The sequence below is a fragment of the Pipistrellus hanaki genome, assembly GCF_964339955.1.
Source record: "Pipistrellus hanaki genome assembly, chromosome: 2".
In the NCBI taxonomy this organism is placed as follows: Eukaryota; Metazoa; Chordata; class Mammalia; order Chiroptera; family Vespertilionidae; genus Pipistrellus; species Pipistrellus hanaki.
The window spans coordinates 79949522-80010469 of record NC_140504.1 but is presented as its reverse complement, the minus strand read 5'-3'; the positions used below and the strand labels follow the sequence as shown (position 1 = coordinate 80010469).

The 60948-nt window shown below is 38.6% G+C and overlaps 1 protein-coding gene across 1 annotated transcript; it reads left to right on the top strand.

Moving 5' to 3' along the window:
• Positions 1–4576: 4576 nt before the first annotated feature.
• LOC311615274 (uncharacterized protein) lies at positions 4577–52018 on the top strand (the record flags this gene model as incomplete). Its single annotated transcript, XM_084870633.1, has 3 exons — positions 4577–4635; positions 5023–5642; positions 51704–52018. The coding sequence occupies exons 2-3, from the start codon at positions 5025–5027 to the stop codon at positions 52016–52018; spliced, it is 933 nt and encodes a 310-aa protein (XP_084726759.1). The 5' UTR covers positions 4577–4635; positions 5023–5024.
• Positions 52019–60948: the final 8930 nt, after the last annotated feature.

Here is a 60948-nt window from a genome sequence, read left to right as displayed (position 1 = left end):
CATTGACCTCTCCCCACCCACTCCCACCTTCCAGCACAGGCCCTCACTCCCCCTAGTGTCTGTGTCCATTAGTTATGCCTATATGAATGCATACAAGCCCTTTGGTTGATCTCTCCCGTCCCATCCCCCCAACCCGCCCCTGCCTTCCCTTTTAGGTTGGACAGTCTGTTCAATGCTTCAATGACTCTGGCTCGTTTTTTTGCTCATCAGTTTATGTTGCTCATTATAATGTACAAATGAGTAAGATCATGTGATATTTATTTTTTTCCAACTGATTTATTTCGCTTAGAGTAATGCTCTTCAGGTCTACCCATGCTGTTGCAAATGGTTCTTTCCTTTTTACAGTAGTGTAGTATTCCATAGTGTAGATGTACACAGTTTTCTAATACACTCATCTGCTAATGGGCACTTAGGCTGTTTCCAAATCTTAGCTATTGTAAATATGCTGCTATGAACATAGGAGTGCATATATCCTTTCTGATGGGTATTTCTGATTTCTTGGGATATATTCTTGGAAGTGGGATTACTTGGTTAAATGGGAGTTCCATTTTCAGTTTTTTTGAGGAAACTCCATATTGTTCTCCACAGTGGCTGCACCAGTCTGCATTCCCACCAGCAGTGCACGAGGGTTCCTTTTTCTCCGAATCCTTGCCAGCCCTTGTCTGTTTGTTGATTTGTTGATGTTAGCCATTCTGACAGGTGTGAGATGGTACCTCACTGTCATTTTGATTTGTATCTCTTAGATGATTAGTGACTTTGAGCATGTTTTCATGTGTCTCTGTTTTTTTACTATTTATATTTGAAATATTACAAAATATTAATCTGTAGGTTGTAAAGAAAATGACCAGAATACATTTGCTGTCCTGGAGAATATCAAACCATGTGCTAAGTAATATTGCTAAAATCATGTTTTTAATTATTTATTTGTTAGTTGTATTTCTCTCTATGCCTTCTTTTGTATTTGAAATATTGCAAAATATGTGGCTTTTTCTGAAGGGCTATAAGAGTTATGGGATGGCGTGGAGATCAACTTTGGAGGGAATCAGGAACATAACAATTAATTTGTCCAAAGGAGCCAAGGGATGAAAGGCAGAGATGGGACTGACAGGGCACCAGGGAGGAAGACAACTGCTCGGGCTTCTGCCCTGACACTAGGAGGACTGGTCCCACCTGAATATGGAGATAGGTCGGAACAGGAGGAATGCCATTTAGGATGCTTTAGGAAGTGCTTTGATTATTAGGGTTTTTGTTTTGTTTTATTCATATAAAATGGGGGAATATTTAGGGATTATAAGCATGGAATTACAAGATTTTATGTGTGTTTTAGAAATAATAAAATGGTACAGAATTAATTAAGACTTGGAATGAAAAAAAAAAAAGATGAATCTGATATGTGAAGATACTAAAGATACTTAATGCAATATTCCGGGCAACAGATGATGGAGAGTTTACCTGCAGCTTGGAGGCTGGCACTGGAAGTGGGAAAGAGAAGATGGGGATGATAAACAGTAATGAGAATAGAATGACAGCCGAAACCGGTTTGGCTCAGTGGATAGAGCACATGTGTCAAACACAAGGCCCGCGGGCCAAATCCAGCCCGCCAGGCCTTGCAATGTGGCCCGCACCGCGCTGTCATCACTGCACTCCGCTGTCAGTTTATGACATTGTCAGTTTATGACTGTTCAGTAAACCATTCGGCCCGCGATTTAGGCTGGATTTTAGATTTTGGCCCCTTCTCTGATTGAGTTCGACACCTCTAGGATAGAGTGTCAGCCTGTGGACTGAAAGGTCCCAGGTTCGATTCTGGTCAAAGGCATGTATATTGGTTGCGAGCACATCCCCATTAGAAGGCAGCTGGTCGATGTTTCTATCTCATCGATGTTTCTAGCTCTCTATTCCTCTCCCTTCCTCTCTGTAAAAAAATCAATAAAATATATATATTTTTTTAAAAGAGAGAGAGAATAGAATGATAAGTCAGAGTCTGATTGAGGGTAAGGTGGGGAGATGGCATGTAAGATTAATAGATAACTTCAAGGTTTTGAGGCTAGAGGGCAGAGTAGTTGTGGCATTAATAGAAACAGAAATATCAGGAAAACATACTAGATTTGAAAAGAAAGTACAATTTTATACACCTTGAATTTTATATATTCCCTAAAAAGATATTGAGAAAGTAGTTGAGAACCATGTGTTTGCTCAATGGTGATACTAGCAGACATGTATAGATTAAACTAACCACAGATGTAAAATATTTGGGAAAAAAAGTTATGTTGTTATTGGCTATTATGTACTTAGACCTACGATGGTTGTATCTGTATCGAACATGATTTTTCCTTCTTTGTCATTATTTCCTAAACAATACAACTATTCACATAGCATTAACATTGTGTTAGGTATTATAAGTAATCTAGAGATGATTTAAAGCAAAGGGGAAAACATGTATTGATTATATGCAAATACTACTAAGGAACTTGGGCATCTGAGGATATTTGTATCTGCAGGGATCCTGGAACCAGTCCCCACTGGATACCAAGAGATGACTGTAGTTATAATTCCATCCAAAGGCAAGAATTAAAAAATATTAGTGGAAATAGATCTCTGTAATGAATGTTTTTTAGGATGCTAGCGAAGAACCAGAAAGAGTTGTGTAAGAAAGGGACTAAGTGTTCACAGCATCATGCTGAAGGTAAGGAACTAGAACTAAATGTAATGTTTCACAGGTCATTGTTGCCTATGGAGAGAGAACACCTAAAAACGTGATGCATTGTTTTAAAAACTATGTTCTGATTAACTAAGTTTTTAAACATAAAATTTATGCTATTTTACTTACTTGGGACATTTGTTTCCAATTCTTTGACTGAATGTTTCTGACTTCCTATTTTATGATTCTTTTAGTGACTTTCTCATCTTCAGGGCATTTACCAAACGGAAGTTTCCAGAAACAGTTACAGGACAAATGAAGTATAGTGAAACAGTATAGCTTCATTTTTTCCCATTGACAGAGTCATCTTTCAAAGCCCTAAGCTTTTAAAAATAACTTTGCTCCAGTGATTTTAGTGATAATACCTATTTCCCTATTTTAGCTATATCCATTGAATTAATGGAATTAGTTCATGTGTTCTGTTTTGTTTTTAACTAGAATAATCAACTGTTAAGCACAATACATACCCAGTCCTTCGGACATAATATCGTAATTTTGATATTTTGTGTGTTTAAGTCCTTTACCTACAACATTTATATTGTCTAATTTTCGTTGTTACAGATTCACAGTTGCTTCTTTCCTTAAAGTATTTATGTGAAGAAGTCTTAGTAAATTCTAAATATGTGGCATTTGATTAAAAAATTTATATATATATATATTTAAATATATATATAAATTTATCTTTATTGTTGAAAGTATCACAGGTGTCCTCCCTTTCATGAGAAAATAATGCAGAATCATCATAGAATCTTAAATCTGGAAAAGACCTTAGAGAAAATGAACATGTATCATTTGATGCACAAGGAATGAAAGTCCCAGAAAAATTAGGGGAATAATTAAAAGTCACATGACTTGTTGACACATCATATATGACTCAGAGTTATACAGTTACAAGGATCAACACATAATAAAATGGTTAAAAAATTACTTGCCTATGACAGTCATTCTGAATATTATTAGATTCCCACAATGGACAGCAAACTATGTTAAGAGCTGATGAGGAAACTGAAGATGGTGATAACATTCTCCCTTCCCCCTGGGAGGTAGATACTTGAGGGAAATCTTTGCTGTGCCACTTACAGAATCTAAAGGAAAGTGGTCATTGCTGGATGAAACAAGAAATAATGAATGCTTTTAGCTAACAAAATGTTTCCCTTGTTATATGGTAAAATTACTAACAAACAAGCCAATCAAAATATATTATAGATTAATGTTGTTGTTTTTTTAAACAAAGTGGTCAAACTCATGCTCAAGTGCAAGATGCTTTGAGCCTTTACTTGAATAACAACAACAAAAATGTCGTTGTCCAAAAGGTTTGACCAAGGAGGATTGGGAAATTTAGATTTTTCTCCCTTTGCCCTTCATTTAGGAAATCTCTCACTCAATACTAGAAAAAGGGGATTGTGCACAAAGGCACTTTGAAGTGAGTATATATGACAACAGTAGACCTTAGATATTTAATCTAATAGCAAAGAATTTTGAAAAAAAAATCCATAAAATTTAAGCTTAACTAAGATTAGTATCTCAGATTATTTTATACTAGATACATTTTGTGGGGAAAGAATATTGACTAATAAAGGAACACATTGTTAAAATAAAGAGGGATATACCGTGTTTCCCCGAAAATAAAACATCCTCCGAAAATAAGACCTACTTACAGGTTTCCTTCTGAGTGAAATATAAGGCATCCCCCGAAAATAAGGCCCCCCCCCCTCCCCCCCCCTAGGATCTGTCTCAGAATGAAAATTAATTTACAGTAAACTGGTGGCTAGGTCCACCTCAACTGGCATCTAGCAACCAGTGATGTTACGCCGAGTCCTGACGTCACTGCGGAGGTCAGAGTGAGCAGTGAGCACGGGGCGGGAGAGAGGAGGAGACTTTCGCAGATGCGTGTAGAAGAACAGGAGGATTAGAGCGGACTGGACACGGCCAAGGTGGTGAGTGCTGGTCTGTCTCTGGTGACACTACCTGATGCTCGTGGCCGTCCTCATGATGACTAAAGGTTCTCAGTCAGTGGCAGACCCTGCTCCAGCCCAGATCCAGGCCCCAGCAAGCCCAGTGACAGTCCCTAGGCAGGCCCCAGGAGGTAAATATCTGATAAAGGGGTAGGGGGGATGTCTGGTGAAAGTGTTCAGTGGCACAGGGATGGAGGGAGGGGGATCACTTAAAATGACACAGGAGGATCAGAGGGGGTTATTAAAATGGTAATCCCCCCTCTGATTCTCCTGTGCCATTTTGATTCCCCCCTCTGATCCCCACTGTGTCATTTTAAGTGATCCTCCTCCCCCCACCTTGATACCCCAATTCCTTTTTTTTACCCCTAGAAATGAGCGCAAAAAGAAAAAGCTACTCTGTGGAGTACAAGAAAGGAATCGTGGAAGACTCTTGGGGCCAAAATCTTACTGCTTTCTGCAAAGAGAAGATGTTGAGTATGCGATTGGTCCGAAAATGGCGAGCAGAGTATGGTAACCTCATTGAACAAGTGGACAAGGGAAATGCTAAAAAGCGCAAGTGTGGATCAGGTCGGCAACCATTATTTCCCGAGCTGGAAGACCTGATCTGTGAATGGGTTGTTGACAGGAGAGCAGAGGCTTTGGTTGTGAATAGGGCTCAGATTCAAGAATTTGCCCTTGCAATGGCACCACAGTTTGACATAGCCCCCAAAGACTTCGAAGCATCACAACACTGGCTGGATAATTTCCTTCAGCGAAGTGAACTGTCTTTAAGAAGATCTACAACATTGTTTAGGTTGGAAGATACTCAAGTTATTAAGCGAGCACTTGCATTCACGTCCTTTATTGATGATGCTGACTTCTCTAAATACAATCTTTCCAACATGATTGCTATGGATGAAACTGCAGTGTTTATGGGCCAATCATCTCAAACAACAATTGAACAGCGGGGTGCTTCCTTAGTGTACATTCTCTCCACTGCTTACAAAAGTGTACATGTTTCCTGTATTTTGTCAATTCATCTGGATGGCACTGAAATCCCACCTTTAATCATTTCTAGGGGCAAGAAGGAAAAGATTGAACGTGTTTTGGCCATTTTTATTCTTGAAACTGAAACAGCCTGGGCCACACAAGCAGTTATAAGGAAGTGGGTCGACTTAATGCTGCTGCTTGTTATGTGAGGGAGCCAAAGAGGTCTGCTAGTCTGGGATACAGCCAGCACTCACTGCGCTAAAGACATGAAGACATTTCCTCACGAAAGAAAAATAGATCAGATAATGATTCCCGCAGAAATGATAGCCTATCTCCAGACTCTTGATATTGTAATAAACAAGCCATTCAAAGACAATTTGCGCATGGAAATTAATGACTACACTGAAAATAGAATGGAGAGAAATCAACATGGAAACTTTGTGAAACCTAAACTGCAAGAAGTTGTGACTTGGGTGAAGAATTCAGGGGAGAAAATCACTGACAGTTGCATTGCAAATACACTGTGTGAGCAGGCTACCTTGACAAGAAGTACTCATTTAAAGACAGTGATATTGCTAAACATGAGAGATTTTGTCCACTGATTCTGAAAGAAATGGAGTCACAAGAAATTCACCAGGAAATTCAGGAATTGGATTGTTATGATGATGCTCCAGAAGATGATGACATGATTGTCATTGAATAAATGAGTAAATTCTTAGGAATTTACTCATTTAGGATTCACAGTTTGTCTGGTTTGTGTTGACAACTACTGTACTACCGTACCGTATACAGGTAATAAATTTCCTTTATTTTTATTTAACAATAAATGTGTACCGTATTCTTCTTCATGGAAAAATAAGACATCCCCTGAAAATAAGACCTAGCGCATCTTTGGGAGCAAAAATTTATATAAGATACTGTCTTATTTTTGGGGAAACAGGGTAGTATAGTTTCATGTTTTCCCCCCACTAAATAATGTATTTGAGTAGGATGAAAGGGAGAGAGGTGGACCATTAGTAAAACAACCTCAGTAAACCATGCCTGCATGATAAGAAGCCATGCTTATTAAGAGATACTAACAACATTATGGACTAGGATTCACTTTCAGGAAACTATTTAAATATCTTCAATTTATGATTGGATAAATGCTTGGGTGCATCACCCTGAAACCATGAGTTCCCACGGAGTGGTAAACAATTCTGAATGTGGCCACAGTGAGGAGCTGTTGCGACATAGATTTACATGGCCATGCAGAGGAATGCATATTCCAATCACATTGGAACATGGATTTCACTGGCAGAACTGCTTTTCCTTTCCATTTTATAGCATCTTATCATAATTTAGTGCCTCCATTTCCTACTGTAAGTTCATAAAGGTGTGTGGCACACTATTTTTTCTAGAGAAAACATTAGAGTTTTTATGCATCTAGTGCCCCTAAATAATCACAAGTAATATGATGCTTTTAACTGATTCTCCATACCACGACTAGGAATCTATGTAATGCTCAGTGAACCAATTTCAATATACTGTACAGTGTACTTAAAAGCCCCACTAGGGCATTTAAAATAATACCAAATACCACCACCGTGTGTGGGTTTCATTTAAGAATGAAATGGCATTCCTTGTAAAAACAACAACAACAACAACAACAACAAAATTCATGATTTCATGTGCAAATGTAGCTGTTATTTCATTTCACAAAGGCGAGTGCCTACTCTGTGCCAGGCACCCTTCCCAGAGATGCGGAGAGAAACAAAAGAGACTGGATATCCATGTGCTGGAACTGAATGACATGAGAAAGGTTTACAAATACGTGATTACTGTGTGGGGCCAATGTGAGGAGGGCAACATAAAGAATAAAACGTTATGGGAAGAGAGGAAGAAGTGAGGCGAGAGATTCGCCAGGAAGAAAGGGGGGAGGAGTTTGGTAACATCAACAAAGTGAAGAATGTTAGCTGGTGAAGAGGCTTGATGGAACGTCAGGGAGGGTGGGGTCAGAGATGCAGGAGATGACCTGCCACGTCAGCAGGGGCCAAAACACCTTTGCGTTCGCTACATAATTTGAATGAATGTAGATCCTTTGAAAAGAGCTGAGTATCTTTTGGCAGGCTGTGAGGAGACCCAGTTTCTTTCTATTAAATGATTTGTTATGCCTATATATTAAGGATGTATTATTATTATTAATTATTATTTTATTATTTTGGCACTCTGAGAATTCTAGCACTTACAATTCCCACTGTACATCTGTTTTTTTTAAAAAAGAATATTTCTCACCTGAGGGTATGTTTTTATTGATTTGAGAGAAAGAGGAAGGGAGAAAGAGAGAAACATTGATGTGAGAGAGAAACATCCCTGGATTGCCTGCTTCCTGTACATACTCCCACCTGGACTTAAACCCACAACACGTTGGTGTATGAGACACTTCAAGCAACTGAGCCACACAGTATGTCTTAGAAAGTGATTGTTATGTGCTGAAATGACTAAAGATGCATCAGAATTGGCCACACATTTTGTTTGTTTTTCGTCCTCACCTGAAGATACGTTGATTGGTTTGAGATGAAGGCGTGATTCATTTACTCTCATGCCATTTTTTGATGCTCTTCTTGCATTCTTTCTGCATTTCAAAAATTTACTTAATTTTCTTTTTTTCTGACAATCAGAAGTCTGACGTCATTCTTATCTTTGTTCCATATACTTAGTGTGTTTTTTTCTTCCTTTCTGTAACACTTGTTCTCAGCAATTTAGTTATGATGTTCTCAGTGTAGGTTATTTTTTAATCATGCTTAGGATTTGTTAAGCTTTCTGAGTCTACGGGTTTTTATTTTTTTTTATCAAATTTGGGAATGTTTTGGCCATTTCATATATATGTATGTGTGTGTATATATTCTATTTTTCACTCCTATACCACCCCCAACCCCCAGATTCCAATAATACATAGTTTAAGCTGCTTGATAGTGTCCCCCAGGACAGTGAGATTCTGTTCATTGTTCTAAATTTTATTTTCTCTCTGCTTTATTTTGAACAGTTTCTATTTCTGTTTTTCAGTTTACTTCTCTTCTCTGCTTCCTGCCTGCCGAAGTGTTTAATTTGCTGACAACTGTGTCCAGTGAAATTTTCATGACAAGATAATGTCCTTTTCGTTTCTGGAGAACTCATCTTATTGTTTTTATATCTTTCAGTTATGTCTTCATTATATTTATGTTTTAAATTTTGACCATATTTACAATATTTATTGTAGCTGATTTAATTCCATTATCTCTGTTATTCCGTGGACAGTTTATATTGATCAATTTTTTTTCCAGGGTAAGGTTTATATTTTCCTTCTTTTTGGAACACCTAGCACATTTTTTTTTATTGTACACCATCATAAATTTCTCATTGTTGCATCTAGATTTTGTTGTACTCCTTGAATAAGTTCTATATTTTGCTCTGACAGGCAGGAGCATTACTTCAAATAAGTACAGTTTTTTCAAGGCTTGCTTTTGCTTTTGCTTTTTTTCCTTTAAGGCTTGCATTTAAGCCATTTTTGGATGGGTACGTGTAGATTTCTCTAGGAATTGTTCATTCTTGATATAGAGGATACAGGCTAGAGGATAGAGAGTGGTCAGCAAACTCATTAGTCAACAAAGCCAAATATCAATAGTACAACGATTGAAAATTCTTTTGAGAGCCGAAAACTGATTTCTGCACATGGGCCATGAAGTTTCAATCGCACTGTACATGAGCGCCTGCACATGGTATTTTGTGGAAGAGCCACACTCAAGGGGCCAAAGAGCCCATGTGGCTCGCAAGCCCTGGTTTGCCAACTGCTGGGAAAGAGGATAGTGTTTTCTGGATACTCCAAAGGCTTCTGGTGTAGTAATCTGCTTGGGCTGCCATAACAGAACACTACAGACTGGATGACTTAAATAACATTGATTTTGTCACAGTTCTAGAGCCTGGAAGTCCAAGATCAAGATGCTGATAGCACTCTAGCAGATTTGGCTCAGTGGACTGAATATTGCCTGTGGACTGAAGGGTTCCGGATTCGATTCTGGTCAAGGGCATGTACTTCGGTTGCAGGCTCCTCCCCAGTCAGGGCTTGTGTAGGAGGCAATCAATGTTTCTCTCACATCAATTTTTTCTGTCTTCCCCTCTCTCTTCCACTCTCTCTAAAAATCAATGAAAAAATATCCTTGGGTGAGGATTACCCAAACTAACAGAACACACACATAAAAACAAAACAAACAAACAAACAAACAAACCAGGTGCTGATAAAGTTGCTTTCTGGTGAGACCTCTCTTTCTGGCTTGCAGATGGACAGCCTCTTATTGTGTCCTCACATGCTCTTTTCTCTGTGCATGAGCCTTGTCTTTCTGTGTGCTTCCTGGTTTTTTCCTCTTATATATGAGGACAACAGTCCTATAAGATTAGGGTTCCACCCTTATAAGCTTATTTAACTTTCACCTCCTCCTGAAAAGCCCTATCCCCATACACAGTCACAATGGGGACTGAGGCTTCAGCATATGAATACTGTGGCACGCCATTCAGCCATTCAGTGCATAACACCCTGCATATTTAATAAGGTTGTTGCACTCTGGCTGCTGGGAACTGAGTAGATAATATTCAGCCTTATAGGAGCTGTCAAAAATCTTTTGTCTGATGTGGTATCCAGTAATTGTTCTTTCCCTTAAGGGTTGCCCCTCGCTAGTTCTGTACCATTTCACCTTATATTTCCTCATCTTATTCTTTATTGAAAGACTTTAGGAAACCCCTATGAAGATTTCTGGAGCCCTTTCTCTTGTTTTATCCTCTGCTTCCTAAATTCTAGCTTTCGTGGTATTCCTAAACATCAACCTAGGTTTTCTCACTCTGTTTGTGTTCCCCTCACTGGGCTGCACCTGGGAACTGCCTGGAGGCAGAAAGCTAATATAGATATAGGACTCACATTGGTTCTTCTGTCTATTGTCTCAAAAGAGTTGTATCATATTTATTCTAGTTTTCTATTTGTTTTTGGCAGGAGGTAAAATCTGAAAGATAGAAGTTATTCATGGGCTGAAGCAGAAGTCCTTTTCAAAATTTACATTTGTAAAATTAAATGTTTGTAACTACTTGATTTTTTTATCATCTTTCTTTTTTTATTTCAAGAAAAACAATTTTAAATATAATAATGTTACATGCAATAAATCTTAATATTTCAAGAAAAAGAATCTTAAATATAATGTTACATGCAATAAACATTAATATCTTAAGAAAAATGATTTTTAATATGATAATGTTACATTCAATAAACACCAATTATTCAAGAAAAATGGTCTTACATATAATAATATTACATGCAATAAACATTAATATTTCAAGAATAAAAGGATTTTAAGTATAATAATATTATCAAAACTGTACTAACATAGTATGATATCCCAAAAGTTATAGGAAATATTAAAATCTGCTAATAATAGGATTACTTCTATTACATTCTAGAATATTTTCCCTCCTCTGGCTCTATTTTTGTTTATCAGTTTATATTGTTCATTATATTCCACAAATGAGTGAGATCATATGATATTTATCTTTCTCTGACTTGCTTATTTTGCTTAGCATGATTTATTTAAAGTCTATTTTGTCAGATATGAGTATTGTTACTCCAGCTTTTTTTTCTTTTCCATTTGCATAGAAAATTGTTTTCCATCCCTTCACTTTCATCCTGTGTGTGTCTTTTGTTTTGACGTGGGTCTCTTATAGACATCATATAGTTGGGTCATGTTTTTGTATCCATTCAGCTACCCTACACCTTTTGATTTGAGCATTTTATCCACTTATGCTGGAGAATCCTTCTTTCTTCTCTCAGGCAAAATTTTCTTCTAGAGATGCCTTTTTCTCAGGCGCCATTAATGCCAGGGTCTTTCTCAGCATCTACTAGGGCTCAGGAATCTGGGGAAGGCCTGTGCATAAATGCATGAAGAGACTAGAGAAGAAATATGAATTTGGAAGGCATTTTGGGGGAGCCAGGGGAGGCTTAGCTCTGGTGATTAAGCTCTCTGAAAGTCTGGACCTCTAGCTTTTTATTAACACATTTTTTCCTAAAGCAAAGCAGATATACATATCAAAGATAAGGTTTGGTAAACAGTAGAAGATTATCAGGTTGAGGGAATTGCCCTCAGCTGTCCAGCAGCAGCCTTGCTGAAGCCCCAAGGTTCATCAACCTTTTGATGAGTTTCTTGCATTTATGATCTGCTGGAATTAGCCTCCAGCACATTTACATTTAGGGTTATTATTGAGAGGTATTTATTTATAGCCATTTATGGCTAGGTTTCTCTGTTTCTTCTTCTCAGCAATCCCTTACAGCAATCCCTTTAGCATTTCTTGCAATTCTGGCTTAATGGTGATGAACTCCTTTAGACTTTTTTTTTTTTTTTTTTTTTTTTGTCTGGGAAGCTCTTTATTTGACCATCTATTTTGAATGTTAGCCTTGCTGGATATAGTAATCTTGGTCTCAGATCCTTGCTTTCCATTATCTTGAGTACTTCATGCCATTCCCTTTTGGCTTGTAGAGATTGATGAGAAATCAAGTGTTAGCCTTATAGGAACTGTTTTGTAGGTAATAGTTTTCTCTTCCTGCCTTTAAGATTCTCTCTTTGTCTTTAATTTTTGGCACTTTGATTATGATGTGTCTGGGTCTGTTTGGGTTATTCTTGTTTGGGGTTCTCTGTGCCTCCTGCACTTGTATGACTTTTTCCTTTACCAGGTTAGAGACGTTTTCTACCATTATTTCTTCAAACACCTTCTCTATTCCTTTGTCCCTTTCTCTGCTTCTGGCACACCTGCTATTCTAATATTATTACATTTCACATCATCCCACAGCTCCCTTAAGCTATCCTCCTGTTTTTTTATTTTTTATTTTTTTATTTTCTTTTTTCTTTTTGGTTCTCTAATTGAGTGATATTTTCAACTCTGTCTTCCAATTCACTGATTTGATCCTCAGCTTCCCCTAATCTGCATTGTATTCCTTCCAATGTGTTCTTTATTCCTTATTTGTGTTATGTTATTCTTTATCTCAGACGGTTCTTTTTTCATAGTTATTATATCTTTTTTCATAGTATTGAACATTTTTAACATCATTTTACTGAACTCTGTTACAGATAAATTTCTTATCTCTGCTTCATTTATCTCTTCTTCTGGACAATTCTCTAGTTCTTTCGTTTGAAGGTTGTTTCTTTGTTCCCTCATTTTGGTTCTCTTTTTGGGTTTGTGACTGTATATTAGGTAGATCCTCACATCTCTCAATCTCTAGGGTAGGACAGTGTTAAAGGCTGTTTCTGATTAATTGGATCAGGCAAAGATTCAAAGCTTCCAGAGACTGCCTTTATCTATAGACTAATAGGATTCTGACTTGAATTGTCCACAGGCAATCATTCTTAGGTGTGGCAAGAGGTTTTTTTTTTTGTTTGTTTGTCCCCCCCCCCCCCCTCCAGGGTGGGGCAGTTACTTCTGCCTGGGGGCTAATTGTTACTTTTAATCTATTAAGTGGTCTCAGGGCAAGGTGTTTTCCAATAGGGTGTGTCCACTGTCTTCCCTCCAGGCAAAACAGATGTCTATGTGGGAAAGATGTCCTCTGCTGTCTGAGAGAATGACTCAGCCCAGGAAACTTGGGGTGCCTGCCTTCTGAGCCCTATCCCCTGAGTCCCCAGTCCTGGGTTCTCACAGCTCCAGTCCACTTCACCCTCCCTCTGTCAGAGCACAAGGTGGGTGGCTCCACAGGGAATTTTTGTGCATTGGCCCTTTAAGAGGGTGCCCAAAATTTCAGTTATCACTCTCTGCAGAAAACATTCCACTGCTTTTCACAGCTAGATGTTATGTTATCCTCAGTTTGGTACTCTCTGCTGGGGAGCCCAGCTTGGGGATTAGATCCCAGAGTTCCAAGTGGCACCTCCAACCCTTGACAGCTGATAAATCTCTCTGGGACTTCATCTGTGGGTGCCTGGCCAGCCCTTTCACTCCTCTACTCCTCCTACCAGTCTCTATGCCATCTCCACCTTTGGTCCTTGGGTATCAGAGTTTTCTCCTATGAGTTTTCCATTGATTAGTCAGAAAACCTTTCCATATTTTAGTTGTAATTTCAGCTTGTTCCTGGGAGCATGTCCATGCAGCATCCTCCAACTCTGCCACCATTTTTAATCCCCCCAACTACTTAATTTTTTAATAAATGGATGATATTAATCCTATATAATAAAACCCTAATATGCAAATCAACCAAATGGCAGAATGACCACTCTCTATGATGTGCACTGACCGCCAGGGGCAGACACTCAATGCAGGAGCTTCCCCTGGTGGTCAGTGTGCTCCTACAGATGGAGCACCACTCAGCCAGAAGTGGTGGCAAGAGCAGCGGTAGTGGCAGGAGCCTCTCCTGCCTCCAAGTCAGCCCTAAGGAGCCTCTCCCACCTCTGAGCAGTGCCAAGGACCCCTCGGGAAACGTTCACCCCCTTGGACTATGAGAGAGAGCAGGCTGGATGAGGAACTCCCCCTAGTGCATGAATGTTGTGCCCCGCTCCAGACCTCTAGTATTAACATATCTGCCGTCTAGATGTATCTATCTGGAACACATATTCCAGATAGCTAGAGGGTAAGTCCAGAAAGATCTACAAGGCAAGATATATGGGTCTTTTCAATATAAATATATTGAGTTATACTGTGGTTCTAATCACAGCCCCCAAAGCCCCCAAAATATATTTAATTAGAACCTAAGATGAAATACTTATCAAAATTTAATCTCACAGTAGTAAAAATATTGTGAAATATATAGTGAAAAATTGCTCTCAGTTGAGTACCATTGCTATAATGTATCCTTAGACTGACCAAACATGAAAATAATATAGCTATTTGTTCAATAATTGGATTTCACTGATCTCAAACATTTTGTTGAATGTCACCCAACCCTTTGTGCAAATGAGAATTACACAGATGTAAGTGTAGGGGAGGTATTTAAGTTTAAAAGGTTGTACAGGTGATAATTATGCACATCAAATGTTGAGAATTTCTATTGTGAAGCTCAAACTTGAGTGTGTATCAGAATTAACTGGAGGCCTCGTTAAAACACAGATTGCCAATGTCCAATCCCTGGGACTTTGATTCATTAGGTTGTATCAAGCCTAAGATTGTACATTGTTAACAATTTCCCAGGTGATGCAGCTGCTGCTAGTTCTGAAACTCTACCTTGAGAATTATTGTTTTACAGCATAGTTATTTGTGCTGTTTAACTCTAGCAATAGTAATTTTTTAAACAAATAGTGTATTAATAATTTGATCAATTGAGATGATCATGTCATGTGGTATGGCCAAAGAAGTATGAAAACTGGAATGAAAATGAAAGCAGAATGAAACACCTTGGTTTAAATCTTACTCAGTCCTTACTAGAAAGTCTATTTGTCTCTGAATCTGAATAGAAAGTCTATTTGTCTCTGAATTTGTCTTTATATTATAAAGGGAATTATAATATACTAGAGGCCTGCTGCATGAAGAGATTCGTGCAATAGGCCTTCCTTCCCTTGGCATCCAGCACTGGTTTTCCTCCTGCACCCGGGACCCAGGCTTTCGCTCTAGCCAGAATCTGCCTTCTTTGTCTTTGCTGCATATTCTGGAATCTGCAGTCTTGTCTTAGTTGTGGTACTTGGCTCCTGTAGATTTCTTCACCCCCTGCCCTCTCTCTCATAGCAAGTGTCCTGTCCCGCCTGGCCACTCCAAGCCTGGAGTAGTTGGGCAGCCACCATCTTTGGCTTTCTAATTTGCATACTCACTCTGATTGGCTGTGGGCATAGCAGAGGTATTGTCAATTTACATGTTTGTCTATTATTAGGTGAGATGATTTGCTGCCTTGCATAAGCAAAACACATAAATTGATCATTCCACCTCTTTTCTCATAGACATCACCAAAAAAAATTGTACAGACAACAGTGCATGGACTCCTTTGAACTAAAAAACTCTAAACAATTAAGGCAAAAGTTACCAGAGGATCCTTTATTAGAGGATCTGGAGCATAATAATCATTTTAATCTTCTTGGGTCAATTCTGAAATAGTCCCTAAGAAGTACAGTTGTCCCTAAGTTCTGGTAAATAGTTCTAGTGGACAGAAAACATCTTGGATATTTTTACACCTTCTTTTTTTAAAAATATATTTTATTGATTTTGTACAGAGAGGAAGGAATAGAGATAGAGAGTTAGAAACATCGATGAGAAAGAGTCATCAATCAGCTGCCTCTTGCACACCCCCTATTGGGGATATGCCTGCAACCAAGGTACATGCCCTTGACCGGAATCGAACCTGGGACCCTTCAGTCCCCAAGCCGATGCTCTATCCATTGAGCCAAACTGGTCTCGGCTACACCTTCTTGAAATACATACACTTACTTTAGAATTAACCAGAGGTTTTTTTTTTTGTTTTTTTTTAAACAATATATTTTTTATTGATTTCAGAAAGGGAGTGGGAGAAAGAGATAGAAACATCAATGATAACAGAGAATCATTGACTGCCTCTTGCATGCCCTCCACTGGGAATACAGCCCAAAGCCCTGATATATGCCCTGACAGGGAATCGAACCGTGACCTTCTGGTTCAAAGGTCTATGCTCAACCAGTGAACTATGCTGGCCAGGCAATGTATCAGAATTTTGAGATTCTAATCACTTGAGGCAGAATTATTAATACATCCACCACGATTATTTCAGACTGAACTAAAAACATTTATATCTACGTTATTGGGCTTTGGTTTAGTTGGGGCATTAATGAGAAATGAAAAGACTTCACTTGAGAGTTGGTTTGAATTCTTTTGCCAGTAAGATGCATCAGTATTTAGGAGGTTGCTTCTCAAGATAGACATATTACATAGTGCTCTTTACTACATTTTTTGTGCTGGAAGGATGTGTAATGTATGCTACCACTTCTATCATTAAGGGTATGGATCTTGCTTAGCATGACAGTTTGTGGGATCCTAGTTGTGTGGTATATTTAAAAGCATCTAACTGGATAAATAACATCTGATGAGTTCAAAGCACACACATTAATGGTAGTATGGATATCTTTCTGAATAAACTACAAAAACAAAACCAAATTCTGTGGTTATGCTTCCATCTGCCCTATGACATTCATTATTATAGAATAGCATACAGTGCTGGTGTCACAAATGTTATGTCTCTGGAGCATCACGTAACCTTGGGAGTAGAAATATCTGAAGAACCAAAGGAGAGTAAAGGCTATAATTAAAAGTAAGCCCCAAGAAATAGTTTCCATGTGGTTGTGAGAAGCCCTTGAGCACAGCTGGAAAATTTCAGGCTGAAATATGTTGGAACAATAGTTTACAGAGGAAAGTAGCTGGGTTTGTGGTTATACTTGGAAGTAAAATTTCCTTGCTTGGTCATAACAGCAAACTGGCTATAATGTTTGAAAGAATATTCCCTAAAGAAGATTGTTACTCCCTGAGTTACAAAGAGAAACATAATGGAAGATGATTTCTTAAATGAGAGCATCAGCTTATGCTCACATTAAGAATTGTTTATTATGTACAAATGGATGTAAGTTTCAAGGAATAAGGAAAAATACAGATTTACTTAAAAATAAATGTTTGAAAAAATTCAGGAGAGATTAGAACTTATTCTAAAGTTATAAAATAAGGTTACATTTTAAATCTTGTGGTACAAATCGCTCATCTTAGTATTTGAATAGACATCTCAATATATCAAAAATCAACTATAATTTCCTCTCAGATTTACTTCTTTTGTTTTTCCTTTTGTTGTTGTTACTGTCTGCATCTTCCTTTAAGTCATCTACTCTTGGTGTTTTTTTAAATTTTTCCCTCTATTCATTTTCCATATTAGATCAATTGTTAATTTCTTTCAATTCTATTCTAATAGGACATTCACATCCTATCTATTTATTAAATTGTTTTTAGAGGTTGGGATTATTGAAAATAGTCTTAACAGAAATGTCAGGCAAGCAGAGAAGTGCTGTGGAGTTGAAAAGTTTCAGGTGTATATAATCATTTGGAAATGGATGGAGGGGTAACAGGGTGGTTATCTGTGGTTGATGAAATTTTAAGAAATCAATGCATTGAAAAGCTAGAGTGGAATCTAGGAATAAGAATAAAAAAGCTAAAACCAGATGTGTGGCAGGCATATGTGGGTAATCATGAGTAATATTTTAGATGATAGGAGTGCATTTTAGAACAAGAATGTATACTGCTGCTGACAAGCAGTATTATCAAACTATAAAGAATGATGCCAAATATGGGTCTACCTGGGATGGAAATGCAATCTTCCTCATAAGAAAGTAGCTTCAATCAGTGTTTGTTCAACCTTCAGACACATTATCTGCAAATTGTTTAGTTGTTAGAATATAATGCTGGAAATTTTGTTCAAAGATTTCCCCCCCCCCCCAAGTAATGGTAAAATTTGTGTTATGGAAAATGAACTTAAAAGACCAATGCAATTTACAATTGTATTATTGTGCATGTTGGCTTAATGGTTTGGATATCAACATAAGACAAATTTAAGAATTTTATTCAAGATCTAAACCATAATGTAAGTTTAGTGACTTTCCCCATGGATGCTAGGATTGCTCCCTGTTGCATTAGTTTTCCATTACTGTTAAACAAATCACCACAATTTAGCAGCTTAAAACCCTCCTCCTCCTCTGTAATCCTCACCTGAGGATATGTTTATTGATTTTAAAGAGAGAGAAAAGAAAGAGAAAGAGGGAGAGACGGGGAGGGAGAAGGAGAGGGAGAGGGAAGAGAAAGGGGAGGAGGAGGAGGGGAAAGAGAAGAGGGAAAGAGGAGGGGGAGGGAAGAAAGGAGGGTAGGGGAGGGGTAGGGGAGGGGGAGAAGAAGGGAGTAAAGGAGGGAAGAGAGAGAGAAAGGGAGAGAGGGAAAGGAAGAGGGAGAGAGGGAAAGAGGGAGAGAGAGCGCTATCTGTTGCCTTCCATACACATCCCAACTGGGGATAGAACCTTTTTGGTGTATGGGAAAATGCTCCAATCAACTAAACCATCCTGTTCTGGGACAACAAAACCCATTTTAAACTCACAGTTCTGTAAGTAAGAAGTCCAGGATGGTGTGGCTGGGCTTTCTGGCCAGGGACTCATAAGGCTGGTGGTCAGGGTAATAGCTGGCTTTGTTATCTGAAGAAGGGTGTCTCCCCATGAGTCCTGCTGTTGGCAGAAGTCAGTTCCTTGCAGTTGTAGCAGTGAGGTGCCCTTTACTTTCTTCTTATCTCTGGAAGGTCATCTACATTCCTTCCTAAGTGTCTCCTTCTATCCTCACAGCAGCAAATCATTCTCACACCTCAGATCTCTGACTTCATCTTCTGCCATTAGCTGAAGAAAGCTCTTTGCCTTTATGGACTCTTGTGATCAGATCAAGCAATCTATTTTAAAGTCAACTGTGCCACAGAGCATAAGATAATCACAGAAATAATATCCTATCATACTCAGAGCCTTTGGGGGGTTAGGTGGTGATATCTTGCAGGGGTGGGGGCAGCATTTTAGTAATTTCACCTGCCACATGTGTGGAATGTCAGCAATGGGCTAGTGAGGTTGTGGGTTGCAATGCAATCCTTTATGAAAGACAGAATGGAATTGTTCCTCCTATTGGGTCTGTAGATACAAATCTTGTCTCATTTTAAGTTGATTTAAATAAAAAACAAATTGTAGCAGAGAAGCAAAATAAACTATATATCCAAGACCAGAATGCACTGATTAAATGAGAATTAATAGTGTAGGAGTTAATAAATTTTGAAGAATTAGAGTAAAATTAACTTAAGATAATTTTTAACAAAATGAATAAAAAGACATTTTTTGGTAAATTTTAAGTAAACAGCCCTGGCCAATTTGGCTCAGTGGATAGAGTGTTGGCCTGTGAACTAAAGGGTTCTGGGTTCAATTCCGGTCAAGGGCTCATGCCAGGGTTGTGGGCTTCTGCAGGAGGCAGCCAGTCAATGATCCTCTCCCATCATTGGTGTTTCTCTCTCTTTCTTCCTTTCTGAAATCAATAAAAACACATTTTACAAAATTTTAAGTAAACAAAATCAAACTATTTTCATAGTGGCAATAAATTGCATACTTGCTGGCCAAAGGACTATAATGATATAAAATAATTTGCCATTCTTAGGTATTTTCAAGGAGAAACATAAGAATGAAACCCTGAATTGCCATGATTTCCTATGGTTTAAGAAAAAACAGAAAGTGAATTGGAAAATATTGCTTTCTTAAGAAGACATGTTCTAGTAAATTAGTGGATCTGCTTTAAGATATCCTTAGCAACAAACTACCCCTCCCCCAACACACATTGTGTTTTTATGAATGCTATTGAAGAACACTCATAGAAATATTTTTTTTTTTGCAAAAATATTGGGCAGATTTTAGTTAATTATATAAACTAAACTATTATAATTGAACAAAACTACATGAGACACACTGAAATGCAAACACATGATTCAATCCCATGATTGTGTCCTTTGGGAATATTAATGGACTAGAGGCCTGATGCAAGAAAATTTGTGCAAGAGTAGACCTCCCTCCCCTCGGCTGCCGACACCAGCTTCCCTCTGGCACCCAGAACCCCGGCTTCGCTCTGGCCACCGCTGGTAAGCACCCAGGTCCCGGGCTGCTTTTCTCTAGCTCTGGCTTCATCCGGAATGATGCCTGGTAGGACATTCAATCTTAATAGCACATTACCCTATTATTATTATAGATGTTTCCTTCTGAGATAAATATGAAATTGAATTACTGAAAAAGAATGAATAAATCAGTTTCTGAATTTAACTATAAATAGAAATCTATTTTTTTACTTAGCAACAGATGAATAATTAATTTGAAAATATTTAAGATATTGAGCTGAAATCAACTGACTTCCATTTTCTCAAAGGAAATATGGCGGTAAGTGAAAAGGACAAAAATTATTAAAAAGATATGAGAGCTGGAAATTTATGGATTATTGGAATCTCATTATAATGGGTGTTACACATAAACATAAAGAAAAAAACTAATTTTAGTGAGATTCAATTTATTATTTTTAAGGAATATTGTATAAGCATTAGTGCTCTTTATTGTTGTTTTAATTTAAATTTAAATTCTTTATTGTTTAAAGAATTATGTAAGTCTCCTTTTTCCCCCATTTACCACTCCCTGGCCGCCCCCACCCCCAGCACATGTCCATTGGTTATGCTCATATGCATGCATACAAATTCTTTGATTGATCTCTTAGCCCTCACCCCCACCTTCCCTTATAAGTTGGGCAGTCTGTTCGATGCTTCTATGATTCTGGTTCTATTTTTGTTCATCGGTTTATGTTGTTCATTATATTCCACAAATGAGTGAGATCCTGTGATATTTATCTTTCTCCACTTGGCTTATTTTGCTTAGCAAAATGCTCTCCAGTTCCATCCATGCTGTTGCAAATGGTAAGGATTCCTTCTTTTTTACAGCAGTGTAGTATTCCATTGTGCAGATATACCACAGTTTTCTAATCTACTCATCTGCTGATGGGCATTTAGGCTGTTTCTAAATCTTAGCTATTGTAAATGTGCTACTATGAACATAGGGCTGCATATATTCTTCCTGATTGGTGTTTCTATTTTTTGTTTTCTTGGGATATATTCCTAAGAGTGGGATTACTAGGTCAAATGGGAGTTCCATTTTTAATTTTTTGAGGAAACACCATATTGTTTTCCACAGTGGCTGCACCAGTTTGCTTTCCCACCAGCCATGCAAGAGGGTTCCTTTTTCTCCACATCTTCTCCAGTACTTATCATTGGTTGATTGGTTGATAATAGCCATTCTAACAGGTGTGAGCTGGTACCTCATTGTTGTTTTAATTTGCATCTCTCAGATGATTAGTGACTTTGAGCATGTTTTCATATGTCTTATGGCCTTCTGTATGTCTTCTTTTGAAAAATGTCTGTTTATTGTTGAAAGTATTAAATATGTCCCCTTTCCTCCCCCAATTGACCCTTTCTATTCCATTCCCACACCCTACACCAGGCTTCCACCAACCTATTGTCTGTGTCCATGGGTTATTTATATATGCATGTACATTCTTTGTTGATCGCTTCCCACCCATCCACTCACACACCTCTTCTGAGATTTCTTAGTTTGTTCCACACTTCTGTCTCTGGACCTATTTTGTTCATTAAGTTCTACATATGAGTGAGATCATGTGATAGTTCTCTTTCTCTGACTGGTTTATTTCGCTTAACATAATACTATCCAGTTCCCTCCATGCTGTTTCTCTCAAAAAGTAAGTATTCCTTCTTTTTAACTGCTGCATAGTATTCCATGGTATAAATGTATCACAGGTATTTTTATCCACTCATCTACTGATAGGCACTTGGGCTATTTTAAATTTTGCTGCTAAGAACATAGGGGGCATACATTCTCTCTGATTGCTGTTGCAGGTTTCTTAAGATATATTCCTAGAAGTGGGATCATTGAGTCAAATGGCAGTTTCATTTTTAAGTTTTTGAAGAAACTTCAGAGTTTTCCACAATGCTAGCCTTATATAAAGAGAATAGGAGTGTTTGTTCCTCTTCAATTTTGTTTTTGTAAAGTCTGAGGAGGATAGGTGTTAATTGTTTTTTGAAGGTTTGGTAAAATTACCATGCCAGTTTTGTTTGTTTCCATTTGCATGGAAAATATTTTTTCCATTCCTTCACTTTCATTCTGTATGAATCTTTTGTTCTGAGGTGAGTCTCTTGCAGACATTATATAATTGAGTAATGTTTTTATGTCCATTCAGCTAACCTATGTCTTTTGATTGGAGCATTTAATCCATTTACATTTAAGGTTATTATTGATTGGTACTTATTTATTGCCATTTTAATTCTGGATGCCTAGTTTTTTTTTCCTCTCTCTTTCTTCTTTTTATTAGAGCAGTCCATTTAGCATTTCTTGTAATGCTGACTTGGTAGTGATGAACTCTTCAAGCCATTTTTTTGGGGGGTGCGGGGAGGGTCTGGGAACCTCTTCCTTTCACCATCTATTTTGAATGATAGCCTTGGTAGATATAGTAATCTTGGTTTTAGATCATTGCTTTTTATTACCTTTAATACTTCATGCCATTCCCTTCTGGCCTGTAGTGTTTCTGATGAGAGATCGCCTTATGGGAGATCCTTTGTGGGTAACAGTTTGTTTTTCTCTTGTTGCCTTTAAAATTCTCTCTTTGTCTTTAAATTTTGGCACTTTAATTATGATGTGTCTGGGCATGAGTCTGTTTGGGTTCTTCTTGTTTGGGGTTTTCTATGCCTCCTGAACTTGTGTGACTTTTTCTTTCACACCAGTAGAAGTTTTCTACCTTTATTTCTTCAAACATGTTCTCCATTCCTTGTTCACTTTCTTCCCCTTATGGCACTCTTCTTATGTGAATAATTATTATTTTTCATGTTGTCCCACAGCTCCTTTAAGCTGTTCTTTTGTTTTTTAATTGTTTTTTTTCTTTTTGGTTCTCTGATTGAATGATCTTTTTCTACTGTGTATTCTGATTCCCTGATCCAATCCTCAGCTTTCCCTAATCTGCTGTGTATTCCTTCCCCTGTCTTCTTTATTGGTGCTATGTCTTTCTTTATAGTTACTATATTTTTTCTCTTTGCCATCATTATTATGAACTCTATTTATGATAAGTTTCTTACCTCCATTTTATTTAGCTCTTCTTCTAGAATTCCTTTCATTTGGGTCTTGTAGTTTTTTTATTTTTTTATTTTTATTTTATTTTGGCTGCCTGTCTGGGTTTGTGTCTATGAATTAGGTAGATTTTCTAAGCCTCCCAATCTCTCATGCAGAACAATGTCAGACACTGATTATGACTGGGCCTCAGTACCCTGTTTGGAGCTAACAGCAATCCACAGCATGTGGCTCTCTCTGCCGGGGATAGGTGCCTTAGGAAAGGACCAAAATATGCACCAGGTTCTGATTTTCTTAGCCCTGAGCCCCAAATTAGATCAGGCAAAGTCAAAACCTCCAGAGTCCCCCCTTTGTCTGTAAGCTGATCTATTCAGTTTTGATTAGTCGTAGGCTATTGCTCATGGCTCATAGTATAGGGAAATAGCTTCTGTCTGCATGCTGATTTTTATTTTCAGTTTTTTTAATGGGCCTCAGAAACTCCACAGTGGGGCAAGGAGTTTTTTAATATGGTGGGGCAACTTTCTTCCCCTGGGCAATGAATGCTTGGATAACAAAGGTCCGCTGGAGAAAGATGTCCTCGAAGGCATGAGGGAATGACTCACATAGGAAACCAGGTGTCTGCCTTCTGAGGTATAATTCCAGAACCCCCTAACATGGGTTCTGCTCACATAGCTCCAGTCTACTCTGGAGTGGCTACATAGAAATTTGTGTGTTGGCCCTTTAAGAGGATGCCTGCATTTTCAGCCATCTCTCTCTGTCAGACATCAACCCTTCTGCTTTTTGCAGCCAGATGTTATGTGGGCACTTTTCTCAGTTCTGATGCTCTGGGCTGGGGAGCTCAGCTTGGGGCTTAAACCCAGTGTTCTTAGTGGGAACCTCACACAACTGAGATATCCCTCAGAACCTCAGTTGCTATCTATGGGAGCCAGGCTAGCCCTTTCATGCCTCTGAATTAACCTACCAATATCTATGCGGTCTCCACTTTCTGTCCTTAGTTATCAGGATTCTCTTCAGCTATTCTTCAGTTGATTATTCAGGATGATTTTTCTGTATTTTAGTTGTAATTCTAGTTTGGTTCTCTGAGTTTTTCAGTGTAGCTTATACTTACTCTGCAGACCATTTTTTCCCCCTCCTAAACTCTAACATGAATCATTTAATTAAGACTTTATCACCACCCTACTAGGTACAATCCATATTTTTATGATAAGGGAATGGATACATTAGAAATTAAATAACTTGCCCAAAGTCATAGCTAGTTTTAGATCTGGAATAATTATCAGACAGTCTGAGTCCAAAGGAAAAGTTTATCACCATCATACTAAAACTTGTGAAAGTAAATATAATATTCCTGCCCTCATCATACTTACATCCTACCTACTGAAGGCAACATAAGAGAAATAAAAAAGATATACACTGAGTTGCCAGATTATTATGATCTCTGAATGCATAATACACTGAGGCCCAGTGAATGAATTGATGCATGGGTAGAGTCCAGCCAGCCTGGCCAGCGGAGGGGACATGGGTGGTTGGCCATCCTGCCTGCTGGTCGAACTCCTGGTCAAGGGGACAATTTGCATATTAGCCATTTATTGTATAGAATATACACTGAGTGGCCAGATTATTATGAGTTCAGAGATCATAATAATCTGGCCACTCAGTGTAAAATTACAATTAGCAAAATATTTTATGATAAAAATTATAATTTTGTGGGAGTAAGAATTATGGGAAGACCTAATTTAGGAAGACCTAATTTAGTGAGATTATCTCTGAGGTCATGATATTTAAGTTGTGACTTTAGGTTGGATAAGTGTGAGGGAGGGCTTTGTAAAATCTTATTTTTTGTTTTTTGGGAAACAATCTAATGGTTTTCAATCTTGAAATCATTGTTCAGATTATAATTTGAATCACAGATTAGAAGGAGGAAAAGGTGTGAGGGACCAATTAGGTGCTACTTCTAGGGGATCACATATAAAAGAGTTTTGGTTTTTACTAAATTAGTAGCAGTAGAAATACAGATAAATGAATGAGTTTGACTGTTAGTTAAAAATGATAATTGATGTGGTATGTGTGGGAAATATAAAGGTGATGAGGAAGAGGAACATGGGTAGAAAAAAGGGAGCGTCTAAAGGAGAAATAACCAGCGAGGCAGGAGGAAAACCAGAGAGTACATTGTCAAATAGCCCCCAAAATTCATCAGTCTATCTATACTAATAAAAGCCTAGGTGGCCCTTGTGTGCGACATCATCATAAGATGGCCGTGCACACAGCAGAGGCAGGAGCCTGGCGGCTGCTCTGCGTGGTGAGGCCTAAGGATGGCACGGAGGAGGCTGATCCCAGTGTCTCTGCCATCTTGCATGGAAGAGGCGGATCGTGGCAGGGACGGACAGTTGGGGGCAATCAGGCTGGCAGGGGAGGGCACCTAGGAGCAATCGGGCTGGCAGGGGAGGGCAGTTGGGTGTCATTGGGCCAGCAGGAGATGGTAGCTGGGAGCCATCGAGCCTGCTGGGAGCGGTTAGGGGGCAATCAAGCTGGCAGGCACGCAAGCGGTTAGGAGCCAGCAGTCCCGGATTGTGAAAGGGATGTCTGACTGCCAGTTTAGGCACAACCCCTGCAGGATCAGGCCTAAACCAGCAGTCAGACATCTCTAAAAGGTCCCAGATTGGAGAGGGTGCAGGCTGGGATGGGGAACCCCGCCCCCCCCCCGCCCCCCCCCCCCCCCACAAACATACACAAATTTTGTGCATGGGGCCACTAGTTCAATAATAAAGATAAACTGCTCAGCTGGCATGCATCAGTGGTTGAGCACCAACTTATAAACCAGAGGTCATGGTTCAATTCCCAGTCAGAGCATAAGCCAGAATTGTGGCTTGATCTCTAGCGTGAAATGCAGCAGATCAATGATTCCCTGTGATCATTGATGTTTCTATCTCTTCTCCCTCTTCTTTTCTCTCTAAAATCAATAAAAATATTTTTAATAATAATAAACTTAAAAAAAAAGCCCAGGGAGAGTGTGTTTATTGAAAGGGTTCATTTGTGTCAAAACCCCTTAGAAATCAAGAAAAAGGATACTGAAATTGTTCTGTTATATTTGCTATTGTGAAGAGCATTAATGACTTCTGCAAGAAAAGCCTAAGCAAAATAATGATAGCTAATGCCAGATTAGAGGCAGTTAAGGAGTGGACACAGTCTGGGTAAATAATTATTTTGAGAAAGTTTATGGTCAAGGGCAGTATCTAGAAAGGAACTTAAAGCCAATGACTTAACAATTTAAGAGATAGACTAGAGCACATGTGTCAAACACAAGGCCCGCGGGCCAAATCCAGCCCGCCAGGCCTTGCAATGTGGCCCGCACCACGCTGTCATCACTGCACTCCGCTGTCAGTTTATGACATTGTCAGTTTATGACTGTTCAGTAAACCATTTGGCCCCCGATTTAGGCTGGATTTTAGATTTTGGCCCCTTCTCTGATTGAGTTCGACACCCCTAGACTAGAGGATACAAATAATTTGGTACTTGTCCCACTGAGAAGTGGTTTCTAGTTCTCTCCCTTTTGCTTTTAGTAAAAGGCTCACTTTAGTGACTTGCTGATATAATGTTCTGGGCTTCTGAGGATAAGTCATTAAAAACCATGCAGCTTCTAGTTGGACTGTCACTAATATTGAGGAGGTTTTTGCACAATAATGGATAACTGGTACCCAGAAATATGACTCTCAGTGGAAAATACTTATAACTGTCTCTAAAGAGTTATTCTAGCCAGGAAAAGCATTATGTGTTAGAGGTAACTACTGATTGAATTGGAAGGATATAATTCTTTAGCAAAAGAAGCAACTAGAAATTTTTTATGAAAATTGACTTTATCCCTTTGAGAATGATAGCCTATGAAATTTAAATATCTTTTAAAGAATGAAATTACAGATAAATTACAATATCTGTTATTTTATACAGTTATTTCTGTTTGCAGTTAAGAACAATATTCATTCACGAAATAATGTTTTTAATTAATATTTCAGATTAAGGAATGCAATTTCTAGAATAATATCTTTTGTGAACAACAAAACCCTCACCACTGTAGATGAAAAGGGGTTCTATAGAAAATAGACTCACAAGGTGATATGATCATAAATTCTACTTAGCAGGTCATGGTGAATAGTCATCAACCATGACCCAGGCATATTACTTCTTTAGGAAGAGCCTCAAGCAAGCACAGTCCATTGTTCTTGTGCATCTAGATGAGCACATCTTTGAAATAAGCATCCTTAAGAGAGCTTATAATCTTGCTAACTATCTTGTAATATACAATTGTTACTGGATTGGTGTTACTGGCTGGCACCTCCATGCTCTTCCTATTGAGGGAAAGATTTCAATCAAGAGACAAAGTGTAGAAAAGCAAGCAAGAATTTATTGACCATAGCAAAAATACTTAGGACAGTGAAACAAGGAAGGGCATATACCATAAAAAGGAACAGAAGAGCACAGGCTGGGCTGCTTTAGCTCACTGGGAAGTCAGAGAAAAGGGGGCCCTGGAGACAGGGTAAGGGTTTAACCTGGGTCAAGCTACTGCTACCCATTGCTTCCCTGGTTGCAAGTCTCACAGGGTGGGGTCCCTTAGAGGTTGGGGGATATGTGCTTGTGGAGGAATGGCATGGGCATGCTCCTTGGAGAGAGAGAGTGACTGGGTCCTTGTCCTGAGCATATTTATTTCTCTTACAGATGGAAATCTCAGGAGAGGTGTCACGGGAGGGTCTTAAAAAATATCCATCAGCTTTCCAGGTGTGTTCTTTCAGGGTTGTGGTCTCCACTGATTGGTTGGCACCAAGGCAGGGGGTCATTAGTCAAAGTAGCTGGTCCTGAGGCAGCCAAGGCATAACTTGTCTGGTTTTGCTGCTTTTCTGGGCCTGGAGCTGCAATACAACTGAGGCTTAGATGTTATCATTAAGGAGGAAAAGATCAGGGGGATCTAAACTGTCTGAGCAGAAATATGAAAGATCTGGAGTCCAAACCAGTGATATGTTAGGGGGGGATAGGTTATCTCGGCTGGTTTTGAAGTCTCCACTGGTGGACTGCTGGCTACTGGGCTGCCCATAGAGAGGCGGTCTGAAGGCAATATTGGTATGACCCCTGTTTAGGACCCAAGGGCAGGCCACACCCCAGCCTGGGAGAAAGCAAGGTAGGGAATGTGTTAGGTAGGAAGTTAGACATAACTTCATGTAATCTTTCTTGTTCCCTCTGTGGTAGGCAGTTAGGCAGACATGAGCAGAGCAAGTATAATGAGCCAGGTATAGGTCACCAGAGTGGAAAGCCTCAGAGGTCTAGCAAAGATAATTGCAAGGTGGGACCTCACCCCCAGGGTGACTTTTCCTCTCCTACCATATCTCTGCTCATGAGGTTTGGACCCTCTGACCTTTCCTCCCTAGAGATAACATTGAGGTTTCAGCTATATTTCAGCTCCAGGCCCATAAAAGCAACAAAACCAGAGACAAGCAACCCCATGGTTGACCTCAGGATCAGCTGCATTGAATAATGACCACTTGCCTTGGAGCCAACCAATCAATCAGTAGAGAACACAACTCTGAAAAAACACACCTAGAAAGCTGCTGAGAATTTTACACCTGGGACCACCCTTAAAGTCCCCACCCTTAAAACCCTTAGGAGAGAGGACCCAGCCTACTCTCCCTCCTAGGAGAACACCCATACTTTTTCTTTTCCCTTCCCCTCCCTGCCCAGACCCATTACCATTAGCTTCCTTACTCCCAAGCTCCAAGGGCCCTTCTTTTACCTCTGTTATTTGTTTTCTATGCCTATTTCTTCTAGGAATAACTTTTTCTACCTTTGTGATTTTATAGATAAATATTCTCTTATAGTTAGAGTGTTGGCTCTGAATTCTAACCTAGCCAGAACTCAAGCACCAAGGTTGCTGGACCCAGGATTGGTCTGAACCCACCAGTCTAACACCTGATGCTATTCCTGCTACTACAACACCTCCTTAATCTCAAATGCATAAAGAAAAGTACAAGACTGTCATTTTGCGGAACTTTGATATCTTTCTTCCCAGCAATCATCTTCAATTTTGGCTCAAATAAATTCATAAATGCTTTACAAGTCTGGAGGTTTTTTCATTGACACCGTCAGTCATGCCTTTGATGTAAGTCCCTTTACATGGGGACAGTAGGTAGCTAAGGTGAATTTATCATAGAAAAAAATTTTCTCTGTCCTTCAAAGATTTTTGACTGGTTTAATAATCAAATTGACACAAAACAGGTTTAGCAGGAGGAAATAAAATTAAAGTTTAATAACATGTATACCTCCTACATCCATGGAGACACCCATGAAAACTGAGTAACTTGTTAAAATGGTGAAAGCCATCACCTTAAATACTACCATGAGACAAAAGTAGATGTTGGGAGTGGAGAGTGGATTAAGGGAGGTTGCCAGGAAAAGAACAGTAACAAGGTTGTGATAGTTATGCAAATGTAAGTGCCTTCTTCTTTCATAGCTAAGACAGGTCTGGTATGAGGGAGACCCCTTACAAAGGTAAATATCTTTTTTTACAGGACTAGGCTGATTGATGATGGTTAAGTAATGAAATAGTTTCTGGAGACTTTTGTGAATGAGGTTTAGAGACATTTTTATTGATCAGTTACTTAAAGTTTTCTCCCTTTTGCTTTTCATATTGATACCATTGTAACTAGCTAGCTATTAGGAAAGGAGCAAAGGGAAGGCCGGCCATTATAGGCATGCCATTTGGGCAGCTTCACCAGAAAGCAGCAATTTCACACTCCCCAGGGAACCGCCAGTTCATTCTCTTCAGATCACTGGGGGAAAAGACCACTGGGCAAAGGGGAAAATGGGCACATGCACAGTGAAGTTGGGATGATATAGGGAAGATGCCTGTCAGTCTAACCTGGGAACAGATCATTGGCCATAGTAGCCAGAGCCATTGCAAGCCCATGAACATTTGGGAATACATAATCCCCCAAACAAAGGAGGTCTCTCTTTGCAAACTCTTGGATCTCTGGTTCCTTTGGTTTTGTTCCTGATTGTGTTCCCTCCATGGTCATGTGCCCATGGGGACCCTGATGTACTAATGGACTGCAGCTGGGAACACAAGCTAGGCTGGTGCTGGATTAGACTATGTCATGGGACAGAACTCTGGATACTGGCTTTGATTTTAGCTGTGCTGAAGCCACAGCTACGCTTCTTCCATGGCTGGGCAAAGGGAAACGGAATCTTGGTAACTCAGGGGTTTGAGTTAAAACTTTCTATAATACCTCGTGTAACTCAGAAAATTCCTTTTCTCAGGACATTGCAAGAAGCCCAATCCTAATTGCAACATGTGGGCACAAGGATCTCTCCCCACCGATATCAACATCAAGCAAAGATTAACATTTTCCCTTCTTATAAGAAACCTTTAGCTTCTAGACAATGATAACTTTTACCTCATAAAAAAAGTTACATAGACTTCTCAACTACTTAAATGTTCTAAAATCCTACTCTCTGATATCATTCCAGAGAGTAGGCTTTTGCTGTATTATTTTGTTTCAGAGACCATTTTCTTACTTTTTAGGAGAAAATGGTGTCCAGGTTTCTGCTACCCATTTTCTGGTATCCAAAACCATTGAAACAGAGGCACGGCTGGCACACACTATGAGTAGTCTGCCCAAGCTCATGCTCAGACTTCTTCCTGAGTATAGTGTTATGTTTCCTCAACAGAGGGTGCTGTAGAGACATTGCAGGAGAAAGAGGGTTCCTACAATTTGCAAACTGATCTATGGATATGGAGACATTGGGTGGAATCTTTCTCCTGACTAGATACAGACTCTTACCAGGAATTTTTGGGACATGGTGTCTTTACCCATAAAAAGCAATGATGAAATCTATGCTGCATTTTTCTGACTCTGAATATTAATACATGTGACCCCTGGAAATTCAGTAGTCATTTTTGGCCGATGAGAAGAAACAAATGGAAAGAACCTGGATTTTTGAAGAAATCATCACACTATTGAATTAACCAACCCTGGCATGGTCGTATCTACAGATTTCTTATATGAGGTGGAGTAAAAAAAAAAAATCCTCATGTTTAAATTGGATTTGGATGAAATTTCAATTGCTTGCAGCACAAAGCAGTCCACAAGATGTATAATATCCCCTTCTTTCAAGTCACTGTTATATCATTATTCTAAACTGTGGGGATTTTTGGTTTGTTTTGTTTTGTTTTTTAATGAGCAGTCACAATGTCTCTTGGCATCTTGGGTGATGACTTACACTGTTACTTTTTTGAGTCATGAGGTAGTATTACTCAACTTGCTTAACAAATTCACTGTTATAAATCATAGTTTTCTTTCATTGCTACATATATTCAGGTCCTTATATCATAAAATTATAGAGGCATTTGTTTTTAAATTTAAATTAGATTTCCTTTCTGATTATGTTAAATTTCTATCAGCTTTTGTGGCAAAAAAGCCATTGACATGAAGGACCCATGTGTTATTTTTGTTGTTGTTGTTGAAGCTAATATACCTCTTAAGTGTCAGTCCTTCTTAAAAAATGTAAAATGGTCTTTTTCCTGAAAATTTAGCAAATTTCTAGCTTTATTTGTATGCAGCTGGTTATAAAGCTTTGATATAAATCTGTATTTAGAATTAATAATACACACATATAAGAAAAACAGAAATACAGCACTCTAAAGTCTATTGTCCCACATTACCTGGGTCCTATAATAAATATTTGCATATTTCATCCTTGACTAAAAGGAAATCTTTCCAGTGTGGGGTGTGCTACAGGGAAGGAATTTGCCACATCACTCTTGGAAGTGTGCTCTGCTCATCACCCTGTCACATGGCCACTTGGCTCTTGATTTCGATGTGTAGTTACTGGAGTTTCATTTGCTTACTATGATTTTTCTCTTCTTATTTAAAATTTTTATTTTTTATTTTTATTGATTTCAGAGAGGAAAGCAGAGGGAGAGCGAGATGGAAACATCAATGATGAGAGAGAATCATTGATCAGCTGCCTCCTGCACACCCCCTACTGGGGGTCAAGCCCACAACCTGTGCATGTGCCCTTGACTGGAATTGAACCTGGGACCCCTCAGTCTGCAGGCTTTTGCTCTATTCACTGAGCCAAACCAGATAGGGCTTACCTCAGATGGTGGCTGCCAAGCCGCCCAGGGCTCCCCAAGGCTCAGGTAACCAGGGCCAGCTGAGGCTTGCGCTGCCAGCCGTGTCAGCAGCAGAGGTGTGATGGAGCATTGTCTTCCAATGATCACTGGCTCGCCTCCTATCCCTGAGGGCTTCCAGACTGTGAGAGGGGGCAGGCCAGGCTGAGGGACCTCTCCCTCCAGTGCATGAATTTTTATGCACTAAGCTTCTAGTATTGTATACAAAAAAAACCCTCCACAAAAACTAGTAGATTTAATAAAGGAATGTGGCAATGTAGTAGGATACAAAATTAACACCCAGAAATCGATGGCATTTTTATACAACAATAATGAATTCTCAGAAAGGAAAACTAAATAATCTCATTTACCATAGCAAAAAACAAACAATAACAACAACAAAAATGCAAAAAAAAAAAAAAATACTAGGAGTAAACTTAACCAAGGAGTTGAAAGACTTGTATTTGGAAAACTACAGGACATTGTCAAAAAACTTGGAGGAAAATGTAACCAAGCAGAAAAAAAGTACCATGTTCATGGATTGGTAGAATTAACATCACTAAAATGTCTATACTACCTAAAGCAATCTACAGAATCAATGCAATCCCTAATTGAAATACCAATAGCATATTTCACAGACCTAGAACCAATAATACAAAAATTTATCTGGAACCAAAAAAAGATCCCAAATAGCCACAGCAATTTGAGAAAGAAGAACAAGTTGAAGGAATCATAATGTCAGATATCAAATTATACTACAAAGCCACTGTAATCGAAACAGTCTTGTACAGGCATATAAATCAATGGAACAGAATTGAAAGCCTAGAAATTGCCCAAGCCATTAGGCTCAATTAATATTTGACAAAGGATGCAAGAGCATACAATAAAGTCCACACAATAAAGTCTCTTGAATAAATAGTGTTGGGAAAATTGTACAGATACATGCAAGAAAACAAAACTAGACTACCAACTTATATACTAGAATAAACTAAAAATGGATTAAAAACTTTAATATAAGTCTCAAACATCTCTCATAGCAATATGTTTACGGATACATCTCCTAAGGCAGTGGTCAGCAAACTCATTAGTCAATAGAGCCAAATATTAACAATACAATGATTGAAATTTCTTTTGAGAGCCAAAAACCAACTTCTGTGCATGGGCCACAAAGTTTCAATCGCACTATATGTGCGCACCCACACATGGTATTTTGTGGAAGAGCCAAACTCAAGGGGCCAAAGAGTCACATGTGGCTCGCAAGCTGCAGTTTGCTGACCACTGTCCTAGGGCAAAGGAAACTAATTAGGAAATAAACAAATAGGACTACATCAAAATAAAAAGCTTCTGCTCAGCAAAAGAAACCATCAACAATATGAAAAGGGAGCCCACTGTATGGAAGAACATATTTTACAATGATACATCTGATAAAGGATACATATCTAAAATATATAAGGAACTCATATAACTTAACCGAAGGAAGAGAAAGAATCCAATTAAAAAATTGGCAACAAACTTAAATAGACACTTAAGCAGACATACAGATGGCCAAGAACCATATGAAAAAATGCTCATAGAGTCACTGATCATCAGAAAGATGCAAATTAAAATGACAATGAGGTTCCACCTCACATCTGTCAGAAAAACTACCATCAACAAATCAACAAATGACAAATGCTGGCAAGGATGTGGAGAAAAGGGAACCCTAGTCCAGTGCTAGTGGGAATGCAGACTGGTATAGCCATTATGGAAAACAGAATAAAATTTCCTCAAAAAATTAAAAAAGATACTGCCATTTGATCCAGTGATCCCACTTCTAGAAATAGATCCTAAGAAACCTGAAACACCAATGAGAAAGAATGTATGCACCCCTATGTTCATAGATGCACAATTTACAATAGCTAAGTTCTGGAAACACCCCAAGTGCCATCAGTAGATGAGTGGATAAAAAAGCTGAGATACATTTACACCATGAATACTATGCAGCAGTAAAATGAAGGATCTCTCATTCTTTGACAAAGACAGCATGGAGGGACCTGGAGAATATTATGCTAAGCAAAATAAACCAGTCTGAGAAAGAGAAGTATCACATGTGGAATCTAATGAACAACATAAATGGTTGAACAAAGTAGGTCCAGAGACATAGAAGCATGGGACAGACTGGAATCTCAGAGGGAAGGTGAGGGAGGGTGGATGGGTGGGAAGAGACCAACCAAACATATGAATTATTCATATATTCATAACCTATGGACACAGACAATAGGGTGATAGAGGCATAGAATTGGTGGGCGGGGCTACAAGGATCAATAGGAGTGAAAGGGAACATATATAATACTTTCAATAATAGAGATTAAATAAATAAATAAATAAATAAATAAATAAATAAATCAGAACAGCTGCTGTTGCACCCTATTAGGGCAAGTGACCTTGACCTCTCACACCTTTGCATAGTGAATCCTGAGACACTTCTCAAGAACGAGACCTCTAATCTTAAAACCATTGAGGGGACCTATGACATTTAAGCTCCTTCTGGGGGATCCAATTTTAGGCAGATCACAAGACTTCAGTGAAAGCCTCTCCTTGCATTTGCTGTTTTTCAAGCATCTGCACTTGAAGATAATCAATATAACAACACAACATATGTTGGGGTGGCAAGTTCTCTGACCTTCAAATAAACCCAACAAAAGCTTGTTTTCTCTCTTAGATGATTTGCCAGTTGCATTATTTCCTAGGGACAGTATTCTGACCAGAAGACCTTCCTGGGAGTGGTCATAACATACCCTGTGCTTGTAGAAAGGGGTGGGCCACATCACTAAATAAATCAGGGTCAGTTTCTCATCTTGTGGAAAAAGAGATAAAGTTATGATAGTTGATCTCCTTTTCCACAGGTTTCCTGGGAGTTTGTGTCCCACTGCAGCTCCAGTGGCCCTAGTGCCACCACAGCCACAGAACTTGGGGCTGCTGGGTGCCAGGCCCCCTACAGGCTTGTGTTTCTGCTCCTCTGGCCCTTGCAGCAGCAGTCATGAAGCCAGCCCAGATGCCCTCTGTGCAAGTATCCTGGCTCAGCCACTACCATATTTGTCATAGAGTGACAGCCAATTTGCATATGCCTTTCTATTGGCTATGGGTGCTGCCATCTTTGTCACAGAGTTATGGCCAATTTGCATACTCTCTCTTTATTAGATAGGATGGCTTGCTCCATGGCTTCCTTTTTTTTTTTTTTTTTAAATATATATTTTATTGATTTTTTTACAGAGAGGAAGCGAGAGGAATAGAGAGTTAGAAACATTGATGAGAGAGAAACATTGATCAGCTGCCTCCTGTACACCCCCTACTGGGGATGTGCCTGCAGCCAAGCTACACGCCCTTGACCAGAATTGAACCCAGAACCTTCCAGTCCACAGGACGATGCTCTATCCACTGAGCCAAATCAGTTTTGGCTCCATGGCTTTCTTTAGTAAATCATGTTTGAAACTCCAGATGTCTCTGATATGTTCTTAGCTAAAAATATTACAATAAAAATGACCATTCTGCTTGAATTATTAGTGGTTTCATACAGTTTGACTGGTTCTAAGTTTATATAATCTCAGAGGGCTAGAAAAACCTTAAAGGCTACTCAAGTAAGTCCCTTATCTTAAGAAGAGTAAACTGAAACCCAGAGAGGCTGACAATCAAGGCAACATAAGAGAAGTCACAGAATACTGGTGAATCCAAGGTTCTCACTGTACAATGACTTTTATGACCACAATATGAACGGGTTGAAATTTATTGTTTTACTTTAGTGCCTGTTGGAAAACATGCATTCCTAATATATGCATGCTTAATCATAACAATGAGATGCCATCTCTAAATCAAAATATTTAAAATAGAAGAAAAAGTCATAATTCCATATTTAAAATGGAAGAAAAAAGTCATAATTCCAATAGGGGAGACACATTTACATATACTGTACTAAAAATAGCTTCACATTGTGGGTTTAATGTTATTTTATTTTGAAAGGAGAACCCATAGAAAATGTTCATTATAAAAAGAGAATCTTCTTGAATATACAATATTATGTTATTAAAGCCCAAGTGTTGTTATATTTTACATCAAAATTTATTGTAACAATCAAATATGTGCTTATTACATGGGTGTGTGGGTAAAAATAATTGTTATCATAGTTAAACTACAGTAGTAACTTTATCTTGCTTGAGCTACATTTCCCACTTTGGAAAGGGAACCTCTGTGTCCTACCTACCTCCTTTTACCCAAAGCACACTTATTGACAACAGAGATCAGACCCATCCCCTGCAAAACTGCACCAGAGAAATATGCAGAGGCCTGCATGTGAGCTTCTGGTTCCCAGATTCCCTGTTATTTGATCTGGCTTAGTCTGGCATGTTGTTAGTGTTTATACAGAGTAATAAGACATCTGCTGCCTACCCAAACCATCATGATCTGTGGCACTTCCCAGCTGACTGCCAACCTATTTATATTAATTGAATGCTGTGTATTCTGCATACACTGCTGATTACCCTCATTTATTTCATTTCCTAAAGAACTGGGATTTCTCTACGTGCCCTTACAACATTGCTCTACTCATTTGGCTCCAATTAGCTTCAGCTAACAAAAATACATTAATTACAACAAACCTCTGGTTAGCCATTGCTGTTTCTAATGACATAATTTGTGAGTTGTTAGTCCTTGAAAGTAAAGCCATTGGGAATTAAGCTATAGTGTCTTCTGTGGGGCTGAGAAATATTAATTGTAGGCATCTGGGCCCACTTCCTTAAAAAAGATTTGTGATTTCTACTTAACTAATAAATGTTGGCATAATGGAAGAGCTATAAGCTCCATATGTTGGACTTTCTGAGGAATTATGATTGTGCCCTTGTTCATTTAGTAAAAAATACTTTGGCATTAACACTGTATTGTGGTTTATTTTCACTTAATATTTTATAATTATACTAGAGGTCCAATGCACAAATTCGTGCCCTGGTGGGGTCTGGCCAGCCTGTCCTGATCCAGGTGATTGGGCCAGGCAGGTTTGGGGGAGGGGCCATGGTGGTTGGCCAGGTGGCCCTGGTCAAACTCCTGGTTGAACTCCTGGTAGAGGGGACAATTTGCATATTAGCCATTTATTATATAGGATTGAATGGTTAAAGTATTAATTTTAAATAGTTACTTTAGGAATTTATTAAAATATGCAAATTTATCCCATAATCGAATAGGTTATATTTTAAAGGTAATAGTTTCTAGATGAAATTGTTAAATAATGAAGATTACTTCAAAGGATCTTTTAAAAATGTGTTTTTTTTTCTTTAATCTTCACCTGTGGACATGCCTTTATTGATTTCAGAGAGAGAGGAAGAGAGAGAGGAGAGATAGATGATAGATAGATAAATAGATAGATAGATGAGAGAGAGAGAGAGAGAGAGAGAGAGAGAGAGAGAGAGAGAGAGAGAGAGAGAGAGAGACATGTGCCTTGACCAGGGACCTAACCTGCACCCAGGTATGTGCCTCGACTGGGACTTGAACTTGTGATCTTTCAGTATATGGGATGATGCTGCAATCAATTGAGCCATACTGGCCAGAACCAAAGGGTCTTTTTAGATGTAATCCAGACATTTGAAAAAAATTAAGAGTAGGTCATAATAGATACTATAACAAATTACAAGTTCAGCAATTTTTTTTTTGTCTGGATATTTGCATGTTGTACAACTGTCTTTCATGGTATAAAATCTAGTTTTTGATCTGTTTTGAAATATAATAAATTACTACACACTAAATCTGAGGAAATTTTATTGCTAAATTATAACCCTAAGCAAAAAGTCTTTCTACTTATCACTCCTTTGAAAGTTTTGGTTTTTAAATGGTGTTCTCATTGCATTTTATGTTTTGTTTTGTTTTTTTCCTCATTCTACCCCAAACTTGAAAAGACAAGGCCAATCATAGTCAAATACCATAAAAGCTGTGCTCCCATGGTTTTCATGTAAAGTTAATAAAATAAATAAGAGGCAGCTGTGCATTTCAGGAAATCACTCCATTGAGGGGTTCTGGGAATACTATAACCGCAAGTGTGAAGCTGGAGTCACCAGAAAACCTCAATGGAGTTATAGCTCCATAAATCAAAATCTGCTCCTTCTTACCTTTACAGTATAACTATGCATTCTCTGTGGTGCCTGTACTTTACAACATTCCTCCTGCTATCTTTTTAATTATCATGAAAATTCTTGCTTCCTGTTCCAGCAGGTTTGGGGGGGTGAGGGGACTTTGGCTGTGTGCTTGGTTTAGGTGGGTCTCAAACCTTTTGGGTCTCTGGACCTTGGTGGTAAGAAATTCCTCTCACCTGCTACCACCAAATACGAAAGAGTGACTATAGAGAATTTTGAGGCATTTTGATATTATTTCATGGAGGTATATATAAATACATCCATGTCAGATTGTAATATCACACATGTTAATAGGTCTATGAACTGGCAGGTAAGTGGACCACCTAGAAGTCCCTGCAGGCTACTGCGTCTTGTAGTTGACTGATAGACTGAGTGAGTGTTTTTTACAATCATTGCAATACAGTTGTCATTCTTTTCTTTAACTTATGTATTCCTTGGTGACAAACCAGGTGAATTATATTTTCCCAGGAGTTCTTATTCTAATATTTCTGTCCTGTCCCTATTTTCTTTTAAAGTAAGAATGAAATCTTAGCTTAATGGAAAAAACAATACGTAGAATCTTCTAGCTTAGCAGACCAAAAGCCAAGAAATATGCATTCATCTAGAGCAGTGGTTCTCAACCTTCCTAATACCTCAGCCCTTTAATACAGTTCCTCATGTTGTGGTGATCCCCAACCATAAAATTATTTTTTGTTGCTACTTCTTAACTGTAATTTTTCTACTGTTATGAATTATAATGTAAATATCTGTGTTTTCCAATGGTCTTAGGTGACCCTGCTAGCCTGGGTTCAAATCCTGGTTTCCATCAATTCTTAACTCTATAACTATGGGCAAATTACTTAGTCTTTATATGTCTAAACTTTCCCCTAAAATAGGAATAAAATTATTACTTTTCTGCTAAAATTGCAGTGAGTATTATCAGTAAGCTTCTGCTATGTAACAAAGTACTCAGAAGGTGGTGACTTAATATAGTAAAGATTTATGTCTATAAGTCTATGGATTGACTAGGAGGTTCTCTGGGTGGTTTTGGATGATTTTATCTACATGTAAGGGATTGGAGGACTAATTGGTCTAGGGAGGCCTCACCTCATGTCTTCCAGTTGGATGGGTGGATATTTTCTGTCAGATGGGCAATGTGTCTCTCACCATCCATCAGGCTAGTCCAGGCTTCTTCACATGGTGCTTTCAGGGCTGCAATAGAGGGCAAATTCATTTTCAAGCCTCTCTTTACATCATGTTTGCTCATGCCTCTTAACTATAGCAAATCTCATGAGCTAAGGAGTGGAGAGAGAGACACCTTGACAGGAGGAGTAGAAATGTACATTGCAAAGGAGCATACATACATTCAAGGATGGATGGAATTTGTGGCCTTTTTGAAGTTGGACACATGAGGATGAAATGACAGTAGTATTAAGAGTAAAGTGCCTGGAATCAGTGACTGGCATATAGTAATAGTTCCAATAAGTGTTTTCTGTTATCATCTTCATCGTGTTTACCATTAGCATAATCCTCATGCTTAGCTCTAGCCATTAGAGAAGGCTTTGTGTACTTTTCCTTTTCTGTGTAAATCAGAAATTATATCAATTAAGATGCTGTTGAAATCCTGGTCTTTAATTTCTGAGTCCATTGCAATATCCTCCCATGCGGATTCTCTTTAAGAAGTCAAGTGACATAGTCATTACAAAAAAATAAAAATAAAAACTGTTTCTTCATTTCATCCTCCACACTGCTGCCAGAGTGAAAGGTTTTAAAAGTCTGGATTTTCTAACTTTCTCGTCCAATTTTCCACAATATTCTCACCCTTCCCCCACATCCTACTCACATGCCTTGAATTACTGCTTGAACTTGCTGGAACTTTTTGTAAATGCATTTCTGACTGCCTGGAATGTTCTCCAGTCTCACCTAGAGAAATGGGACTTTTTGAAATGTCATGCATTTACAAGACTCTTCTTCCCATCTCCTGCAGAGATCAGAACTCCCTCTGCTGAGTTCTCGTAGCATTCTTCCCATGCCAGAGACTTAACCGGCATTTCATTTGGCCAGAGAATCCCTTTCAACACAGTACTCCAGAAAGCTGCTAACATTTAACTGTTCAACACGTGAATTTAAAATCTAAGGCTGGATTCTGCCTATTATGAACAATTTCTTTTAAAAAACTTTCCCCCCGAATGCTCTCTGTGCTTGGTGCTACCAAAACATCAACCAGGAGATTGGTACAGCGAGGGACTTACTCTTTAGTGGTGAGAAGAGTTGAAATAAGTGTATGATCATGCTGGCTCCGTGAGGTTAAAAGATGTTGGAAAAACGAACTGTCTTTCAGAATAAACGGGCAGCTGCTGTGGGAATATACTGTGTATGTTCCTTCGTGGGAGGGCAGAACCTATCAAAGAAGGGCAGTAGATGGTGGAGGTTAGTTAGGTAGAGTGGTGCTGAAAGGAAAACAGACTGGAATAGTTCATTAGTTGATTATTAGCTCCTTGAAGGGAGTGACGATATCTGAGACATTTTCTCTGTTTTTTGTTTGTTTTTCTTTTGGGTGTATGTGTGGGTGTGTGTTGTTGTTGTCAGTATATTGTAGAGTGCAGGATACTTAAAGAAACAGCACGAATAACTATATATTTGGGATGAATGAAAAGATTCATAATTTAGGACCTACTTTAAGTCACATAAGACATAACACTTTCTTGTCCATTAACACAAAGTGTGAGAACAACTTCTGGCCTGGGAAATAGCTTTCAACAGAGGAAATGAGTGTGCCAATCCTGGTAAAATGTTCTCTACCTTTCCCCGAGGTCTCCTGATTTCCTTGCAGGAGAGTATCTGGAACTATATCACCTTCATAGAGTTCTTAGACTCTGGAGGAGCCATTAGAATAGCTAAATGACCCAATCCTGCTGAGAGGTGTCTGCTATAGGATTATTTCAAGATAGGCCATTAAAGTGGGACATTGTTCATGCAGATCGTTTGACTTCTACCCTGAGATAATCTTGGTATTATTCTCTCTTCAGACAGGGTTCTTCATCACAGGTGATTCTGAGCCCTCAGGGATATTTGCCAATATTTAGAGGCATTTCTAATTATCACATTGACTGGGAATATTACTAACGTCTAACGGGTAGAGGCAGTGATGCTGCTAAACATCTGCAATGTACAAGACAGTCCCTTACAACAAAGAACCATTACCCAAGTGTCAATGATGCCACTGTTGAGAAAATCTGCTTTAAAATGTATCTGGTATTGGCCTGGGTTAGATTTTTGGATTTTCATTTGTTTATAAGATTATGACTAAATAGTGAAGTAAAATTCTTTTTCCTCTCTCAGTTTTGTTGGGATATAATTGTCATACATACAGCATTGTATGATTTTAAAATATATATCATAATGATTTGACTTACATGGTAAAATGATTAGCACAATAAGTTTAGTTAACATTTATCATCTCATACAAACAGCCCCCCAAAAAAAGAAAAACAGAAAAGTTTTTTTCTTGTGATGTTTTAGAATGACAATGATTTCATTGAATATAGTACCAACTATTTATTTCCTTGAAAGTACAATCTTTAAAGATTTAAAAGGTTTAGAAGAAATTTTAAACAAAGCAGAAACTGACTAATTGAACTTAAAATGTCTTTGAAGTAAACTCAACTGGCTTCCCTCAGTTGGATCGCTGATGGTGACTGAGTCAGAGCTACATGCAGTATTTATAATCAGGATCTTCAGAATATGAAATGGAGCCCTTGAGGCTGATATAGTAGATGCACTAGGGTTGGTTTGGATTTCATTATGCTTAATAACTATGATAAATGCCAGTCATGGATTCTTGCAAATTCAGTCCTGGGAAAGTTTCCATAAAGATGTGACTCAGGTAAAACAAATGTGTTTCAAGTATCTAATCTACAGTGAACAATTTGTCCTAGCCCCAAAGAATAAGGCAATAATTTCAAACACATGTTTGGGTAACTGGATAGTCAAGGTACTACTGATACCATTGTAATTAGCTACTTATTAATAATAGGAAAGGAACAAAGGGGGAAGCCAGACATTATAAGCATGGCCATTTGGCCAGCTTCACCAGGATGCTGCAATTTCACACTCCCCAGGGAACCACTGGGGAAAGGGGTCCAACAAAGGGAAGATGAATGCATGTGCAGTAAAGTTGGGGTAACACAGGAAAGGTGCCTGTCAGTCAAACCTAGGAATAGAAATAATTGTCCAGAGTGGGCAGGGACACTGAAACTCTGAGAAAATGTTGGGAATACACAAGGAGCTTGCTCTCTTGACTCTCTTGGTTCTTGGCTCTTAGCACTCTTGTGGCTATCTTACACTCGCCCATGCTCCATGGCCACAAGCAATAGGACTGCAAATGGGAACGCAAACTAATCTAGCCTCATGCTGAAGTGTACTGTGCAGACATGGAATGGAAACTTGGGACCCTGGCTTTGATATTTCCCCTGCTGAAAATGAAATGGGAATTTTTTTCTTCACTGGACGAAGAGAAATGGGACCTTGGGAAATCAGGGGTTTAATTGCACAGAAATAAAGCTTTCTACAGAATCTCATCTGCCTGTGGGGCCTCTGGAAATTCTTGTTCCAGTGGCACTCCAAGGACCTCACTTCTACCAATAACACTACGAGCATTTCCATAGTAGTTTAAGAAGACAGAATTCATTTGTAGTCTCACCAGCAGGGTCCTATCAGATAGGAAAAATGATATTGTCCAGTGAGGGGAGACATCAGTTAGCTCCAAGCTTGCCTTGTACTCTATCCACCTCCCACCCCAAACATAACCTGGGCCAAACCAGGAAATAGCAGTGCCATGTATCCACCTTACAGAGCCCCTGACTGACCACCTGAGCTTCCACATTCACACAAGAAGCTGGTGCTTGTCTTCAACCCTTTCCTCCCACCTCTCATTGAGGGGTGGAGGATCTCCTTTCCTTCCCTGAACTTTTTATGGGGAGATCCTAGTGTCTTTGACATTGAAACCATACAATTCTTTGCCTGTTCATTGAAAACTGGTAGAAGGAAAACAGCACAGCTTGACACAGTAATTACAGAAGATTAAAAAATCTGCATCCATGTCAGGAGACATAAAAGCTATTTATCTTTAAAATATATAGATGATTTAGATGCAGAACATTTCTCTTATATTTAGATTTTGAGGAACATCTTCTGAAAACTTCAGTTTCTTTCCTTTGGCTACATAAGGCTCCTCTATCTGGGTACAGGTGAGGGAGGAGGCCTGGAGATTGGAGATGGATTTAGAGGGTGAGGGCAAAAAGCCCAACCCTGACTCTTGGCACCAACTTGGGGCAGAGTCTGATGCTTCTGTGACTAGCAGTTTAATATGATTTAATTCGGACTGACAAACAAAAGAAAAACTTTTTTTTCTCCCTATGGTTACTCAAAGCATGTGTTTTGAGTAGCCATAGGTGATGGATACAGTAATATAAGTGATTAACTATCTCTGTCCTTAAATAAAATTAGAGCCAAAGGCAGGAATACATAGAGGTGTGCATCCCAGGCAAGAGGAGAAGTGATTGAGGCTCATACCACAGGAAGTTTGTCTTTAGGGAATGGGCAGGTCTGGCAGAATTCTCCACTCAGTTGCTTTGGGAGGCCTCCTTTTCTGCCTTCCTTTCTGCCCGAGGTCACGTGTTTCACTCCTACCCTTCCAGCTTGCCCCTCTGTCACCTATTACAGTTCTGTTGGACCAGAATTATTATAGTTCTGTTGGACCAGAGCCTGAGGAAAGGAATTGCTCCAGAGGGGTTGACTGGAGGTGAAATCTGGGGCTTAGCCTAGAACTCACCACTCAACCACAGTCAGGAAGCCTGGGGAAGCCAGAGCTCTCACCATCTTTGAGATGCTCTACCACTGCTATATCCCCTTCTCAGTCTTCAAGGGGTCAGATGGCTATAGAAGAAGAGGTAGAAAAGGATTCTTTGCCCTGAGAAACACAAAGGCCTAGCCCTAGTCCTTTGGAATCTCTCTCAGGCCAACTCTGCAGTGAGGGAGTTCACTGGGCCAACCTAGCCCTGTCCAGCTGCTAATGGACCTCCTCATGGAAGCTCTATTTCACTTTTATTTTATCTACTTCTTAGCAAAACAATAAAGATAAATTAGGTAGTGGAAAATCCATCTGCTTAGGTTGGAGTTGAGGGTAGGGATTTTTTTTTTTCCCAAAGGAAAAAAAATATGCAGGGTCACCCATTATCAAGGGGAAATGTTCCAAGACCATTAGTGGATGCCTGGAACCAGGCATAGTACTGAATCCAATATGTACAAAATCCACTATGATTTTTCCTAAACAAACATACACTTTCACTTAAAGAAAGCACTTTATGGCTTCTCTTCAGCATATCTGAATTGCCAGCATCATTACATTTGTGCTTTGGGGCCATGATTAAGTAAAATAGGGTTACTTGAACACAAGTATTGGGATAACCTGCCAGTCAATCTAGTAACTGAGCTGGTTACTAAGTGACTAATGGACAGGGAACACGGGTAGTATAGATATGTTGGAGAAGGGGATGATTCACATCTCAAGTGGGACAGAGTATGACACATAAGATTTCAACATGCTACTCAGAACAGCATACAACTCAATACTTATGAACTGCTTATTTATAGAAATTTATATTTAACATTTTCTGACTGTGGTGAACCATGGTTAACTGAAACTACAGAAAGCAATACTACAGATAAGAGGGGGCTACTATATTACCTTAAAGTTTTTGGACTACTTTATTAAAAAAAAAAGAGGGAGACATTATTTAGACATATAAGACATTATTTAGAAATTATTTAGAGACATTATTTAGGGAGACATTATTTAGTGGAGTATTTTGTTTTCTCAAATTATCCTTCCTTTGCCACCTGCAAATACATTTCACTGATTTCCAATTTTCTTCACTCATTTAAGATAATGCACCACTCTAACAGTTACTGTTTTCAGAGTCTGCCTTGGGTTTGTCTCACTCTCAGGCTCATTCCTGCCAGTGAGTCTTGCCTGTGCTTCTTTTTTTTTAATTCTTCCTGTCAGGTGATTTCAGGCTCCATACAAGAACCAAGGCTTTGTGTGTGTTGGGGGTGCTGAAATGTTAACTCAGCATTTACCCCTTTGGGTAATATTACCACTTTGTAATATTTTGGTGCAAATTTATGTAACCCACTATTGCATTAAGATGTTTAAAATGAATTCAAACAGTTAATGAATTAGGATAATAAATTAACATCTTGTGGCACCATTTGGGTTGTACCCTTTATCCATAATGTCAATCCTGATCCCAGAAAACAGAATAAGTTAAAAGAACTCGTAAACCCTGAAGCAAGTGAATTTTTATCTAGTTCTGATATGTCAATTACTCAGGATAGCAAAAAATATGTTTCTATGAATGGGAATCAGGGTGATGGCCAGAAGGCGGTACTTCTGCTTATGATAGTTTTTAAAAATAAAATCGACAACACTCTTGTTTAATTGTGGCAGTATGACATTCAAAGTTATGGTAGTGATTCTAGCCACAGTAATTAGGCAAGTACAAGAAAAAAGGCAGCCAGATGGGAAAGAAGTAAAACTATATCTATTTGTAAATGACATAATCTTTTGGATAAAAATTCTAAGGAATTCAATGAAAAATACAACTATTAGGACCAATAAATGAGTTTCTAGAAAAGTTAACAGAATCCCAGAATAATATACAAAAATTAATTATATTTCTATATATTTAATAGACAATCTCAAAGTGATTTTTTTATGTAGGTTGCTGATTCACGTCTCCTGCTGGGAACTGAAAAAAGATGAAAACTGATGTTCTTACCATTAAATTTCCTTTACATTAGTAGAAAAGATGAGAAAACATACAAAATCTATCTAGTAAAAGAGTAATTTGCAAATTGACCAATCACTCCAACACACAAGATGGTCACCCTCATGGGGTCAAAGATGACTACCCCCATGTGGACAAAAGATGGACACCACAAGATGCCCGATAGGGGAGGGCAGTGAAAAGCTTTGGCCATATAATTGGGGGAAGGTGTCATGAAAATAGTGACCTAGAGGAATTATTTTCTTAAAAAAGAGAGAGAGAAAGAGTGAGAGAGAGAGAGAATAATGAAATACTTCACTACTGAAAAAGGAAGGAACTCCTACCATTTGCATCAGCATAGATGGACCTGGAGAGCATTATGCTAAGTGAAATAAGTCAGTCAGAGAAAGACAAATAACACATGATCTCACTTATTTGTAGAATATAATGAACAACATAAACATGAACAAAAACAGATCCAGAGACAGAGAAGCATTGATCAGACTGTCAAACCTCAGAGGTTAGGCAGGGAAGGGTGGGGTAAAGGGGAGAGATAAACCAAAGGACTTGCATATAAGCCTAACCAATGGACACAGACACCAGGGGAGTGAAAGCATGAGTGGGGATTGGGGTAGGAGGGGAAAGGGGGATAAGGACACATGTGTAATATTTTAATAAAGAAAGATAAAAAAAGAAAAAGAGAGAATGGGAGATTTATCCTCTCTAATAAAAGAGAAACATGCAAATTGATCATACCTTTGCTATACCACAAGCCATGCCCACCAGCCAATCAGGGTGAGTATGCAAATTAACCCAACCAAGATTGTGGTTAATTTGCATATCCAGGACAGAGCGAAGACTGAAGACAGTGTAGAAAGAAGCCAAGCAGAAGGGAGCAAAGCTGCGGAGAAGCAAGCTAGCTGGGCAGTGGAGAAGGAAGGGAAGCAGGCAGGGCTGAGGAGACCACAGAAGGAAGCCCTATTGCAGGAATATTCCTGCAAGGGGCCTCTACTATATACATAAAGCACAAAAAATCTTGTTGAATTCTGTTGCTATGATATTAGAGATATACTCTAAAATGAAATTATTTTTTGAAAAAATTTAAATGTTGGGGATGATAAGATCTATAGTTTTCCAAAGCCAATGCCAAGTGCAAATCCTATATAATTAAAGTGTAATATGCAAATTGACTGAATGGCTGAACAGTGGAACGATCATCCAGAGTTGAGAAGTTGCCTATTAAGACATGATGGCTTTGCAGTTTGCTTAATAAGCTTTCTCTTCATGGTCATGGTGCTGGTGGTTCCTCGGATGTCCCTGCAGGCTGAAGCTTCTCCTTCCTTGGTGTGCAGGCTGACAGCAATGCAGATGCTCCTGATCTATTGGCTTCATCCTTCCAGAGGAAGGTCACTCCCAGCAACCACTACAGTCACATATGCCCTCATTCCTATATTACACTTCTTATTTCCATGATTCTCATAGTGCCTCATTTTATGGTCAAACTCAGACTGATACAGCTTTATTCTAATCTCTGCTAATAAACTTTGAATTATTATTTACATTTTATGAGCATTTCTTTTCTCCAAATGAATACGATTTTTTCTAAATTTATCTAGTTAATGTACTCTCTCTTAATTTAGTTATCAGTCTATTTTCTATTCAACTATTGGAAATTTCTTAATATCTTAGACCATTTTGTAAGTCTTTATGATCACCAATTATTATATTTGCGATTACTTTTTACAATAATAATGAATTGTACTCCTGCTGAGTGACAGAAACTAACATATAAAGCACAAGATGTGTGTGTGTATGGTTCAGGTTATATCTAGAATGCTTTTATCTATATTTGAATGTAAATTTTGAGAGCATGCCAATAAGTCTGAATGACATCTTATTTATAATACTGACATTGTAAAACTGATTAGACATGTTGGTAACTTATCAAACACTTGTCACTGATTATGCACAATTTCAGGAATGTCAATTGTTATTTAGTGTTATGATGGTCCCAAAGTCAAGGTTGAAGGTAAATTCAAAGAGAAGATGTTGGCAAAATTCTGGGAGAAGCTGAATGTCATGAGAGTGCCTCACACAGAGGGGAACTCAAGAAGTATTTGCGTTCTGAGTAGTTGAGGATATTAATTATGATTTATAAACACGGATGGAGTCTCAAAGATATATAACTTATATCACTAAGTATAAAAGTTACGAAAGATAAGTGGGCTTACTTCTTTTCAGTGTTGCTTAGAGAAAGCTTACTTTAGTTTCCTTCTGAAGTCCATTGAGAGGGCTGTTTGGAAGCTTTCATAATTAACTCAGAATTTTGTAGCAATTAGAATGCTAAGAAAGCACTTGTCATCTCATGTGGGAAAAAAAGCAGACATTTAAAAAATAAAATGTCCTCTCATAATTTCAAGATGACTTAACAGTAAGAGGAAAATTGCCTTACATTATCAGTAAAATTCATTTTCATTTTATAAAGTGCCAGAAATGATTCATTCTTATTTTCAGTTTTTGCATCATCTCTATGTCACTGTCCTGGAAGTATCCAGAGAAATGAATTATAACCTTCTGGCAACAGAAGCACTGTCTAGAATACCCTATGGTATTGCTGTGGAAACTGAGAGACAAAAGTTGCCTGAGTTAAAAGCATCTAATCATGCTTGTAGGATATATCAAAATTGTACAGATATTTTTTATTCTGTTAATCTGCTTCTTTCCAGAACAGCATTCTTTGACTTTGGTCTGCTGAAAATGGGTTTAATAGGTGACAACTGATGTGTTCAGCAATAGAACAGAAATATCAACAGGATTATTTATGAAAATGCTTGCCTCCAGGCATTCTGTGGATAGCAGGGTCCTACTGCCAAGATTGTTTTCCTCAAGGACCTAAGTACTAATAAAAATTGCTGCAGGCACATTAATCAAAAAGAAAAGTTTTCAAAGAGTTTATTTTTGAGGTTTATTGTCACTGTTCTTAGTGAATTGATAATCTTAATTGGATATATTTGGAGTTGATCCAACTTCTTATTGATGATTGAATTGTTTAAGTGATTAAACAAAGTAACTGAGGCCACCACCCTATTCAATAAGATATTTTTTTGGCATGTAGTTAATTATAATCTCAGTGTAAATCCTTTTGATTTAAAGATTAATGTTGATTCTTTGCTCCAATTATGCTATTCATTTGTACTTTTTAATTAAAATTGAGGCATGCAACAGACCACTATAGAAGTTCTTCAATTTGCTAATACTATTCATTTAAAAAGCCTACTTTATTCTTTAGTAAAAAAGCAATGAATCTGGCATAGCTACATTGATCTAGTTATATTGTATAGGAAAGATGTATAGGATTATATATTTTGTAACAATTCTTTTCATTTATAAATGTTAGTTCTATTGTTTCAATATTTAAAATATAAACATCTAGGTTTTTCTCCAAGAGTTTATGAATCTTTCATTCATTTACTTGGTTATACTTTCTTTTAACATACACACCCATACACAACACACACAAATTTAAAATTATTTTAATAAGGATGGTTGACTTATTATTCCTCAGGCTCAGATTATGTTCTTAAGGCAAGCTCTTCTATGGTGTTAGAAACCAAGTGAAACTAATGACTTTTAAATATTTTCTTAAATTCAAAGTTATTTAATTTAGCAGTTTACAACTCTTAACTTGGTATAAGATTTTTTTTTTTTTTCCCATAAACATCAAGAGGAATAACCTGTAGGAAGCAGCTATAGGGTTAAGCCTCAGAGTGACCTGCTGGCAAAGTCGAAAACAAGTCCCAGCATAGAGGACACAGTCCTCTAAGCCTAATTAAGCTTGTTCTTGTAAGTGCTCCCTAGATCTTTCTGGGTAGTTGGTGGGCTGAGTGCGGCTCAAGTGGCACTCAATGCGAACTTGAGTGTGAGGAAACTCCAATTGTCAGGTGAAAGGATGCTCCAGTGAAACATGTGCAAAAAGGAAGGTAAGGAGTGCAATTTCGTACTTGCTGGGTGTAAAACATGGGAAATTCAGGATCCCAGGGGAAAGAATGTATGCGTATCCATGCTTAAGGCTATGTTCCAAGCAAGGGCTGTTCTGTGAGGTATGAACAGTTTTTCCATTTTTTGGATTTTGTGAGTAAAACCTGCCCATGGTTTTCTGAGGAAGAAAAGGTAAATATAGAGGCATGGGAGAAGGTAGGAAAACAACTTCGTGATCATTATATAGTTGAAGGTCCAGAGGAAATGCCTGCCTCTACTTTCAGTCTGTGTTCCTTGATTCAGTACTGCCTAGAGCCCACTCCAGACAGGGAGTGGAGGAATGTGGCAGGGAAATGCAAATCTTGGCCAAATTGGGTGATTAGTTATTACATTGGAAAGAGAAAAAGAAAGAAAAAATTGAAGGACAATTTTTGCATTTGAATACTTACAGGCTTGCTACTCAATTTCCCCAGGCAAGGAAAGAACATGGTCGGTTTGTTCTTAAAAATGTAAAGCGTTATTCATCTAGGAAATGCTAAATATATCTGTCCTGCCAGCTTTAAAAGTTCAAAGTGCAAATTAAATTGGGAGAAATTATATAGTTGTGGTAATTAAATGCCTAAAGCATAAGAACTTATTTTTGAGAAAATAAAATGTGTTTTCTCTAATAATTCGGAATTCAAAATAAGTTGCTTATTATTAGTCTAATTAAAAAGGAGGATTAATTCTGTGATCCCAACCAAAATTTTTCTATGCAAAAACTAGTTTAAAGTCTAATTGATATCTTAAGATAATTGTAAAATATATTATAATATTTAAAACATATATATATGTTTGTTTGATGGTTTTTTTTTTCATGTTAAAATCTCAAGGCTTTGACAGAGATGATTCTTGGAAAACTCCAAGGGCTCGGAGTAATACAAGAAATTTATTCTCTCTTCTTAAAGGAAATTTTAAAAAAATTTAACAGATCTAATATACTTGACATTGCATGGAAAGCCTTATTAAATAAAAATTAATAAATATACACATACACCCAGTGGGGTCATTTGGCAAGATCCTGGAGTTGTAGAATGCCTATATTTGGCTCATTCTCCAACTAAGATATTACTAAAACAGAAAGGGGGAGATGGATGTTATGTGTCACCTCAAAACAAACTCAGTCATGTTCTTTATACTTTAAATTTTTTGAATTGCGATGCAGAGGATCATACAGCAGCCGAAAGGCATTGGACCTCCTGTACAATAGCATCCATGGAGTTAGCCCAATGGAAGGATGCACAAACTGGACAGTGGTTTGGATGAGATCCGGTAATGATATGGGATAGAGTTATGTTTGTATCTTTCCAGAAGGAGCCTCACAGCCAATTTGGGTGCCAGAGCGTTATATGCGTCACCACCATGGACCCAGAGAAGCTTCTTGTCCCATTGTTCAAAAGACTGAAAGTTGCCCTGATGACAGCAAAATGGAAGATGACGAAGGCTACGCAAGAGACCGAGGTGCCAACATGGTGTCAGCTGAAGAAGTTAACAACTGAGGCCCAGCAGTTGGCAGAAAAGCAGGAAATGGAAGCTACTCCCTCAACCACGTTTCTGGCCATGCTAGCATGGGTTAGCTGCCAGTCTTCTGCAAAGTCTTTTGCAACCAAGTCTGAGGACTTTTGAGTAAATCAGCAAGAGAAACTTTCATTTAGTAGGAAAATGTTACTGTAGTTTGATTTCTCTATTGTTGTGTTGTATTCACATTATTATATGTTGCATTGGTATTGTTTTATAAATAGCCATGTCTGGGTTTTGCATTTGCATTGTTTTGTTATTGGGTTTTGCATTGGCATTGTTTTGTTAATGTTTTAATAGTCAGAACTTTGTTCTTAATGTTTAAGTTTTACTTCCATTATTAGTAGTTTAAATTTAAAAGAAAGGGTGAGATGTAGGAAGTGGTTATAGGGTTAAGCCTCAGACTGACCTGCAAACAAGTCCCAGATTGAAGGCACAGTCCTCTAAGCATAATTAAGTTGTTCTTGTAACTGCTCCCTAGATCTTTCCTGAGTAGCTAGCGGGTTGTGGGAGGAGCAAAACAAACAAAAAAAGTGCTGCCAAAATAAGTGAAACTTACAAGAACATTGTAAATTACCTTGTTTGCCCCTGGCTATAAATAAAGCATGAGGTTTGCAGTCTGGATCTGTTCTGTGGCCTCAGCAAGGCCAGAAGATCCACCTAGACCCAGCTTATTGCTTTGTCTTTTTTCTCCATCCTTCACCGCCCTCCCTCAGGCTCGCTGAACCCTTGGCTGTGCTGGCGCAGCACAATAACCCTAGAAATTAAGAGTTAGAAATTAAGACAGTATATATATATTTTTTAATATATGGGTAACATAGATTTTAATGTTTTATGTACTTGATAAATATAGAAATCTTGTAATTTAACTTTTTTCATATATAAAATGAAAAGTAGCATCTAAGAACCATTCATTTATTTTTTTTTAGGAATAGTATATAGTATCTGTAATAATATCTATAATTACATATAATACAGGGCGGGGCAAGAGTAGGTTTACAGTTGTGAGTACACTAGATACAGTTTATTCTTGTATTATTAATTATTGTATTTTCCACATGAACAACTGTAAACCTACTTTTTCCCCACCCCTGTATATATAATGATATCTTTGAGATTATTTCAGTATCATGTAGTCATAAGACTAATCCCTTGACCTGACTCCTATAAAATGGCTGGAACAGAGATCAAGTTGTGCTGATGGTGAACTTTAAGTCACTAGTTATTGAAGGGCCATAGAAATCCCTTGCCCTCTGCCCCTTGGAATGGACTGTCTAATTTCCAACACAGTGAATGCCACAGACAAAGTAAGGTAAAGAAACTAAGGGGAATGAGATTCGAAATCACTGAGTAGGAAGAAGAAAAGTAAAATTGGCAGTTATTTGAGTTTCAGAGTCAATAGCACTAACATTGAATTTTAGGGTGAGGGAAGCTCTGCCTGGAAGGACTGACCCAGGAAAATGGAGGGGCTTCTAAACCTTGATCTTCTTATTCTCAGTAAATATTCCCCCTGCCCCTGAGGTCAAAGCAAAAATATAAATACTTCTCTTGCCTCTATCCACAGATAGAGCTCTTACATTGTTTTCTTTATTACTAGTGGCCTGGTGCACAAAATTTGTGCACATTAATAGGGGATTAATTAGAGGAAATATTTTTATATTGCTATTTGCCCTTTCTGTATAATAGAGATGGAAGAAAATTAGTAAAATGTATATGAAAATCTTCCTCCTGTCAGAGTCTGGGGCATGCTGAAGGACCTAGAGTCAAATCCCAGCCCACTCGCGGTGCCTCAAAATTGTGCGAGACCCAGACTGAGCCGACCCCAACCCCATTGGGTGATATCCAGAACCGGCCGGCCCTACCCTTGTCAAGCCCCACTGGGCAGGGGGCGCAGTCTCAGTCCTCTGGCCCAGCACTGTGTTGCACACACCAGATGTATAGGTTTGCTTGCTTTGCTTTTTCAGTAAAGGTGCATGCTTTAATTGTTTTAATAAGTTGTTTTTTCACAATGCAGTCAAGTTCTCTGATATAAATTCATATGTATGAGTAGACACAGGTCCAGGTTGAGAACAGCCCTCTCTCACTGACTCAGGGGGCTGTTTGGTAACACCTCTAGCATGTCCGTGAGAGGTCCCTATAATAGTAGTAGAGAAAGTAAACTAATTATAATGATGAAAAATGATTTATCAAGTTTTATCAAGGATGAAGGTAAAAAGCCTTATTGTTTCATCATTCATCCACCCCTCCATGCACACTTGATAATGTCTACATAATATAAAACATTCATGGAGGGCCTACAGTGTTACATGCTCTGTATATGATCTGGAAATATGATAGTGAATTATACATGTACTTGCTCTCAAGATGCTTACAGTCTATACTTAGGAAATATTTGAGTAGTAGATATTATTTGATTGTCTCCTTAGCAGCCAATTGTTTCTGTCCTTTATTTTAGTACTGGTTTGTACAATCATGATGTTTGGAGTAAGTTGTTAAACTAATCATCACATTTCATCACCCTGGGTTAGTTGTAGGCATGGGATGGAAATGGGGACAATAAGAGTAAATATATGGATTTTTGCTTGGAATTCAATTAAGGGTGCTATCTCTCCTATCATAATCCTACTAGAGGCCCAATGCCTGAAGATTCGTGCAAGAATATTTCTTTCCCTGGCTGCTGGCACTGCCTTTGCTCCTGCCCAGTGTCCCCTTTCCATTTTCCCATGCTGCTCAGAGGCTCAGAGCAGCTGGGGTGGTATGGCACATCTGCATTGTCACCATGGCAATGATGCAGGCTTCCTGACCTGCCCCTGGCTGTTCAGGTGCCTGCGTATGCAAATTAACCCAACAAAGATGGTGGGTTAATTTGCATACTCATTCCTGATTGACTGGTGGGCATGGTGAATTTGCATCTTTCTCTTTTATTAGTGTAGATAGGATAGACAGGACAGAAAAATGGATAGGGCACAGGTGAGATTTGACAAATGAATGAGCCAGATGGAAGTCAATTGGCCTTATTTGTTATTTTTAGAGATACATTTATCATTTTTTTTAAATGATGTTTCATCTTTTTTTTTTCTTTTTTAAAATATATTTTATTGATTTTTTACAGAGAGTAAGGGAGAGAGATAGAGAGCTAGAAACATCGACGAGAGAGAAACATCGACCAGCTGCCTCTTGCACACCCCCTACCGGGGATGTGCCTGCAACCAATGTACATGCCCTTGACCAGAATCGAACCTGGGACCTTTCAGTCCGCAGACCGACACTCTACCACTGAGCCAAACCGGTTTCGGCAAGAGATACATTTATCTTAAAAATGACATAATCTGTTCATGGATTCTTGTTAAAAAAATCTGGGACAATAATTTGATATAAAATCACTGATTAGAGCAGGACAGGAATTCATATCTTGAAGAGTTATCAGAAAGATAGATTTATTAATTTATTATTTACAAACAAAATTGCAATATATTAAAAGTGTACAATGTGCCGAAACCGGCTTGGCTAAATGGATAGAGCGTTGGCCTGCAGACAAAGGTTCAATATCCATTGAGCCAAACAGGTTCGATTCCGGTCAAGGGCATGTACCTTGGTTGCAGGCACATACCCGATGGGGGGTGTACAGGAGGCAGCTGATTGATGTTTCTCTCTCAGCGATGTTTCTGACTTTCTATCTTCCTTCCTCTCTGTAATAAATCAATAAAAAATATATATTTTAAAAGTGTACAATGTGATAATTTGATGTATGTGAAAAGATTTCCAAAATTGAGTTAATTAACACATCCATTACCTCACTTATTTACCTTTTTTTTTTTTTTTTTTTTTTTTTGGTGAGAATACAATTTCTACTCTCTTAGCAATTTCAATAGCTTATCAGTAGTTACCATGTTTTAAGTTAGATCCTCAGACCTTATTCATGTTATAACTGAAAATTCTTATTTTTTTTTATACACCTCCCTAACCCCCTAGCTACTGACAACCAACCATTCTACATGTTTGACTTTTTTCACTTTTAGATTTGGCAGATAAGTGGTGCTATGTAGTATTTGTCTCTTTCTGTCTGACTTATTTATTTCACTTAGCAGAAGGCTTTCTGGGTTCCTTCATGTTTTAAATAATGCAGGATTTCTTTTCTTTTTAAGCCCAAATAATATTCCATTGTATACAATTACCACACCTCACATTTTCTTTATCTATTAATTTGTTGACAGACAGTTTCAATGAACAAGGGAATAAAGATGTTTCTTTGAGACAGTGATTTTTGTTTCCTTTTGATATATTCCCAGACATGGGATTGCTGGATCATATGGTACTTTTATTTTGTTTTTAGCTTTTTTTTTTTTTTTTTTTTTTTTACATTCCCACCAATAGTGTACAAGTATTCCCTCTACTCCACATTCTTGCCAGCATTTGTTATCTTGCCTTTTCTATGATAGATTTACTAATTGGTGTGGTGTAGTATCTCATTGTGGTTTTGATTGATTTGCAATTTCCCAGATGATTAGTAACATTGATCACCTTTTTATACATTTGTTGGCCATTTGAATGTATTCTTTAGAAAAATGTCTATTAAGATTGCCCACTTAGGATTTGGGTTTTTCATTAATTTATTTTTGGTTTTGAGTTGTATGAGTTTCTTTTTTTTTTTTAAATTGTTAAATATTTATTTTATTTTTTATTGAATTTATTAGGGTGACATTGTGAGTTTCTGGTATAGTTTGGATATAAACCCCTTTTGGGTATGTGATTTGCAAATATTTTCACTCATTCCTTTCATTTTGTTGATGGATCCTTTGCTGTGCAAGAGTGTTTTTTACACATTAGTACCATTTGTTTATTTTTGCTTTTGTTGCCTTTGCTTTGATGTCGAGTAACAAAAGTATTGCCAAGAATGATTACCACCTATGTTTTCTTCTATGAGTTGTATGGTTTCAGGTATCATGTTCAAGTTTTTAATTTATTTTAAGTTGACTTATGGATGGGGTAAGATAGGAGCACAGTTTCTTTCTTTCTTTCTTTCTTTCTTTCTTTCTTTCTTTCTTTCTTTCTTTCTTTCTTTCTTTCTTTTTGCATGTGGATATCTAGTTTTCCCAACACTATTTAAGAGACTATTCTTTCTTCATTGTATATTCTTGGTAGCTTTGTCAAAAATTGACCAAATAAGCATGGGCATTTTTCTGGGCTCTTGATTCTCTTCTACTGATTATGTGTCTGTTTTTATTATATACTATTTTGATGATATAGATTTGCAATATCATATAACATCAGGAAGTGTGATGTCTTCAGTTTTGTTCTCATTTCTCAGGATTGCTTTGGCTTTTAGGGATTATTTGTGGTTTCATATTTGGATTTTTTTCTATTTTTGTGAAAAATGCCATTGGATTTTTTATAAAGGTTGCATTAAATCTGTAGATAACTTTGGCCAGTATGGCCATTTAAAAAATATTAACTCTTCCAATCAATGAGCCATTTACTCGTGTGTTTTTTTTCAATTTCTTTCATCAGTGTTCATAGTTTTCAGTATACAGATCTTTCACCTCCTTGGTTAAATTGATTCCCATTTTATTGTTTTAAATCCTATTGTAAATTGGATTGTTTTCTTAATTGTCCTTTCTGATAATTATTTGTGAGTGTATTGAAATGATTTTTGCACATTGATTTTGCTTCCAGAAGGTTACTAATTTCTATTCCTTTTTGCTCTCCTGTGCTGGCTAATTAGAAGCCCAACCTTCAGGTAGCATCCGGGGAAGTAAAAATGTTCATATATTCTCTACCTCACATTATGGAGAAATGAGAAGCTGGCTGTTTTTGCTTACTCTCTCTGTGCTGAGTCAAAAGGATTATCTGCTTGGATTGCTTGAGTGACCAAACAAGACTGCCTCTTTGCTTTGTGTGGTCCCAGGGGGATTGGTGAATTCCAAGCCCTACCAGCTTCTACAGCGAGGTTATTTGGGAGCCAGTCCCTGGGGTGGCAGCTCTAACAACTGGGTGTTAAACGTGTGGACATGCTCCTTTTGGGGAGAAGCTTGATTTTATTGTTGGAGCTAGCAAAGAGACAGAGATTGGCATGCCCATGAGCTCAATCTTAGTTAGATCCTGGTCAGCTTCTACATGCAGGCTGATTAGAAGCCAGGAGTGAAACCAAAATGTGGGGTTTTGTGTCAGAACTCGTTGTCTCGCAAAATCAAAGAATGAAGTTGCAGATGAGCATAAACAGTTAGTGGAACTGAAATTTATTGAGAGAAGCCAGTCCTGAAAAAGGTGCAGCTGGGGTTCCAGGAGCAGGCCAGGGTTCAAAGCTTCCATTCCATGTTACAGTGGAGAGTAGTTCAGTGTCCAAACTAATTAAAGTCTATCAGTCTCCGTGTGGAGGCCCATATGGCCATAAGCCACGTGGGCGACACAGAGGCACCTCCTGCGAACCACCCAGCCACAGGGAGTGATATGTGGGGTTCAGGGTGCAGAGTCTTCTGTGGGTCCTTGTCCTATAGAATAAATTCCTGGACTAAAATGATTCTTTAATAAAAATGTGAAAGTTTATGTTTTTTAAAAAAAATATATTTTATTGATATTTTATAGAGAGGAAGAGAGAGGGATAGAGAGTTAGAAACATCGATGAGAGAGAATCATCCATCAGCTGCCTCTTGCACACCCCCTCCTGGGGATGCGCCCTCAACCAAGGTACATGCCTCTGACCGGAATCGAACCCGGGACCTTTCAGTCTGCAGGCCGACGCTCTATCCACTGAGCCAAACCAGTTTCGACAAAATGTGAAAGTTTATTGGATGTGTATAAAACTCTCCCTAGGGAAGGGTCCTCGAAGGGGAACTCCTGAGGAGGTTCCCAAATAGGAAAAAACCTGTTCTCTCTCTAATGGGGAAAAAAAAAATTAAGTCTGCTGAGTCTATTTGTTTCTGGGTTTATAAAGGCTATATATAGTTCTTGGTCTCTTCATGACTCTTTCCAATTGGACCTTCCTTAATTCAGGACCCCTGTGCTTTCCTCATCGGTCACTCTGCTACATAGAATCAGTTTCAAAGTCCAAAGCCCATGTGGTATCCCCTTTTTTTCTTTCCTTTATCGTGTGAAAGTCCTCTAGCCTCTGTGAGAATATATTTCCCTCTTCCTGGTATCTTGTGACCTTTCTTTATTCACTGTGAAAATATGCCTTCCTTCTGTAACATTTCGCTATCCTCTGTAAAATTTTGGCGACTCCAAGAATTCCTCTCCCATGGACCCCACTTTATCTCCTGACTGACATCCTGTCTCTAACATTCCTTTCAGGAGGGAGAGGAGGAAGTGCATGCCCTTTTTTTTTTTTTTTTTTTTTGGTATATATACTTGTTAGTTCCTGATTGGTCCTTTTAAAGAATTTTGCCTTAGGAACATCCTTGGGATTGGTTATATACTTCACTGCTTTGTGATTGGTTATCTGCAAGCTGCCTGTCTTAGTAACATTCATACATTTTAAAGCTCATGTCTCCCACACATGCCCTTCCTTCCTCACCCAGTTGGGTTCCAGGGTTAATTCCTCTCCTCCTGTGGTCCCAATCCCTGTCTACCTGGCTTTTTTGAACCTTTGCAGCAGTTGAGAATGTATGTAGTCAAATGCCTTTCAGAGATAAACTGGGAGATGGGCATTTTTGTCTGCTGCCTTCAGGGGAGATACCTGTAGGAAGTGCTTGTGAGCGGGCATGGTGGGGTGAGGATGGGCTCCTGACTCCACTGTGGGGCAGGGCGGAGTTATCCTCCATTCTGTGGCTGGACCCTAGCCCTCACCCAACCAATCAGGGTTAGCCGAGGCAGTGACATCACCACCGACTGGGGTAAAACCCCTGGACTGGGTGAAATTCCCTCTCTCTTCCGCCATGCTGCCGACGTGAGTGGGACAGAGCCCATGCTAGCATGGAAAAGGCTCTTTTGTTTATTGCATCAGACTCGGCTCCCTGGTGGTCCTTGGAGATCACAAAGTCTGGGCGTAACACTTGCATGCCTGTTTGAAAACAGATTTTGTTTGTTTGTTTTTTTCATATGGTCCTGTGGGACTCATGAAATCTGAGCCCTGTTGGCTATTACAGCTAGGTATTTTGAGGGCCTGATGTATGACTAGATGTATGAACAAGCTCTTTCCAGGGAGAAGCTGGAGACTGGAATTTATTGTTGGAGTGACAGAGGGAGGGGTGCACACAGGCCCTCAGGGAGCATCTGGGAGAGTATGCAGTTAAACCCATTCCAGGAAAAAACTGGAGATGTATGTTTGTTTTGTAAATCATTACCCAAGGGATCTGCTTTTTATTGATACTAGAGAGAGATGAAGGGAAGGAGAGAGAGAGAGAGAGAGAGAGAGAGAGAGAGAGAGAGAGAGAGAGAGAGAGAGAGAGAAAGAGAGAGAGAACCACCAATTGTTGCTTCTTACACATACCTCTATATAACCCGAAAACTAGGCATTTTCCCTGACTGGGAATCAAATCCGAGACCCTTTGGTACAGGGAAGACACTGACCACTGAGCCTGTCGACCAGAGCAAGAGATGGATGTTTTTGCCTGCTCTCCCTATGCTTAGCCAGGGCAAATCGCTCAAATCCTTTAACAACTGCTTCTTTGTTTGCTATAGTCCCGTGGGACTTGTGAATGCAAGCCCTGTGGACTCTCAGAGCAGGTGACTTGAGGGCACACCCCACAGGTGGCAGTTATAAAAGTGGGGGTGCTAAATGTACAGACAAGCTCCTAAGAGGAAGCTTGTGACTTATTTTTTTTTGTGTGTGTGTGGGAGCCAGAGGAAGAAGGTGGGGGAAGTGCCCACTTGCTCTTTTAGGCTGGGGAGGATCTCAGTCAGCTCCTAGAAGTGGGCTAATTAACAGCCAGACCCTCAGGCAGCAGCTGGTGAAGTAAGGATTCAACAAACCCCTTTCAGAGAAACACTGGGGGAGGGAGTTCTGGCTGCTCCCTCTGCTGAGCCTGGTGGGGATAGCCAAGGGGAGCGCTCACTTGCCTGTTAGCTGCTTCTTTGTTTGCTATGCTCTGGTGGGATTTGTG